At 45.9% G+C, this 72089-nt stretch overlaps 3 protein-coding genes across 9 annotated transcripts in view; 2 read left to right on the top strand and 1 right to left on the bottom strand.

Moving 5' to 3' along the window:
* The first annotated feature begins 9400 nt into the window (after positions 1-9400).
* Positions 9401-33971, top strand: LOC141141307 (epoxide hydrolase 1-like). The gene is made up of 10 exons (XM_073628983.1): positions 9401-9572; positions 18814-19018; positions 22397-22577; positions 23094-23318; positions 23492-23621; positions 24996-25072; positions 26540-26648; positions 26749-26874; positions 29345-29599; positions 33840-33971. Exons 1-9 carry the CDS (start codon positions 9544-9546, stop codon positions 29559-29561), a joined length of 1299 nt encoding a protein of 432 aa, XP_073485084.1. The 5' UTR covers positions 9401-9543; the 3' UTR covers positions 29562-29599; positions 33840-33971.
* LOC141141039 (epoxide hydrolase 1-like) lies at positions 33870-59221 on the top strand. 2 transcript variants are annotated; one of them, XM_073628701.1, is made up of 9 exons: positions 33870-34003; positions 40638-40854; positions 45542-45722; positions 47097-47324; positions 48172-48301; positions 49888-50102; positions 50351-50459; positions 51904-52029; positions 58788-59221. In XM_073628701.1, exons 1-9 carry the CDS (start codon positions 33975-33977, stop codon positions 58987-58989), a joined length of 1437 nt encoding a protein of 478 aa, XP_073484802.1. In that variant the 5' UTR covers positions 33870-33974; the 3' UTR covers positions 58990-59221. The 2 variants fall into 2 exon arrangements, with proteins under 2 accessions (XP_073484802.1, XP_073484803.1); XM_073628702.1 differs by lacking the exon at positions 33870-34003 and adding an exon at positions 39652-39786.
* Positions 59222-66109: 6888 nt separating this feature from the next.
* Positions 66110-72089, bottom strand: part of LOC141141040 (uncharacterized) — a 100899-nt gene continuing 94919 nt past the window's right edge. For all 6 annotated transcript variants that reach the window (XM_073628706.1, XM_073628704.1, XM_073628707.1 and 3 more), the window contains 3 exons: positions 70625-70732; positions 70417-70542; positions 66110-67297 (listed from right to left, as the gene is read on the bottom strand). In XM_073628706.1, the coding sequence (XP_073484807.1) occupies positions 67098-67297; positions 70417-70542; positions 70625-70732 (434 nt within the window). In that variant the 3' untranslated portion in view covers positions 66110-67097. The remainder of the gene's footprint in view (positions 67298-70416; positions 70543-70624; positions 70733-72089) is intronic.

Raw genomic sequence — 72089 nt, forward strand, 5'->3', positions numbered from 1 at the left:
CGAATATGAAGTGTTGGGGTAACAAATTATTTAGGGAAGTTCTCTGGACTTTAGTTTATTGGATTTTTAGAGTCTGTGAGAGGCAAAAACTCTAAAAATGAATTTGCTGGTTAAAAGTATAACTTAGTGGGGTACCTTGCTGCTTTAATTGCTCTTCACTGACCCATACTGGTACTTGTAATTTGTCCCAGACTGGGGTCCTTATCAACTGAAAGATAGTCCAGGGGATTACAGAAGGGTGCCTGAGACTGTGTGGAGATGTAGGTGTCACAGAGACGTTCCAGGTGGACCGGAGTCACAGGATAACACATGATGGTCCTGGGTCAGTAGGTGACTCCGCATGCTCTGGGGTCGCTTAGAGTCACAGGCTGGCGCAGAGAACACATGGGAGGTGATTTACTGAAACTGGAGAGTGCAAAATCTGGTGTAGCTCGGCATATAAACAAATCAGCTTCCACGTTTTATTGTTACATAGTAGGTGAGGTCGAAAAAAGACACAAGTCCATCAAGTCCAACCTATGTGTGTGATTATATGTCAGTGTTACATTGTATATCCCTGTATGTCGTTTAGGTGTTTATCTAATAGTTTTTTGAAACTATCGATGGTCCCTACTGAGACCACCGCCTGTGGAAGGGAATTCCACATCCTTGCCGCTCTTACAGTAAAGAACCCTCTACGTAGTTTAAGGTTAAACCTCTTTTCTTCTAATTTTAATGAGTGGCCTTCTGCGAAAAAGTTTTATCCCTATTGTGGGGTCACCAGTCCGGTATTTGTATATTGAAATCATATCCCCTCTCAAGCGTCTCTTCTCCAGAGAGAATAAGTTCAGTGCTCACAACCTTTCCTCATAACTAATATCCTCCAGACCCTTTATTAGCTTGTTGCCCTTCTTTGTACTCGCTCCATTTCCAGTACATCCTTCCTGAGGACTGGTGCCCAGAACTGGACAGCATACTCCAGGTGCGGCCGGACCAGAGTCTTGTAGAGCGGGAGAATTATAGTTTTATCTCTGGAATTAATCCCCTTTTTAATGCCAATATTCTTTTTGCTTTGTTATCAGCAGCTTGGCATTGAACCGGACGCAGGGCTGTTTGAAGGAATTTGGGGGCCCCAAGCAAAATGGACATGGAGAACCCCCCCCCCGCACGCACACAAAGCCTACAGGAATCACAGCATAGCGATACAGTTTAAGTTCACCAACACTTTATATAAATAAAAAAGGTTTACAGTGCAAATACTGCTGTTGCATATAATGTGCATAAAATTTGAACATTTTCAACAACTGAAGGGGAGGGAGGGGGACAGAGGCTATGAACATACTACAGGAGGGGGACAGAGGCTACGGACATACTACAGGAGGGGGACAGAGGCTGCGGACATACTACAAGAGGGGGACAGAGGCTACGGACATACTACAGGAGGGGGACAGAGGCTGCGGACATACTACAAGAGGGGGACAGAGGCTACGGACATACTACAGGAGGGGGACGGAGGCTGCGGACATACTACAAGAGGGGGACGGAGGCTACGGACATACTACAAGAGGGGGACGGAGGCTACGGACATACTACAGGAGGGGGACGGAGGCTACGGACATACTACAGGAGGGGGACAGAGGCTGCGGACATACTACAAGAGGGGGACAGAGGCTACGGACATACTACAGGAGGGGGACGGAGGCTACGGACATACTACAGGAGGAGGACAGAGGCTACGGACATACTACAGGAGGGGGACGGAGGCTACGGACATACTACAGGAGGAGGACAGAGGCTACGGACATACTACAAGAGGGGGACAGAGGCTACGGACATACTACAGGAGGGGGACGGAGGCTGCGGACATACTACAGGAGGGGGACGGAGGCTACGGACATACTACAGGAGGGAGACGGAGGCTGCGGACATACTACAGGAGGGGGACAGAGGCTACGGACATACTACAGGAGGGGGATGGAGGCTACGGACATACTACAGGAGGAGGACAGAGGCTACGGACATACTACAAGAGGGGGACGGAGGCTACGGACATACTACAGGAGGGGGACGGAGGCTGCGGACATACTACAGGAGGGGGACAGAGGCTACGGACATACTACAGGAGGGGGACGGAGGCTGCGGACATACTACAGGAGGGGGACAGAGGCTGCGGACATACTACAGGAGGGGGACAGAGGCTGCGGACATACTACAGGAGGGGGACGGAGGCTACGGACATACTACAGGAGGGGGACAGAGGCTACGGACATACTACAGGAGGGGGACGGAGGCTGCGGACATACTACAGGAGGGGGACGGAGGCTGCGGACATACTACAGGAGGGGGACGGAGGCTGCGGACATACTACAGGAGGGGGACGGAGGCTGCGGACATACTATAGGAGGGGGACAGAGGCTACGGACATACTACAGGAGGGGGACAGAGGCTGCGGACATACTACAGGAGGGGGACGGAGGCTGCGGACATACTACAGGAGGGGGACGGAGGCTACGGACATACTACAGGAGGGGGACAGAGGCTACGGACATACTACAGGAGGGGGACAGAGGCTGCGGACATACTACAGGAGGGGGACAGAGGCTGCGGACATACTACAGGAGGGGGACAGAGGCTGCGGACATACTACAAGAGGGGGACGGAGGATACGGACATACTACAGGAGGGGGACGGAGGCTGCGGACATACTACAGGAGGGGGACGGAGGCTGCGGACATACTACAGGAGGGGGACAGAGGCTAAGGACATACTACAGGAGGGGGACAGAGGCTGCGGACATACTACAGGAGGGGGACAGAGGCTGCGGACATACTACAGGAGGGGGACAGAGGCTGCGGACATACTACAGGAGGGGGACAGAGGCTGCGGACATACTACAAGAGGGGGACAGAGGCTGCGGACATACTACAGGAGGGGGACAGAGGCTGCGGACATACTACAAGAGGGGGACAGAGGCTGCGGACATACTACAGGAGGGGGACAGAGGCTGCGGACATACTACAGGAGGGGGACAGAGGCTGCGGACATACTACAAGAGGGGGACGGAGGATATGGACATACTACAGGAGGGGGACAGAGGCTACGGACATACTACAGGAGGGGGACAGAGGCTGTGGACATACTACAGGAGGGGGACAGAGGCTGCGGACATACTACAGGAGGGGGACAGAGGCTGCGGACATACTACAAGAGGGGGACGGAGGATACGGACATACTACAGGAGGGGGACGGAGGCTGCGGACATACTACAGGAGGGGGACAGAGGCTGCGGACATACTACAGGAGGGGGACAGAGGCTGCGGACATACTACAAGAGGGGGACAGAGGCTACGGACATACTACAGGAGGGGGACGGAGGCTGCGGACATACTACAGGAGGGGGACAGAGGCTACGGACATACTACAGGAGGGGGATGGAGGCTACGGACATACTACAGGAGGAGGACAGAGGCTACGGACATACTACAAGAGGGGGACAGAGGCTACGGACATACTACAGGAGGGGGACGGAGGCTGCGGACATACTACAGGAGGGGGACAGAGGCTACGGACATACTACAGGAGGGGGACGGAGGCTGCGGACATACTACAGGAGGGGGACAGAGGCTGCGGACATACTACAGGAGGGGGACAGAGGCTGCGGACATACTACAGGAGGGGGACGGAGGCTACGGACATACTACAGGAGGGGGACAGAGGCTACGGACATACTACAGGAGGGGGACGGAGGCTGCGGACATACTACAGGAGGGGGACGGAGGCTGCGGACATACTACAGGAGGGGGACGGAGGCTGCGGACATACTACAGGAGGGGGACGGAGGCTGCGGACATACTACAGGAGGGGGACAGAGGCTACGGACATACTACAGGAGGGGGACAGAGGCTGCGGACATACTACAGGAGGGGGACGGAGGCTGCGGACATACTACAGGAGGGGGACGGAGGCTACGGACATACTACAGGAGGGGGACAGAGGCTACGGACATACTACAGGAGGGGGACAGAGGCTGCGGACATACTACAGGAGGGGGACAGAGGCTGCGGACATACTACAGGAGGGGGACAGAGGCTGCGGACATACTACAAGAGGGGGACGGAGGATACGGACATACTACAGGAGGGGGACGGAGGCTGCGGACATACTACAGGAGGGGGACGGAGGCTGCGGACATACTACAGGAGGGGGACAGAGGCTAAGGACATACTACAGGAGGGGGACAGAGGCTGCGGACATACTACAGGAGGGGGACAGAGGCTGCGGACATACTACAGGAGGGGGACAGAGGCTGCGGACATACTACAAGAGGGGGACAGAGGCTGCGGACATACTACAGGAGGGGGACAGAGGCTGCGGACATACTACAAGAGGGGGACAGAGGCTGCGGACATACTACAGGAGGGGGACAGAGGCTGCGGACATACTACAAGAGGGGGACGGAGGATATGGACATACTACAGGAGGGGGACAGAGGCTACGGACATACTACAGGAGGGGGACAGAGGCTGTGGACATACTACAGGAGGGGGACAGAGGCTGCGGACATACTACAGGAGGGGGACAGAGGCTGCGGACATACTACAAGAGGGGGACGGAGGATACGGACATACTACAGGAGGGGGACGGAGGCTGCGGACATACTACAGGAGGGGGACGGAGGCTGCGGACATACTACAGGAGGGGGACAGAGGCTGCTGACATACTACAGGAGGGGGACAGAGGCTGCGGACATACTACAGGAGGGGGACAGAGGCTGCGCACATGATAGTGTCCTCCTCACCTCCCTCACAGTAGCCTCCTCCTCTGTCCACCATCATATTACAGTCTTCACACCAGTGTGTGCTGCTCCTGTGCTGCTTCCCTTTCACCTCTCCACATTCCACAGGGCAGCACATCAGTGTCCTTCACTGTCCCCCTGCGTGCCATGGCTTCACCCCCCTCCCCCCCAGTAATGCCATGTCATCCTCTGTCGCCTGTCCCCAGACCCAGTAGTGTCAGCTGCTGTCCTCCTCCGCCTATGGCGAGTGCACAAAACGCGGCTGCCGTGTCTTAGCCAGGAACAAGTGTACTCTGGAATGGAATCTATTCAAAAATGGTGGCGCCATTAAGATACTGTGCATGCGCCACCCGGTCGGCTTTGGAACGGCGCATGCACAGTTACATGGTCGGCTCGCAGCCATATTTTTTACGGGCACGGACATTTATGGGCGGGCGGTTGGCAACACTGGGAAGCGGCAGGCCAGCGGCGCGGCTGGGGCCCCAGGCCAACTTGAGGCCCCAAGCAATTGCTTGTTTTGCCTGTCCTGTCGCGACGGGCCTGACTGGACGAGATTTAAACTATCTATGGCTGATCTTAGCTCTTAGACAGACTATACATTGATCACTTTTTTTCATTCACTCTTAGGTTGAATAAAAAAAAAAAAAAGTTCCAAATCCCCCGTCTACACATCCCAGGTGGATGTGGGGATTTCTCCCAGTGTGGACCTGCGGCAGAACTATCAGGGTTGCTGTCCTGTCCCGGCTATTGACAGCGCCAGTCTCTGTCTCCATGGCAGCGGCATATTAGGACCCAGTGCTGATTACTTTATGGGGCTGATGGGCTCATGCACAGGAGGGGCCAGCAAAATTGGTTGTTAGAAATGGGCTGGGGTGTGTTTGAAATCCCACGTGATGCCCGATCCTGCCAGGAAGCCGACACTGCACATAATATGTTCACACTTTTAACATATATTTACACATTTCAAGTTTAAAAAACTGCACATTTGAAAAGAAACTCTTTATTTCATTTGTAAAAACTTTGCAATGCTTTTTACTAGAATTATAATTTTAGTGTCGTTTTAAAAAGGACAAATTAGTGAATAAAATGTATGCTTTTTATCTGCAATATTTATTTTTAAACAAAAAAAAAAAAGAAACTGTGCATTTTGTTTAGCCCATGCATGCAGACCTTCTGGAAACTATAAATGGTTACAAGTTACAATGACAGACTACATTCACTCATAGTTGCCAACTGTCCTGGATTTCCCGGGACATTCCCGGGACTTAGACACCATTCCCGAATTTGTGGTGTCCCGGTAAATGTCCTGAAAAAATCCGGTTCTTCACGATTTCACCGCCGCCGCTAGAGGTCCGCGGCCGGCGGGGAGACATTGTCTCCGCCGGCCGCCATTTTAAAGAAGTTCAGGAAGACGGCTGGGGGGGGGGCTAGACGGAGCTCCTGCATCGCCGCCCACCCTCCGCCCCGCTCCGCCTTGCCCCACCTACCCCCCGCCCCGCTGCCAGTCTGATATGGAAAGGGGCGGGGGTTCTAGCCATGCAGCCGCTACACTAGGACACCTCTGAGGTGGGGGGGGGGGCGCACCGCTGTGGGAGTCTAATGTAAGGGGGGCTCCACTGGGGACACCTGATGCAAGGGGGGCTCCACTGGGGACACCTAATGTGAGGGGGGGCTCCACTGGGGACACCTGATGCAAGGGGGGGCTCTGCCGGGGACTCCTGGTGTGAGGGGGGGCTCTGCCGGGGACTCCTGGTGTGAGGGGGGGGCTCTGCCGGGGACACCTGATGTGAGGGGGAGCTCCACCGGAGACACCTGATGTGAGGGGGGGGCTCCGCCGGGGACTCCTGGTGTAAGGGGGGGCTACGCCGGGAACTCCTGGTGTGAGGGGGGCTCCCCTGGGGACTCCTGGTGTGAGGTGGGGGCTCCGCCGGGGACTCCTGGTGTGAGGGGGGGCTCCGCTGGGGACATCTGATGTAAGGGGGGCTCCACTGGGGGCACCTGATGCAAGGACGGACTCTGCTGGGACATCTGACGCAAGGACGGACGGCTGGTGGCAGGCGACGTGGCTAGTGACACGCTCAGGGATCCCACTGATTCTGCATTATGGTGAGTTGAATGATTTCATTTTATATTACAATGTAATAATAGAAGTAATGCACTTCAATCATCCTGACACCATAACAACCATAGTGCCGGGATGATTGAAGTGCCAACACCAGGTGCTTGGAGTATCTTTATCTGCTGATTGTTAAACTTTCTAGAATACACACATTTTTATTGTGTAGGATCTGGGGCTGCTGTCCCGTCATTTCCCTCTCCCCCTCTCCCCCTTTCCCTCTCCATCCCTTATTCATCTCAGACTCTAACCACACCCTCTTGGGCCACGCCCAATTAAGCCACGCCCACTATGATGCGTAAACCCGCCCATTTTTCACCGCGACACGCTTCGCGTGCCGCACTTGTATATTTTCCCTAAACCACGCCTACAAACGAATACCCCACCCCCTAATTATTGTATGGCTCCACCTACAGCCACAAAAGTGTCCCACATTTTTTTTTTACAATGTTGGCAACTATGTTCACTAAACAGCTGACTGGTGCTGAATAACTCATGTCCGCTGTAATTTCTTCTGCCTTGTCCTGCACCTCTGTGCAAAACAGTGCTGCTGGGCAAGGGAGTTGCAGGACAGTGCTTGGATCTCCAGGTCCACAGACTGTTGGGGGGGGTTATGTTAACCTGAGTGCACCGAGAAACTTTTATAGAGGCGGGCTGTTAACCTAAGGGTACACGCAGTGGCACCTCAATAAAGAATACAAATCTAGAGTGTCACTGACTTGTGTCTCTAGAATAGATCCACTTATGTAGAGCTCCAAATGTCTAATGATTGGTTGAGCGTGTGAGGCTCAACCACATGTTCTGATTGATGCAGAGGTAGTGGGCTACACCTTGCTCTGCACTGTCTCTGTGTGGACTGGAGGTAGCCATCTTGGTAGGGGCAGAGCTTTGCCCTCCTCATCTTATAGCTGCCTCCATCATTCCCCCCGGTGACTGCTGGGGTAATATTATAGATGGGTAAATCCCAGGTCCTTCTGATTGATGCAGTTTTGTTTTTATATGCACACTGATACCTCTTCTATGTAATAGTCAGATATTATTGTTTACTGTCTTGCGCTGATCGGAAATGTGCACTTTACAACTGTATGCAGTCCATGTATTATATCATTGTTATCTGGTGCAAGCCGTTAAATAAAAAAAAACACAAAATCCCAGATACCTAGAATGGATGGCACAGAAGCAGGGAGATCCTTGCAATACAAGGTTGTAAGGTACAGTTCCCCCTCCAGCAAGGAGAACAGTGAGCAGTAGAGCAGTGACATCAAAAAATCCATGGAAGAATCCGTGCAAGAATTTTTGTCTACACAGGCAAAGGTGCATTTTGACACCCACCCACCCACCCACCTGGGAACTCAGCGCAGAGATGGTGAGAGCCCCTTATAATGGGAACAGCAGGTTTGCAGGCAGGGGAACTCAGCATGGGAATGGTGGGGGACAGACTTTATGGGCACAGCAGGTGTGCTGAACTGAGAACCAAGAGTAGGGATGGTAAAAACCCCTCATAACTGGCACAGCGAGTGTAAACACCCAGGATCTCAGCACAGGGATGGCAGGAACCCCTCATTGAGCACAGCAGGTGTGCAGACCTGGGACCACTGTGCATAAAAGTTGAGAACCCTTTATAATGGACAGAGCAGATGAGGAGACCCAGTAGCTCAGTGCAATGATGATGGAAAGCACAGCAGGTGTTCAGACCTTGGGAATTCAGCACAGTGATGGTGGGAACCCCTCATAATGAGCACAGCAGGTTTACAGATCAAGATACTCGGCATAGGGATGGTGGGAACTCCTCATAATGAGCACAGGAGCTGTACAGACCTGGGAACTCAGCACAGTGATGGTGGGAACCCCTCATAACGGGCGCATTTGATATGAATGGGATTTAAGTGCAGGGATAGTGAGAGCCCCTCATATTGGACATGGCAGGTGTGCAGAGCTAGGGACTCAGAGCAGCGGTGGAGGGACACCCCTCATGAGCACAGCAAGTGTACAGACTTTGGAACTTTGCACAGGGGTGCAGGGAACCCCTCATAATGGGCACATATGGGGTAGAGACTAGGGTTGCCACCTCATCCCTTTAAACCCAAACACATAGTAATGACACAAGTTCTGAGGCTAATTTAATGCAGATAAGGCACCAAGTGAGTTTCATTACCACCTTAATCAGCCACAGAACCTGTGTAATTAATATGAGTTCGGTTTTAAAGGGATGAGGTGGCAACCCTAGTCGAGACCCTGGAACTAAGCGCATGAATGGTGGGAACCCCTCGTAATGGGTACAGCAAATGTACAGACCTGGAAACTCAGCACTGGGAAAGTGTGACCCCATTATAATGGGAACAGAAAGCGTGCAGACCTGGGAACTTCACACGGGGATATTGGGAACCCTTCATAATTTGTACAGCAGGTACGCTCCAGCATTATTTAAGTGAACTGGCCCTTTAAATAAACTACCATGTGTTTACTCCAGGAAGGAGTCCCAGTGCTGTCCCATGTGATTCTGGCTGGGTGTTATCGCGGAGTTGTCGATATTTTCATTTTATTGTTCTATTTCTCTTTTGTCCTGCACACAGAGGCGGAGGAGAGACGAGAGGCTGACGCACTATTACCCAGACAGCCAGGGGCTAAAGTCCCATCAGATCAGGAAGGCGACATGTGGAGACAAGTCCTTGAGAATGGCAGGTAAGGGGAAAGACAATGTAACAATCTACAGGAAGATCCACTTGTTACATTGTAGTCTGTGGGTTTCTTCTTATATATAAATCCATAATAATATCTCCTGGAGGTGTACATTGTACATTCACAACTTCATGGTTCTGGAAGAAGACAATTCCCCATCAGGTTCATCCTCTCCCAATCTACTAATTTCTGGAGAAGAGGAAGAGAAACCACCAGTGGTGATCAAATATCACCAAAAGAAAGCTCTATTTGTGGGATAAAAATGACAAAATTCATTTGGGTACCTCTTTGCATGACCGCATGTTGCACACCTGCTGAAAGTATGGTCAATAATTCCAATGTGCAAATGGAACGGGCTGGGTGAAACCAGAAGCGTTTTTATTGAAAAGTTTCTGCAATGACACAAATGCATGACCTTTAGACTGATAGACCGGGTAGAAACTGCTGTTGCGTTTATACATAATACTCATAGTTGCCAACTTTGCAAAAAAAAAATTCGGGACACTTTTTTGCATGTAGGCGGAGCCTTGCTATAATTAGGGGGCGTGGCATTCTTTTGTTAGCGGGGCATACCATAACAGAAAAATGCATGGGCGTGGTTTGAGCGGAATAGTGGGCGTGTCTTAAATTGGCGTGGCTCAGAAGGGGTATGGTATGAGATGAATGAGGGATGGAGGGAGAAAGAAAGAAAGAGCGAGAGAAAGAAAGAAAGAGAGAAAGAAAAAGAGAGAAAGAAAGAGGGATGGAGGGACAGCAGGCCCAGATCCTACACAACAGTAGAATTATATGTATTCCAGAAAGTTTAACAATCAGCAGATAAAGATACTCGTGTTGGCGCTTCAATCACATTATGGTGTCAGGATGATTGAAGCGCATTATTTCTATTATTACATTGTAATATAAAATTAAATTATTTAACTCACCATAATGCAGAATCAGTGGAAGCCCTGAGTGTGTCACCACCTGCCACGTCGCCTGCCACCAGATGCCATCAGGTGTCCCCAGCAGAGTCCCCCCTTACACCAGGCATTGCCAGCAGAGTCCCCCCTTATATCAGGCATTGCCAGCAGAGTCCCCCCTACATCAGGCATTGCCAGCGGAGTCCTCCCTTACATCAGACATTGCCAGCGGAGTCCCCTACATCAAGCATTCCCAGCGGAGTCCTCCCTTACATCAGACATTGCCAGCAGAGTCCTCCCTTACATCAGATATTGCCAGCGGAGTCCCCCCCTACATCAGGCATTGCCGGCAGAGTCCTCCCTTACATCAGGCATTGTCAGCAGAGTCCTCCTTTACATCAGACATTGCCAGCAGAGTCCTCCCTTACATCAGATATTGCCAGCGGAGTCCCCCCCTACATCAGGCATTGCCGGCAGAGTCCTCCCTTACATCAGGCATTGTCAGCAGAGTCCTCCTTTACATCAGACATTGCCAGCGGAGTCCTCCCTTACATCAGGCATTGCCAGCAGAGTCCTCCCTTACATCAGGCATTGCCAGCAGAGTCCTCCCTTACATCAGGCATTGCCAGCGGAGTCCTCCCTTACATCAGGCATTGCCAGCAGAGTCCTCCCTTACATCAGGCATTACCAGCTGAGTCCTCCCTTACATCAGGCATTGCCAGCAGAGTCCTCCCTTACATCAGACATTGCCAGCGGAGTCCCCCCTACATCAGGCATTGCCAGCGGAGTCCCCCCTACATCAGGCATTGCCAGCAGAGTCCCCCATACATCAGGCATTGCCAGCGGAGTCCCCCCTTACATCAGACATTGCCAGCGGAGTCCCCCCTTACATCAGGCATTGCCAGCGGAGTCCTCCCTTACATCAGGCATTGCCAGCAGAGTCCCCCCTTACATCAGACATTGCCAGCGGAGTCCTCCCTTACATCAGGCATTGCCAGCGGAGTCCTCCCTTACATCAGGCATTGCCAGCAGAGTCCTCCCTTACATCAGACATTTCCAGCAGAGTCCCCCTTACATCAGACATTGCCAGCGGAGTCCCCCCTTACATCAGGCATTGCCAGCAGAGTCCCCCCTTACATCAGGCATTGCCAGCGGAGTCCCCCCTTACATCAGACATTGCCAGGAGAGTCCTCCCTTACATCAGACATTGCCAGCGGAGTCCTCCCTTACATCAGACATTGCCAGCAGAGTCCTCCCTTACATCAGGCATTGCCAGCGGAGTCCCCCCTTACATCAGACATTGCCAGGAGAGTCCTCCCTTACATCAGACATTGCCAGCGGAGTCCTCCCTTACATCAGACATTGCCAGTGGAGTCCCCCCTTACATCAGGCATTGCCAGCAGAGTCCCCCCTTACATCAGGCATTGCCAGCAGAGTCCTCCCTTACATCAGGCATTGCCAGCAGAGTCCTCCCTTACATCAGGCATTGCCAGCGGAGTCCCCCCTTACATCAGACATTGCCAGGAGAGTCCTCCCTTACATCAGACATTGCCAGCGGAGTCCTCCCTTACATCAGACATTGCCAGCGGAGTCCCCCCTTACATCAGGCATTGCCAGCAGAGTCCCCCCTTACATCAGGCATTGCCAGCAGAGTCCTCCCTTACATCAGGCATTGCCAGCAGAGTCCTCCCTTACATCAGGCATTGCCAGCAGAGTCCCCCCTTACATCAGACATTGCCAGCGGAGTCCCCCCTTACATCAGACATTGCCAGCAGAGTCCCCCCTTACATCAGGCATTGCCAGCAGAGTCCTCCCTTACATCAGACATTGCTAGCGGAGTCCCCCCTTACATCAGGCATTGCCAGCAGAGTCCCCCCTTACATCAGGAATTGCCAGCAGAGTCCCCCCTTACATCAGGAATTGCCAGCAGAGTCCTGTCCTTACACCAGGCATCCCCCAATGGAGCCCCCCCTTTCCTTACATCAGACATCCCCCAATGGAGCCCCCCCTTTCCTTACATCAGGCATCCCCCAATGAAGCCCCCCCTTTCCTTACATCAGGCATCCCCCAATGGAGCCCCCCCTTTCCTTACATCAGGCATCCCCCAATGAAGCCCCCCCTTTCCTTACATCAGGCATCCCCCAATGGAGCCCCCCCTTTCCTTACATCAGGCATCCCCCAATGAAGCCCCCCCTTTCCTTACATCAGGTATCCCCCAATGGAGCCCCCCCTTTCCTTACACCGCCATTACTAAACACAATGGGACAAAATAGCCGGGTGGCTGTCACTAGCATTTGAGCTGCGGTGCCGCCCACCCCCCGCCCCTTCCCACTTCAGGTCACAGATAGGCGGCAGTGGGGCGGGAGGTGGGCAGTAAAATAAGAATTTCCAGGGACATTTCGCGGGAATGGCTAAATCCGGGAAAAGGGTCTAAATCCCGGGAATGTCCCGGGAAATTCGGGACAGTTGGTAAATATGAATACTACACATCTATATCTATAATAATAACAACATACTCATATCCAGGAATAACATCCTCATAGAAAATAATAAACAATTGCACATCTGCTAATATGTTATTAAATCACACACAGCGACAGCAACCTTTATTGATCACAGGGATGTAAATTAAATCAATTTCGCCCTGTTTATAGCCTTAAATATGCTCCCTCTTACCTGCAATGACACAAACACATGACCTTCAGACTGATAGACCGGGTAGCAACTGCTACTCCTTTCCCACCAGAAACAAAGGTCATTCATTAGACTGTGCTCTCTGTCATTCAGGCTTTTACTCTATGCTGCCATCTACTGGTAATTTAATAGAAATGCCATGAGTTTTACTTTCTCCATGACAGAACTATAATCCTTTTTTTGGGGTACCTGATTTTGACATCCCTTACACGCATAATTGTCAGTTAAAATAACGCAGTGCCGTATTGCAAAAAAAGGCCTTGTCAAGAGGGGTGTAAATCTCCTGGAGGCCAAGTGGTTAAAGAAAAATTCTAGGTATGGATATTTTTCCAAAGTTACACTGGTCCAGTGTGGATCAATGTAAGGCTGTTCACACTGAGGAGTTTGTAAAGCACGTTTACGTTAAAAAAAGTGCAAGAAAAGCTCAAGAAAATGCTTCCCTTTAAATTCTATGTACAGTGCATCCAGAAAGTATTTTTTTTTGTTTAAAATCTTTGCAAATTTATTTAAAATAAAAAACTAAATCCCTATACAAAATCCCTGAGTGTCGCGCGGCACTCAGGGATTCTTTGGGGATCCAAAAAAGATATATACTTTATTTATCGTTCCTCGGAGGTGACAGGGAGGGGGGCGGGACGAGCGCGGTCAGATTACATACAGGAGAATCTCCTGTTTACTCGGTGACCTCTGTCAAGATGGGCATGGATCAGGCTGCACTGATGGCAATGGTAAGGCTGCATTCATGGCAATGGTGAGTCTGCATTCATGGCAATGGTGAGGCTGCATTCATGGCAATGGTGAGGCTGCATTCATGGCAATGGTGAGTCTGCATTCATGGCAATGGTGAGTCTGCATTCATGTCAATGGTGAGGCTGCATTCATGGCAATGGTGAGGCTGCATTCATGTCAATGATGAGGCTGCATTCATATCAATGGTGAGGCTGCGTTCATGTCAACAGTGAGACTGTGTTCATGGCAACGGTGAGGCTGCATTCATGTCAAGGGTGAGGCTGCATTCATGTCAATGGTGAGGCTGCATTCATGTCAATGGTGAGGCTGCAATTATGTCAACGGTGAGGCTGTGTTCATGGCAACGGTAAGGCTGCATTCATGTCAAGGGTGAGGCTGCATTTATGGCAATGGTGAGTCTGCATTCATGGCAATGGTGAGGCTGCATTAATGTCAATGACGAGGCTGCATTCATATCAATGGTGAGGCTGCGTTCATGTCAACGGTGAGGCTGTGTTCATGTCAAGGGTGAGGCTGTGTTCATGTCAAGGGTGAGGCTGCATTCATGTCAAGGGTGAGGCTGCATTCATGTCAAGGGTGAGGCTGCATTCATGTCAATGGTGAGGCTGCATTCATGTCAATGGTGAGGCTGAATTCATGGCAACGGTGAGGCTGCATGCATGGCAACGGTGAGGCTGCATTCATGTCAATAGTGAGGCTGCATTCATGTCAATAGTGAGGCTGCATTCATGGCCATGGTGAGGCTACATTCATGTTAAGGGTGAGGCTGCATTCATGTCAATGGTGAGGCTGCATTCATGTCAATAGTGAGGCTGCATTCATGGCAATGGTGAGGCTGCATTCATGGCAATGGTGAGGCTGCATTCATGGCAATGGTGAGTCTGCATTCATGGCAACAGAGAGGCTGCATTCATGGCAATGGTGAGTCTGCATTCATGGCAATGGGGAGGCTGCATTTATGGCAAAGGTGAGGCTGCATTCATGTCAATGGTGAGGCTGCATTCATGGTAATGGTGAGACTGCATTCATGTCAACATTGAGTCTGCATTCATGTCAACGGTGAGGCTGCATTCATGTTAAGGGTGAGGCTGCATTCATGTCAATAGTGAGGCTACATTCATAACAATGGTGAGGCTGCATTCATGTCAACGGTGAGGCTGCATTCATGGCAATGTTGAGGCTGCATTCATGACAATGGTGAGTAAACATGGCAATGGTGAATAAACAGTGAGTAAACAGGCTGTAGATGGGCATGGGTCAGGCTGCATTGATTCATGGCAACGGTGAGACTGCATTCATGGCAATGGTGAGTAAACAGGCTGCAGATGGGCATGGATTGGGCTGCACTGATGGCAATGGTAAGGCTGCATTCAAAGGCTGCATTCATGGCAATGGTGAAGCTACATTCATGGCAATGGTGATCCTGCATTCATGGCTAGGGATGAGCCGAACACCCCCCTGTTCAGTCTGCACCAGAACATGCGAACAGGCAAAAAATTTGTTCGAACACGCAAACACCGTTAAAGTCTATGGGACACGAACATGAATAATCAAAATTGCTAATTTTAAAGGCTTATATGCATGTTATTGTCATAAAAAGTGTTTGGGGACCCGGGTCCTGCCCCAGGGGACATGGATCAATGCAAAAAAAAGTTTTAAAAACGGACGTTTTTTAGGAGCAGTGATTTTAATAATGCTTAACCGCTTCAGCCCCGGAAGATTTTACCCCCTTCCTGACCAGAGCGTTTTTTGCGATTCGGCACTGCGTCGCTTTTTAACTGACAATTGCGCGGTCGTGCGACATGTCTCCCAAACAAAATTGACGTCTTTTTTTCCCCACAAATAGAGCTTTCTTTTGGTGGTATTTGATTGCCTCTGCGATTTTTATTTTTTGTGCTATAAACAAAATAAGAGCGTCAAGAGCGCACGCAATGGCACGGCGGGAAATTCAAATGGACGTACCTGTAAGTCCATTTGCCCAGCCGTGCCATTCTGCCGACGTACATCGGCGTGCGCCGGTCGGGAAGGCGTTAAAGTGAAACAATAAAAGTGTAATATTCCTTTAAATTTTGTACCTGGGGGGGGGTGTCTATAGTATGCCTGTAAAGGGGTGCATGTTTCCCGTGTTTAAAACAGTCTGACAGCAAAATGACATTTCAAAGGAAAAAAAGTCATTTAAAACTACTCGCGGCTATTAATGAATTGCCGGTCCGACAATACACATAAAAGTTCATTGATAAAAACGGCATGGGAATTCCCCACAGGGGAACCCTGAACCAAAATTTTTTTAAAAAATGACGTGGGGGTCCCCCTAAATTCCATACCAGTCCCTTCAGGTCTGGTATGGATATTAAGGGGAACCCAGAGGCCAAAATTTTTTTAAAAAATGGCGTGGGGGTCCCCAGGTCTGGTATAGATTTTAAGGGGAACCCCGTGCCAAAAGAAGCATTTAAATAAAGGAATTGTCAAAAACTGTCTCTTGTCATTTTTAACATTTTTGACACTTTTTTTGTGAAATGGTAGGGGTACTTTTATACCCCCTTACCATTTCACACAGGGGGGAGGGACGGGATCTGGGGGTCCGCTTGTTAAAGGGGGCTTCCAGATTCCGATAAGCCCCCTGCCCGCAGACCCCCACAACCACCGGGCAAGGGTTGTGGGGATGAGGCCCTTGTCCCCATCAACATGGGGACAAGGTGTTTTGGGGGGCTACCCCAAAGCACCCTTCCAATGTTGAGGGCATGTGGCCTGGTACGGTTCAGGAGGGGGGGGCGCTCTCTCGTCCCCCCCTCTTTTCCTGTGGCCTGCCAGGTTGCGTGCTCGGATAAGGGTCTGGTATGGATTTTTGGGGGGACCCCACGCCATTTTTTAAAAAATTTTGGTGTGGGGTTCCCCTTAAAATGCATACCAGACCTGAAGGGTCTGGTATAGATTTTGAGGGGGACCCCACACCATTTTTAAAAAAAAAATTTGGCCTGGGTTCCCCTTAATATCCATACCAGACCTGAAGGGCCTGGTATGGAATTTAGGGGGACCCCCCACGTCATTTTTAAAAAAAATTTTGGTTCGGGGTTCCCATGTGGGGAAATCTCATGCCGTTTATATCAATGAACTTTTATGTGTATGGTTGGACCGACAATTCATTAATAGCCGCGAGTAGTTTTAAATGACTTTTTTTCCTTTGAAATGTCATTTTGCTGTCAGACTGTTCTAAACATGGGAAACATAGGCATACTATAGACACCCCCAGGTACGAAATTTAAAGGAATATTACACTTTCATTGTTTCACTTTAAGCATTAATAAAATCACTGCTCCCGAAAAAACGGCCATTTTTAAAACTTTTTTTTGCATTGATCCATGTCCCCTGGGGCAGGACCCAGGTCCCAAAACACTTTTTATGACAATACCATGCATATAAGCCTTTAAAATTAGCACTTTTGATTTCTCCCATAGACTTTTAAAGGGTGTTCCGCGGCTTTCGAATTTGCCGCGAACACCCCAAATTGTTCGCTGTTCGGCGAACTGGCGAACAGCCGATGTTCGAGTCGAACATGAGTTTGACTCGAACTCGAAGCTCATCCCTATTCATGGCACTTGTAAGGCTGCATTTCTGTCAATGGTGAGGCTGCATTCATGGCAATGGTGAGTCTGCATTTATGGCAATGATGAGGCTGCATTCATGTCAATGGTGAGGCTGCATTTATGGCAATGGTGAGGCTGCAATAGGGAGGGTGAATTTCCCTAACCGAGGCACAGACAGCAATAAAAGCTCACAGGGGGTCTAATCCCTCTCCATCCAGAACCCCAAAAATGATTACTGTATGTCCAGCATAACTCTGCCTCCAGGTACAAGCTAGAGTCCATAGGAAGCAGTTTTGTGTTAAAGTGGTGTTCCACCCAAAAAAAAAAAAAAATACATGAATGTGCCTAAAAAAAAATGTAAAAAAAAATTTGGAATTTTTTTTTTTTTTACTCACCTCTAAATGCCTGTTGCTAGGGGGTCCCTCGTAGTCTGCCTCTTTCAGTGCCTTGGCTGGTGACATCACTTCTCCTCGGCACAGGAAGGGCTCAGCTCTGCTCCCTCCCTCCTGTCAATCATCTGGGACCCATTACAGGTCCCAGACGACTAAGCGGCCAATCATGGCGCGCGGCGACGCTCGCGCATGCGCAGTGGGTGCCCGGCTGTGAAGCCACAGCCCGGCGCCCACAGTTGAAATGCCGGTGCCGCCGAACGGAGGGGGAGACACAGCGGGGCTTCGATCCCCCGCATCGCTGGACCCTGGGACAGGTAAGTGTCCAATTAAAAGTCAGCAGCTGCAGTATTTGTAGCTGCTGACTTTTAATTTTTTAAAATTTTTTTTAATGGGAACTCCTCTTTAAATTCTTTGCTGTAGATAAGCTAGTTTCTGTTTGCATTGTACTGCTGAAGAAAAGCTACATTTGTTTGAAGTTACTTTTGTTGCTTTTTTGAGGACTTAGGACTTTCTGTTTGTTTAAAATGGCTTTGCATGTGATCCAGGAATGCTTGGCATGGTTGCTAACACCCACAAACATCACAAGAGATAGAGTGGTGCCCATTAAGCAGGTAGGCTGGCAATCCAAATGAGCAACATATCATTGCTCTACTTTACAATTACAATGTTGTTCAGTATTTACTGTCAGCATTTAAGCCCTGACGGAGGGGGAGTGTTGAGCCCCCTAAACGTGTTGGCTTTTTCTTGTGTGACTTGTTCTCATATACAATAAAGATTTATTGGACCTAAAATACATAAAACTTTTTACATAACATGTATTATAGATGTCCTTCTAAACTGACCAATTTCTCCTTTTTATAGTGCTTAATGTCAACTGCATTTGTGTTTATACAATTTTAAGTGATGTAATTCTGTTCCTTTACAGGTCGGCCTTCAATGAGCACTGGCCGTACAGCGCTCTGGTTCCAGCTGGGATCGGCGGTGCCGCACTTTGCTGGCTATTATGTGGACGTCAAAGGAAGACTATAGACATAGGGGATGGATGGTGGGGACACGGAGAGAAACCCACCAAGAAGGAAGACACCAGAATCAGTCCATTCCAGGTGGAGGTATCCGAAGATGTTATAAAGGTAAAAAAATATTGAACACCTAATAGGAAACGGCTTTAATGGGCTTTATAAGACAGAAGGTCAGTGCAAAGTATTGTGATCTAAGAACTGGACAGGAGTTATTGTTCTGGTTGCTATGTGAAAGCTCAGGTCTGATGTGATCAGTAGTTTGTGTCGCTGCCCCTCCCACAATGGAGAGATTTTCTGCAGTAGTTTGTGTCCCTGTCCCTCCCACAACCATGAGATTTCATTCAATAGTTTGTGTCTTTGCTCCTCCTACAATGGTGAGATTTCCCAGCAGTAGTTTGTGTCTCTGTCCCTCCTACAATGAAGAGATTACCTGCAGTAGTTTGTGTCTCTGCCCCTCCCACAACGGTGATATTTCCTGTAGTAGTTTGTGTCTCTGCCCCTCCCACAATGGTGAGATTTCCCTGCAGTAATTTGTGTCTCAGCTCCTCCAGCAATAATGAGATTTCCTAGCAGTAGTTTGTGTCTCTGCCCCTCCCACAGTCATGAAATTTCCCCTTAATAGTTTTTGTGTCTCTGCCCCTCCCACAATGGTGAGATTTCCTGCAGTAGTTTCTGTTTGTGTCTCTGCCCCTCCCACAATGGTGATATTTCCTGCAGTAGTTTGTGTCTCTGCCCCTCCCACAATGGTGAGATTTCCTACAGTAGTTTGTGTCTCTGACCCTCCCACAATGGTGAGATTTCTTGCAGTAGTTTGTGTCTCTGCCCCTCCCACAATGGTGAGATTTCCTACAGTAGTTTGTGTCTCTGCCCCTCCCACAATGGTGAGATTTCTTGCAGTAGTTTGTGTCTCTGCCCCTCCCACAATGGTGAGATTTCCTACAGTAGTTTGTGTCTCTGCCCCTCCCACAATGGTGAGATTTCCTACAGTAGTTTGTGTCTCTGACCCTCCCACAATGGTGAGATTTCCTACAGTAGTTTGTGTCTCTGACCCTCCCACAATGGTGAGATTTCCTACAGTAGTTTGTGTCTCTGACCCTCCCACAATGGTGAGATTTCCTACAGTAGTTTGTGTCTCTGACCCTCCCACAATGGTGAGATTTCCTGCAGTAGTTTGTGTCTCTGCCCCTCCCACAATGGTGAGATTTCCTACAGTAGTTTGTGTCTCTGCCCCTCCCACAATGGTGAGCTTTCTTGCAGTAGTTTGTGTCTCTGCCCCTCCCACAATGGTGAGATTTCCTACAGTAGTTTGTGTCTCTGCCCCTCCCACAATGGTGAGATTTTTTGCAGTAGTTTGTGTCTCTGCCCCCCTCCTACAATGGTTATATTTCCTGTAGTAGTTTGTGTCTCTGCCCCTCCCACAATGGTGAGATTTCCTACAGTAGTTTGTGTCTCTGCCCCTCCCACAATGGTGAGATTTCTTGCAGTAGTTTGTGTCTCTGACCCTCCCACAATGGTTATATTTCCTGCAGTAATTTGTGTCTCTGCTCCTCCTACAATAATGAGATTCCTTACAGTAGTTGGTGTATCTGCCCCTCCGACAATTAATCTATTTTCTGCAGTAGTTTCCCGTTATTAAAGTGTCTCTCAAGATTAAAATTCCCAGTTATGATTTATTCTCTATTATGGGGGGGCACCTCTGCTCGGCCTAGTTACAGATTGGTTCCGGATGTGGGGCACAGGAAATCAGTTAAGGACTTCTTTCTCCATCTGTGTACTGGGTGTGTATTGAATGCGGACTGAGCTGTTCTGGGTATAATATCTCCACACACCTGTCTCTGGGCACGTAGAAAAGCCGGTCTGCTTCTGAGGGATGGGCTCTGCCTACACACTCACATCTAGCTGGGTTACGTTTAGGCTGCTGGGTGGACTTGTCCTTCTTTAAATCAAATTTATTGCTCTACCTCTTGGTGGGTTCAGGTTGCCCAGCAATTCCCTTGGCCTTATATTGGTGCTCCTTCCTGTGTTAAATCAATCCCCTTGGTTGGTGACAAAATGTTTACTTTGGTCTTGGGCATCAGGTTGAAGTGGCAAGGTTTCTGGATGAGAACCCATGTTTGGGGAACTTACCATGGAGCGAGGATGGTAGAATGGGCTGGACTTTCTGAGTTCTGGGTTATTTGCACTAATGGAACTGTACTGGATGGCTAAGAAGTATGTGAAGAAGTGGCTTTAAGGCTGTTAATCCCTTGATACTTATTCAAGGTTATGCAAGGTAGGGGGCCTCAGGGCAGGAGTTCATGTGACACAGCATGGCAGAGTTTCTTTTAGGGGACAGGTATGTGCACACCCCATCTCAAGAAGAAGCTGGGCGGTGTGCATGGCAAGTTTACCAGAAACATCCAGGTTAAGCTATCAGGCAGTGAGTTTGGGCTCATCTGGTGTCTGATTTGGACACTACCCCTTCAGGTAGCTCTTGGGCTCAGCTGGGCTGGTTTTGGATGTCCCAACAGTAGATGACTACCTGTATCCTTCAATGAATGGGGAAAAAATAGGAGTTTTGTGCTCACCGTAAAATCCCTTTCTTGGAGTCCATTGAGGAACATAGGTCCCACCATTCTGTGTTTATGAACATGAATATGCTTTGGAACTGCTTTTCTACAAGCAGGGGGATGCTGGGTAGAGGAGGGGTTATCCTGAGCTTACAGATTTTTTTTGTTTGGCAGCGCCCAATCCTCCTGTAGGCAGCATAATAATCCAACAGTATATGACTTCAAAGATCCTATTTTAGCATGGACATCTGGACAGCAAAATACTGTGCTGTTGGAAAACGTCCCATTAAAGGTTGTTGTAGAAGTGCGGGATTTACATTTTAGGATTGTCTTCATCTTGACTCATATATCTAAAGCCCCAATGGCATCACGCCAAAAAAACGGTACAACACAAGACTACAAAGTATGATGCAGATGCCAGTGTTATTCCTGGCACCACATCCCTAATATATTGGTTAGAAGAATAGTCTCCAATCTTTCCAAAGGGCCTGTTTAAAAAAATGAAATTAAAGCCACCCTTATATGTCTGTGCGGCAAGAGGTGGAGACAGGAAAACTTACTGAGACCAAACTAGGATCTCCTCTATCTCCTCCAACAGAAGTGGGGGGCTTACTTGCTCAATATCTACTATGTGGGCCTGTATGGGGGAATGGCTGGATCGTAACATTTGCCAAATAGATGACTGCAAGCAGATACTCACTGGTGGGAACAGAATTATTTGCGGATAACAAAGGATGGCCTGCTTTCCTGTAGAATCTTGAGGTCCCCATTCCCTCATGACCGTTGGACCATAAAAGCTTGCACACATGACGAATGATGGTGCAGAGATCAGAATCAGTCTGGAGAATCTCAGTGAGGTGAGACAGATCTCAGATTTAAAAAAATATATTTAAAAAATTGAATTAGGTGAATACTGATGTATTTCTTTTTCTTTTTCCAGGACTTACATGATCGCCTAGACCACACCCACTACTTCTCCCCTTTGGAGGACTCCCAGTTCCATTATGGGATGAATAGCGAAACATTGAAGAAGGTGGTCTCGTACTGGAGGAATACATTTGATTGGGGAAAACAGGTGGAAATTATCAACAGATACCCCCATTACACCACCAACATTGAGGGTGCGTTCTTATCATTATTGTAATTAAGGGACATGTTCTTTTAATGTTGTGAAGATAAGGAAAAGTAGAAACTTGGCTGAGAACATGAAGCTCTCAACCTTTTTGTAAGTCCTAAATGGAAGAGCTGTGGGGTCACTAGAAAGGATAACACATAAGAGCGCCAAAAGAGGGACCTATATGTAGCAATAACTAAATGTTAGAAACAGCATGGAAAGGTTTCTTGAAAACCACAGACTCCAGTGATATAAAACACCCACAATGTTCCTGGTAGCCATAGACCATGTCATCCTTTCCATGGTTGTACATGACATAATGGAGCTCAGAATACCATTTTTACTCATGGGAAAAGTAAATCTTTTATGGACAATAATAAAGTACGCAGATGATAAATAATAAAGTGTACAGATGGGCCAAGTCTAAGCTAAGGAATGCCAGTGACAGCATGCTCCACCGTTTGCATTAATACCGTTCCCTGATTGCACCTCTGTTTCATGCAGTTTTATATGTCTCCTATAGGACTGAATGTTCATTTCATCCATGTCAAGCCTCCAAACCTCCACGCTGGACAGAAAGCCATCCCTCTGCTGATGATTCATGGCTGGCCGTGTTCATTTTATGAATTCTATCGCATTATTCCACTTCTGACCGAGCCGGGGAAACTCGGCCTGGATGCCAACTTTACATTTGAGGTCATCTGTCCCTCTATTCCTGGATATGGCTTCTCAGAGGCACCACATAAGGGTGAGTTCCTTCTCTGGGTAAAGATGAAATCTGTTATCAGGAATCATAGATTAAAGCAATTGACCAAGCCAGTGGGCAGCTATCTAGAGCTTGTTCCTAAATAAAGTGGGGAGTGATTGGGAATTTTACTTACACTGGAAGCACAATTGTATATCTTAAATTTCCCTGCACAGGTTTTAATGCCATTGGTGCAGCACGAATCTTCTACAAGCTGATGCTGAGACTGGGATTTAATGAGTTCTATCTGCAAGGAGGAGACTGGGGAAGCTTCATCGCCACCACCATGTCCCAGATGAAACCAGAGTAAGCGCGCAGTGCATTTGTAGCTACGATTGAAAAAAAAGCCTTGTTTGGTTTGGGCCCTTTCTTGCAGTGACATGCAAAAATGCACATCTAATGCCCCCCCCCCCCCCCCCCCATCCCACCCTTCCCTTGAATCTTAGCGATAGGAAGAGAAGTTACCAGGGTGAGGGCATGTCCCTAGGGTGAGGCAACCTTACCAGAGTCAGTGTCTCCATTCTACTAGAACCACTAGTGCTATCTCAACAAACTGGTGCCATGTTACAGAGAATTTCCTCCCTCCCTCCAAATACAGTAAAAGCAGCCATACCTAACATGGATGTTGTTCAGGAGATGAGCCAATAAACTATGTTCTCTGTAAATAAAATGTTTCCCCAACATCTGTGTCAAGCATTGTAAAGCTGGCCATAGATGTATCGAAATTTGGTTGGTTTGGAAGGAAAGAGCCAAATTTCGATCCATCTCTGGGTTGGCTGGTTGTACTGAAGTTGATCTATCAATCGACTGCAGTGCAACCAGCCTGTTGGGTTTTTTCATATGATCACTCGGGTCATTGAATTCTGACAGCGGGGAAGCCTCTCGCTGTCAGAATACAAAAAGCGCATCAGGAGTTATTGACTCGTCAACACTGACCCAGAGGCCTGATGTGACCTCAAGGGTTAGGGGGAGCTGACATCCTTCCTTGTAGGAGTGGGATACCAGGCATGGTGGGTGTGATGCAAGAAGAACTGATGGGCGCCAATCGAATGCGAACAAGAGATTTATTGTCTCTTAACAGAACTGTGGGGGAGAGGGTTAGGGCCAGGATACCCTTGAGTAGATGCAAAGATAATTGGCAGACCCTGAGACTTCTATAGGTAGACAGCTATACAGTGGAGGGCCTCCAGCCATATAACACTTCTGTATAGGTAGGACCGCTGTCTCCTACGGCAACTAATCTTGCAACAGTCAGTAAAGGTAGTTGTACATAACTTTTGGTAAAATAGAACAGTTCTTTACTTATCTCACAGTATCCCACTGTAGATCTTCACTCACTGAGCTCCTGATCTCTAACAAGACTTCCAGATCCCAGTCGTCACTGGATCCCCTGAGCTCTTCCACAGCTATCCCGCTGTATACTCCTCAAGCGTCACCCCCGCTATCCTGCTGGGTCCCTGGCTTGGTTGCTTCCCACTTCTTCACTGGCTGGTGAGAAGACTGCTCAGTTACTTGCTTCAGCTTACTCACAGTAGTCTCCGGTAACAAGATGGATGGTCCCTTAGTAGCGACAACTTCCCCTCTACCTCCAAGCCTGATACTGTAGGTGAGGAACCTTTTATCATCACGTATAAGTATAAACTAAAGGAGTAAAGAATAACTAATTTATCCCATGAATAGGCCTATCACCATCTTGAAATTGCAGGTGGAAAGTGATTGGCTCAAAATCAGAAAGACAGCTGCAATTTATTCCTGCTGTAACAGTTGGATCCGACAGCAGCTTTTTCTATAGATGAGGAGGAGAAACAATCTCTGAACAGTTGCGGAGATTGTGAATGTTTTAATCCAAGCATAATAGAACAAGCCCACATTTTACAGAGCCATTATTTTCAAGTCACAAAAAAATATTTTCTCTAAAATTATGGCTAAATCTGTGCTTTTCACCAGTGGTTCTGGATGCACTGATGCCTAAAAGGGGCAAAAAAGCAATGATTTGCATGACTCTGCCTAATTACCTATTAGCAGAGACTTTGCTCCTTTTTTGGGGATTTGTGCTGGAAGCGAGGATGTGAAAAAAACACCTGTTACTAGATGGTATGTCACAGTACTTGTGGGATTTTTGGTTCCTTTTTCCTTTTTTGGTTTCTAAGATGCTGTTGTCAAACTTTTTTCATACCCAATGTCTAAAACACCTCAGGTGCAACAATAAACTCCACCCAAACAAATTAACACTAGGGGCTTTCAATGCCATTTGGGTGACAATTGCTTGTCTAGCAGCCCTCCAAAGGGCCACAAGGAACCCTCAAACTAGTTGTCTGTTGACTTTAATGCGGTTCAAATTGGAAAAATGTAAATTTGAACTCTAGAAACGCTGGTTGAATTTGAATTTTGCCTGAATCTAAATCTCAGTATTACTTATTACTAGGCTACTAACACACACAGTACATTGGCTTATCCTCACAAATGGTGCTTGTAAACAGCGGTGTGCCCATTGTTGTGTCAGTTTCATATACAAATTCACGCAGGCTCAGTTACACTACTCCTTATTGCCATGATGGGTCATACAGGTCCTCACACTACTTCAGGTTGTTGTGATCATTCATACAGGTCCTCTTGCTACTCGTGGTCCACGTGATGGTTTATACAGGTCTTAACACAACACCTGGTTGAAATGATGGGTCATACAGGTGCTCACACTACTCCTGGTTGACATGTTCAGTCATATAGGTCCTTCTACTACTTCTCATAGAAGTGTTTGGTCACACATGTCTTCACACAACTCCTGGTTGACATGATGGGTCATACAGGTCTTCACACAACTCCTGGTTGACATGATGGGTCATACAGGTCTTCACACAACTCCTGGTTGACATGATGGGTCATACAGGTCATCACACTATTCTGGTTGACATGATGGATCATACAGGTCCTCACACAACTCCTAGTTTATGTGATGGGCCATACAAGTCCTCACACTACTCCCGATTGATGTCCAGGGTTATACAGGTCCTCACACTATTGATTGATGTGCTGGGTCATAAAGGTCCTCACACTACTCCTGACTGACATGATGGTACTCCTGACTGATCATGCATGTACTTTAACTACTCCTGGTTGACATGATGGGTCATACAATTTTAGTTACACTACTCCTTTTTGACATGACAGGCCATACAGGTCCTCACATTTGTCCAATATTCTGTAAATGTTCTCTCTCTCTCCAGGCTCTGCTCTGAATGACTCACCTGCTGGACTGGCTGCCTATATCCTGGAAAAGTTCTCCACCTGGACCAATCCAGACTATCGAGAACTGGAGGATGGTGGATTGTACAGGTCAGAAACATCACATAATTTTACATTATTTATGGAACAAAAATGATATTTCTAATCAAATAAACTTCAGGGAAATCATTTGTAAATGTTTGTTTTATAGGAAATACTCTTTGGATGACCTTCTCACCAATGTGATGATATATTGGGTCTCAGGATCCATCACATCTTCCATGAGGTTTTACAAAGAAAATTTCGCCCATGACTTCCAGGCTAATCTAATCGTACGGTATGTATTTAACAAATGACCTAATAACTAAACGAATAACCAACCAATGAGAGAAATTATGAAACAAAACAATCAATTAATTAAGCTAGAATCATTGAGTGAAGCTTTGATGGTTGGAAATCCTGAAATTATCAATGTACACAGTGATTATTATTACACAGGATTTATATAGCAGCAACAATTTGTGCTTCACAATATAAAAAGAAACAGTACAGTTACAATACAAATCAAGACAAGGTTCTTAGGATGGCTCTGCTCCTGAAAGCTTACAATCTAAAGAGTAAGGGGCAAGCAAGAAAACGTAATAACTGAGTGGAGTTAAATTGATGGAGAAAGTAAAAATTCAGTTGTTAGGTTGGGGAGGTTTAGGCTGTCCTGAAGAGATGAGTTGTCAGTGTTCACCTAAAGGCCGACAGAATAGGAGAAAAAAACAGAAAAACTGCGCTAGACTTATGAGAGAACAGAGGCTGCAACTCAAATGTGGAATACACACAATAAACAGGTAGAATGGAAGAGGTTGCGCCCAAAAATTGAGATTCGTCTATAGATAACATGATTTAACACAGTCCATAACTTCAATTCTTGATTTGTACCACAGTGAGTTCACACATAATAAAGAAAGTGCCCGACACCATATAAATTGTCTGCTTACCAGATAGTAGGCAATATAAAGCGATTGGCTGTAACCCAGCCACGGCCCCCATTGAAAACATCACTTATGACGAAACGCGTCTGGGAGGGCACGCACTGACGTCACCTCGCTGTTTGTGAGGAGGACGGGCTCCTGTGTTTGCCGGCCGGCACTTGTTTTTAATGCAAAGTTTTATTCACTTATGTAAGTGTAATACTTTTTGTACTTTATTAAACCTGTTAGACTGTATTATGCTATGGTCAGTTTCTCTTTTCATTGGACCCACCTGGAGTACATCCTTGTTATGGCCACGATCCAGTGAGACGCTTAAGCGTGGCTGGGTTACAACCGACAGAATAGGAGGTTAACTGATTTGGGTCGGGAGCTCCACAGGTTGGGAGAGGCTTTACAGATGTTCTGGAAGAGAGCACGGGAGATGAGGGAGCTGGAGAGCAGGAGGTCTTGGGGAGGAGTAAGGAGGATGGTTTTGGTTGGTATTTTAAGACAAGGTTGGCAATGTAGTTTGGGGCAGAGCTGTGGATAGCTTTACAGTGTATATGTTGTTAGTATTTTCATATTATTTGTTGGGCAAGCATGTGGAGGGAATGGCAGAGAGGGGTTTGTAAGGTGGATGAGTCTGGCAGCAGCAACGAGGAGGAGGGAGTTGCAATAGTCGAGTTGAGAGATAACAAGGGAATAAAATGGTAACTTGGTGGTGTCATTGGTTAAAAAGAGGCATATTTTGGCAATGTTATAGCGGTGAAGGTGGCAAATTTTGGAAAGTGATTGGATGTGGGGCTGAAAGGACAGCCGAAAAAAATAATCTTTTGGTAAAGACCCAAGCAACCCAGAAAAAGCCCCATTCAGTATAGGATTCAAGTGCACAATGCAGGGAGAGCTTGTTGGGTAAAGGATCCAGAAACCTAGTCTAAAGAGATTTCTGAAAGATGGGATAACCAACAAGATAAAAGTCCTGGTAAGAGGTTAGGGTGGGACAACAACGTTAATAGCTAGAATTTGATTTCCTATAATTAGGAACCTTGTTTTTTAGAGTAGAATAGATAACAATTAGGTAATATAACCAGAGTTCTTAGACATGGTGACCTCTGATGGTCTCTATACTCTTTCAAGGTGACCCCTTATGGTGTCTAGACTGTTTCAAGATTATAGATTCTACCATAATTGTGCCTGAAACTGCCTCCCATTTATTGCAACAGGTGCTTTCACACCCGGACGGTGTGCTTGCAGGACGTTCTGAAAAGTCCTGCAGGCAGCATCTTTGGGGCAGTTTGGGAGGGCTGTATACAGCGCTCCCAAAACGCCCCTACCAATTGCAATGAATGGGCGCTTCCAAAGCACCTGAAAAGCCCTTCTGAAGCGCCGAAACACGGGAGTTTTTAACACCTTTTTTGGGGGCTAAAAGCGCCACCGTTAGCGGCTGAAAAGCGCTGCTTAAACAGAGGTAAAGCGCCGCCAAAACGACCGCCGCTTTACTGCTAACGGCCGGCGCTTTCAGTGTGAAATCAGACTTACAGGTTGTTTTCAGTACAATAGAAAAGCCTGTCCCTGGCCAGCATGATGCAGAGGTGGGCCTTTGCACTGTGGAAGCAGTGGTCTCTCCCCAGAGGTCTGACATTCCCCTTTCTGAGTTAGACCGATTGTTTTTCAATCAGCAAAGCTAATGATCCCTGCTGATTGGAGAGCTCTTGTTCTGACTCAGCAGATGGCATGTCGGACCTCTGAAAATTCAGTTGGGCTTTAAGGCCCCTGTTGTTTTTTCCATTATGGTGAATTTGTACAGGTATTGTACCATGTGACTCTGATGTCTTTATATTACAGCACCCCTGTGTATGTTCCTACTGGCATTGCTGCCTTCCCATGTGAGCTGAGACACACCCCCAAGGTATGGGCCAAAGGAAGGTTCAAGAACATCGTCACCTACAACTACATGCCCCGTGGGGGGCACTTTGCTGCCTTCGAGGAGCCTGAACTGCTCGCCCGTGACATCCAGCAATTTGTATCCAAGGTGGAAAAAAAAACACTAAATAGAGGATAGGACCTGCAACTCCACATGTGCTGCCTAATAAAAATACGGTAATTCTGTAAATATCGCTCTGTGTCACTGCTCCTAATGAGGGGAAATGTATATGTAGCAAGGTCCCCGGCCTCCTTTGGTCTAATGAGAGCCTCCAGTGCCAGAGATAGCTGACATCCTTCCATATGTAGTGGGTTGTGTTGCATGGAGGGTGCAGAGTAGTTGCAGTTATTGGGCGCCAGACACTTATTGAATGCAAAAGAAAGTTTATTTCTCTTAACAGTCTTTATTGGAAGGAGAGAGGGTAAGGGTCGGTTCACACTAGGACGACTTGTCAGGCGACCTAGCCGCCTGACAAGTAGCGTCCCGTTCTGTACTATGGAACCGTTCTAATCGGAGCGACGCAAGTCGCTCCGACTTAGAAAAAGGTTCCTGTACTACTTTGGGGGCGACTTGAGGCGACTTGCATAGACTTCTATATAGAAGTCGTTTTGCAAGTCGCCGCCCCTGTCGTGTCCAGGTCGCCTGAGGCAGTCGCGCTGCAAGTCGCGCTGCCTCAGTGTGAACCGGGGCTTAGGGCCAGGACACCCTTAGGTAGTTGCAAGATTAATTGGCAGACTCCGAGACTTCAATAGGAGGACAGCCATGCAGGGAAAGGCGCCCAGCAAGACGCCACATCTGCATGTGCAGGAATGCTGTCTCCTATGGCAACAGTCTTTAACAGTTCCTAACACTAACGTAACAGTTCCTTTCTCTTTCACTACAACTTCTCCTTGTAGTTCTTCAGCCCACTAAGCTCCCGGTCCTTTACTAGACTCACTGATTCACTGCCACTGAATCCCTTGAGCTCCTCCAATCTTCAAGGTGGTATCTTCCTCAAGTGTCACCCCCGCCTCTCTGCTGGGTCCCTAGCTTGGCACTCCAGATACTTCTCAAGCTTCACCCCACTGGCCTGCTCGGTCCCTGGCTTGACACACAAGGCTGCTCTGCAAGCCTCACCTCCGCTGGTTGGGTCCCTGGCTTGACACCCACTGAAGTTTCCTGATTCTTCACCGTCCCCGGTTGGTGAGAATACTGCTCCGGTACTTGCTTCAGCTACTCATGGTGGTCCCTGGTAATAAGGCGGATGGTCCCTTACTCGCGACAGCTTCCCTTCTACCTCCGACAACGACAGGTTCTCCGGCCTGCAGAACCGTTACTTCTGGTTGGACTGCAAGCCGCAATCTCAACCCTGCGCTGCTCTCTTGCTTCTGGATAGGCCCTCAGACAGCCTAGCAGCCAGATGTGCCTGAGATAGGCCCAAACTCCACCTAGCAGCCTGGGCAGTACAACACACGTCCACCGAGACAGCCATCCAGGTGGCACAGAACCCCGATCACCTGACTCCACCCAAATATATAGGTTCTCCCAGCAGGCCAAGAGATTTAAGAAAACCCCTGCCCATTGGATGAGATACCCCATATACCCATAATCTGACCTTGCAATGCCCTTCTCATATCTAATGCCACCAAGTACCCGGCCACCTAGCGGCAGAAGAGAAAAGTGCACCAAGTACAGACTTAGCGTGAAATCAATTGATCCCTAACAATAGACCAAGGTAACTAAACCTGGCAAATACATTTAGGAGCAACCCTGCCTAAACACCAGGGAGCTACATCTACAACATGTCAAAGAATGTCTTCATGTTATAGCTTAACTCCACGCAGATAAAAAAAAAAAAATGAATGCAGTTGTGCGCACTAAAAAAATTATTTTATGTATTTTTAAATACAAATGGTGTGCATACCTGAATTTGATCAGACTGGGGGAGGAAGAAGCAACGCATGGAGCCAAGCAGTCTCTGCTACAATGCAATGAACATGCTAATAGGAGGAAGGAGAAGAGCGAGCAGAGAGACGAGCTCAACAGCCTACTGCTTATCCGTTCACTGTCCTATCACAGGTTCAGGGTGAAGAGGTGACACCTCTGTATTCCTTAGCTCTAACATACAAGGTTGTTGAAGAACTAATGTATGGGGGGGGGGGGGGGGGGGAGAGGACAAAAACCATTAAAAAGTTTTTGTTGTCTATAATTGTACTGATTAAACTGGCTGTGGCTGGCTGGTTGCTGCCCGGTGTTCCCAAGGGGACAATGGAGAAGGTGAAGTTCACCCTACTGGTGCTGTCCCAAGTGATTTGGGAATCTGGGTGTCGCGAAACATGGGGCCCCAGATTCTCAGCAAAGCTCAGACTGGGGGAGGAAGAAGCAACGCATGGAGCCAAGCAGTCTCTGCTACAATGCAATGAACATGCTAATAGGAGGAAGGAGAAGAGCGAGCAGAGAGACGAGCTCAACAGCCTACTGCTTATCCGTTCACTGTCCTATCACAGGTTCAGGGTGAAGAGGTGACACCTCTGTATTCCTTAGCTCTAACATACAAGGTTGTTGAAGAACTAATGTATGGGGGGGGGGGGGGGGAGGACAAAAACCATTAAAAAGTTTTTGTTGTCTATAATTGTACTGATTAAACTGGCTGTGGCTGGCTGGTTGCTGCCCGGTGTTCCCAAGGGGGCAATGGAGAAGGTGAAGTTCACCCTACTGGTGCTGTCCCAAGTGATTTGGGAATCTGGGTGTCGCGAAACATGGGGCCCCAGTAAGATTATTGCTACGCTGCTGTGAAGTGCTGGATTTGAGATCCCCCCCAGTGACCTGTGTGGAAGGGCAGATCTCAGACTGCCCTGGAAGAGGAAAGTGATCTATGTCCCAAGGCAGGGGTCTCCAAACCTTCTAAACCAAGGGCCAGTTTACCGTTCTTTGGACTTCAGGGAGGCTGAATTTTTGCCAGTGGAAATAGAAACAATGCTTCGGGCTTGATGGTCAGTGGGAGTAAAAGAAACTTAACCACGGCCCCACAAATCCCCTCCCCCTACACACACCCTCCAAATCACATCAAATAATGGGCGTGTTCACTCAAATTTCACGAAAACAGTAGGAGGGTCTTAAAGGGGCATTAAATACCAGGATTGCATTGCATACAGAGTGCAGAGCTGTCACTTGTAAACACAGAAACCGGACTTCTGTGTTTACAAGTGATTGTGGTGAGCCGGCCCCCCACAAGGGTCTGAGCCAGAGGTGGTGGAGCTGAGTTCCACCAAGTTCCCCCTCAAAAAAAGCCCTGGGCATGGTTAAATCTACCTGGCCAATCACATTGTGACTCCTGAGCCTGTCAATCCAATGGCTGAGGGAGAGACAGGCTGCGACCGTTAGTGCCTGGGCCACTAACTTCAAGGGCCCGCCGGCCAGGGCTACAATCAGAGATTGTACAAACCTGTAGCATTTACCCCCTGGAGGGGCAGCTGAGACTACACTCAGGTCTCCTCCCACAGAGGGTCACAAGCACAGTTTCTATACACGCTGACAGCTCAGTCTACGGGATGTCTTTTTGAAATGTATCGCTGAAGAACAGGAGGGGGGTTTGATACTACAAAAGGGAATTAGCAATCTATGGGAAGATTCTTAGTGAAAAAAATTTCTTTTAAGAGCTAACACTCACTACAGTCCCCAAAATCAGGTCTCACTCACAATGTCCCAGGAACTGTCTGCCGCCCAGCATCTACAGGTAGATCTTCAGCGAGAGGGATAAAAGATCCTTCTTCAGACCAGGACTTTAGGAAAGTGCCCGCCAGCAAAAATTTCATCAGCAATCTCCTCTAGGCCCCCAGCCCAGCTCCTGCTAGGGGCCCAGACTGCAACTTCTCGTCTCAATAGCTATTTTGCATGGGTAGCAGCCCCAGGAGAACTGGAACCCTCCCTGGAGAGTAGGGTTGTCCCAATACCACTTTTTTTAAGACCGAGTATAAGTACCGATACTTTTTTTTCAAGTACTCGCCGATACCGATTACCGATACTTTTTTTTTAATGTCATGTCACAGTTTTCAAAGCACAATACAGATTAGGTAGCGCTGATATGCAGCATTGATGGGCACTGATAGGTGGCACTGATTAAGCAGCACTGATAGGATTAGGTGGCACTGATAGATGGCAGGCACTGATGGATGGCACTGACGGCTGGCACTGACTGATAGATGGCACTGACAGGTGGCTGGCACTGATAGGGGGCACTTATGGGCATTGGGCATATATTAATGGCCATGGGGTGGGGTGGGTCTATATTTATGATGGTTTTGGAATGTGATGTCCAACAAGCTCATATAGGTGTGATGGTCAGGTGAACACAAACCTGTATAATGCATTTTCCAGCATTTGGTAGTTCTCAGCGATAACCGGAATCTGTCTTGTTTTCCTAATTCTAACCTGCAGAGTTTGGTGTGAATCTTTGAGATTTATCCTGCAGTTGGATGGCTCTGATATATCATATGTACAGAGAGGAGGAGTTGTGTGGTCTGGCAGCACTGTGACCGCACAAAGTCCATCCAGAACAGACAAGGCAGGAGAATGTGGAGGCAGCTTCTGGATAATGGCAGGTGAGGGGTGCATTACTGTTTTTATGTATACGTCATACTGAACAACATATGAATATTTAACACGGGTCATGTAGAAGTTCCGGACAAGGATCCACCCTATACGGGACATGGAACTTCACACCCTCATGTAACACCTTCATTATTCCTATAGGGCACATTGTGAGTTATACTGTATATGGGTTAATATAGCCATGCTTGTCCATTCATTTCTTTGTACAGAACATGGAGTCACGTGACCAATCTCCAGATATAAGTTATATTATACAGGAGTGACATCACAGCTCTCCAGATATAAGATATATTATACAGGAGTGACATCACTGCTCTCAAGATATAAGCTATATTATACAGGAGTGACATCACCACTCTCCAGATATAAGATATATTATACAGGAGTGACATCACCGCTCTCCAGATATAAGTTATATTATACAGGAGTGACATCACCGCTCTCCAGATATAAGATATATTATACAGAAGTGACATCACAGCTCTCCAGATATAAGATATATTATACAGGAGTGACATCACAGCTCTCCAGATATAAGATATATTATACAGGAGTGACATCACTGCTCTCAAGATATAAGCTATATTATACAGGAGTGACATCACCACTCTCCAGATATAAGATATATTATACAGGAGTGACATCACCACTCTCCAGATATAAGATATATTATACAGGAGTGACATCACCACTCTCCAGATATAAGATATATTATACAGGAGTGACATCACTGCTCTCAAGATATAAGCTATATTATACAGGAGTGACATCACCACTCTCCAGATATAAGATATATTATACAGGAGTGACATCACCACTCTCCAGATATAAGATATATTATACAGGAGTGACATCACCGCTCTCCAGATATAAGTTATATTATACAGGAGTGACATCACCGCTCTCCAGATATAAGATATATTATACAGAAGTGACATCACCGCTCTCCAGATATAAGATATATTATACAGGAGTGACATCACCACTCTCCAGATATAAGTTATATTATACAGGAGTGACATCACCCCTCTCCAGATATAAGATATATTATACAGAAGTGACATCACAGCTCTCCAGATATAAGATATATTATACAGGAGTGACATCACCGCTCTCCAGATATAAGATATATTATACAGGAGTGACATCACCACTCTCCAGATATAAGATATATTATACAGGAGTGACATCACCACTCTCCAGATATAAGATATATTATACAGGAGTGACATCACTGCTTTCCACATATAAGTTATATTATGCAGGAGTGACATCACCGCTCTCCAGATATAAGATATATTATACAGGAGTGACTGGTACCGTACTGGTGACCCCACAATAGGCAGTTTTGCGGAAGTGAGTTTACCAAGACTCGTGGCCACTCATTAAAATTAGAAGAAAAGAGGCTTAACCATAAACTACGTAGAGGGTTCTTTACTGTTAGAGCTGCAAGGATGTGGAATTCCCTTCCACAGGCAGTGGTCTCAGCGGGGGGGGGAGCATCGATCGTTTCAAGAAACTATTGGATAAGCACCTGAATGACCGCAACATACAGGGATATACAATGTAATACTGACATATAATCACACACATAGGTTGGACTTGATGGACTTGTGTCTGTTTTCAACCTCACCTACTATGTAACTATACAGAAGTGACATCACTGCTCTCCAGATATAAGATATATTATACAGGAGTGAAGAATTGATAGACATATATATTGTGGACTTATCTCTGTATATTCTCACACATGTATCTGCACATAACACATAACCTGCTGGGACATGTAGCTGAACGTGTTGGGTGATGCGGGTCACACGGGGAATAAGACACTGTGATTGGTAGAAACAAACAGTGGAATATAAAACCTTTGTGTCTGTAATAAAAGATTAAATAATTCAGATAGTTGGCACGGAACATTCTGGAAGTTTTATTCAAACAGTGAAAGTAAGTGTCATATTCCACCCATAGGGAAACATTACACTAATCCCATCAATGGCTTCTGTCTATAATCCCATCATTAGTCTGTGTTCCTTTCCGACACTCTCAGGGCTTAAATCTGAACTCCCGGCAGATAGAAAAGAAGAAACATAAATGCAGTTCTGTAATCATTATTATGTCATTAACATACCTCCCAACTTTAGAAGTGGAGAATGAGGGAGACAGTGCCCTGCACGCTCCCCCCTCTCAGTACAAATATTTGCCCTCCTAAAATCCCCCCCCCTCCCAGAACAAATCCTACTCCAGCCCCCGCCCAACAATTCCCCCTCTCAACAAAAATCCTCCCCCTACCCAAAACTCTCTCCAGCATAAAACAACCCCTCCCTCAATCCCCCCAATCCCCCCTCCCAGAACAACTCCTCCCTCAATCCCCCCTCCCAGAACAACTCCTCCCTCAATCCCCCCCAATTCCCTCTCCCAGAATAACCCCTCCCCCAATCCCCCCAATTCCCCCTCCCAGAACAACCCCTCCCTCAATCCCCCCAATCCCCCCTCCCAGAACAACCCCTCCCTCAATCCCCCCTCCCAGAACAACTCCTCCCTCAATCCCCCCAATTCCCTCTCCCAGAATAACCCCTCCCCCAATCCCCCCTCCCAGAACAACCCCTCCCTCAATCCCCCCCAATTCCCCCTCCCAGAACAACCCCTCCCTCAATCCCCCCCAATTCCCCCTCCCAGAACAACCCCTCCCTCAATCCCCCCCAATTCCACCTCCCAGAACAACCCCTTCCTCAATTCCCTCTCCCAGAACAACCCCTCCCTCAATCCCCCCCAATTCCCTCTCCCAGAACAACCCCTCCCTCAATCCCCCCAATCCCCCCTCCCAGAACAACCCCTCCCTCAATCCCCCCTCCCAGAACAACCCCTCCCTCAATCCCCCCAATCCCCCCTCCCAGAACAACCCCTCCCTCAATCCCCCCTCCCAGAACAACTCCTCCCTCAATCCCACCAATCCCCCCTCCCAGAACAACCCCTTCCTCAATCCCCCCCAATTCCCCCTCCCAGAACAACCCCTCCCTCAATCCCCCCCAATTCCCCCTCCCAGAACAACCCCTCCCACCAATTCCCCCTCCCAGAACAACCCCTCCCTCAATCCCCCCCAATTCCCCCTCCCAGAACAACCCCTCCCTCAATCCCCCCAATCCCGTCTCCAAGAACAACCCCTCCCTCAATCCCCCCAATCCCGTCTCCCAGAACAACCCCTCCCTCAATCCCCCCTGCCAGCACAAATTATCCTACCAATTCCTCCTGCCAGCATAAATCCTTTAACCCCTTCTAGCATAACACCCCCCCTCCAAATCCCAACTCCCAGCACAATTCACCCTCCCATCCCAGCACAAATACTCCCTCAACCCCCCCTCCCAGCACAAATTCTTCTCCCCCCCAAATTCCTCCTCCCAGCACAAATCCTTTCTCCCCTTCAAGCATACCCCCCCAATCCCAGCAAAATCCCCCTCCAACCCCCCTCGCACAAATCCTTCTTCCCCAATACTTCTCCCATATTAAATCCTCTCCCCAATTCCCCCGCCCAGCAGAAACTCTCCTCCCCCCAATCTCCTCTCCCAGAACAACCCCTCCCTAAACCTCATTATCCCCCCCCCAAATTCCTCCTTCCAGCAAAAATCCTTTACCCCCTTCTAGCAATTGTCAGTTAAAGTGACGCAGTGCTGACTCGCAAAAAGTGCTCTGGTCTTTGGGCAGCCAAATGGTCCGGGGCTGAAGTGGTTAAGGGGTTGTATATGAGATGTGGGCTTGTCTCGGGACGTCTATGGTGGAATGGCGCAGTTAGAACGTTGCACCTTTGCTGACAGGTGATCTATTTTGGGGTGGAGTGCCTGCGAAATAAAACCTTGATTGTGTATATCTCATGTGTTGGAGACATTTTTTTATGGTTAACCTCTTCCCGCCCAAGGTTCGTCATATGACGTCCTTGACTTCGAGCGGTGATATACGAATGATGGGTGCAGCTACAGGCATCATTCAGATATCGTCTATTTCATCCCACGATTCCCTACACCATACGAGCGATCATAGCGGCTGTTCCGCCACTTGATCATTCTTACGGGCGGCGAGAGGGGACGACCCCCCCTCCCGCCACCCTCCGGTGCTTCTACCAACTCACAGCTTCCATCGCCGAGTACTGATCCGCCGGCCCCGGATGTTTACCGTAGAGATTTCCGGCGGACCAGATGGTCACTGGAGTCTCTATGATCGTTCGGAGGCCGGGCACAATGTTATGACGTCATGCCCGGCCTCTGCATTCAAACAAATGGCACTGCCTCGGCTGGGAAGCTGAGATCGTTTATCTATGTTTATTTATTTTATTTTTTTATTTCAGGCTTCCGAGCCTAGAGTTGAGATGTGGGGTCTTATTGACCCCCATATCTCACTGTAAAGAGGACCTGTCATTCCATATTCCTATTACAAGGGATGTTTACATTCCTTGTAATAGGAATAAAAGTGATCAAAAAAGAATTTTTTTTTTAAAGTGTCAAACTAAAAAAAGTAAAATTAACAGTAAAAAAAAAAGAAAAAAAGTAAAGCGCCCCTGTCCCCATGTGTTCGCACGCAGAAGCGAACGCATACGTAAGTCCCGCCCCCACATATGGAAACTGTGTTCAAACCACACATGTGAGGTATCGCTGCGAACGTTAGAGCGAGAGCAATAATTCTAGCCCTAGACCTCCTCTGTAACTCAAAACATGTAACCAGTAAAAAAAAAGTTTAAAGCGTCGCCTATGGGGATTTTTAAGTACCGAAGCTTGGCACCATTCCACGAGCGTGTGCAATTTTGAAGCGTGACATGTTAGGTACCTATTGACTCGGCGTAACTTCATCTTTCACATTATGCAAAAAATTGGGCTAACTTTTTTTTAAAAACATGAAACTGTTTTTTTTTTCCAAAAAAAAAAAAAAAACGTGTTGGAAAAATTGCTGCGCAAATACCGTGCGAGATTAAAAAGTTGCAACGACCGCCATTGTATTCTCTAGGGTCTTTGCTAAAAAAAAACTATATATAATGTTTGGGGGTTCTATGTAATTTTCTAGAAAAAAAAATGAATGAATTTTACATGTAGGTTCTAGGTTGGACTTGATGGACTTGTGTGTCTTTTTTTCAACCTCACCTACTATGTAACTATGTAGGAGAGAAATGTCAGAATTGGCCTGGATGGGAAGTGGATAAATATGTGGGGGGGGGGGGGGGGGGGAGTGTCACGTGCAGAGTGGAGCAGTGTGGAGCAGAGAGCAGCACGTGGCTGTCTATACAGGAAAGTTAATTTTTAGCATTAAGTAGGTCAAGAGTGACCTCTGATTCTCCAGAGTGCAAAGTGTGAAGTGAGAATAATTACCCAATCACAGTCCTGGTGGTAGACGTGGTGGAACACCACCAGGTGTCCAGCCTATGACCGCTCAGTGATCAATAATTCCAAGATCTGTTGGGGCTTCACTATGCCTTCTGTACAGTGCAGGAGGAGAACAGAGTTGTCCTCTGCTGCATTCTCCATTATCATAACTTAGATTTATTAGTTTTATTGCAGTTCTGCATTCCTTCAAAAAAAAAAATCAGCTAGTGTAAGTACCTAAATGTGATTTCAAATCAGATTTCTGTGTTCCCCTACAGAGCAGATCTCAGACTGAGAAAGGTGGGACAGCAATGGGTGCCAATGAGGCTCTCCGGCAGTGCACATTTGTGGACAGGAGGAGTGATCAGAGAAATGACTCAATAGCATGAGGCCAGACAGTGCCGGGACATGGTCCTCTACAGCCCAGGGTAAATATGCCAACTTGCCCCCCCCCCTAGATGTATGGGCATTGTGTGTCAGCAAATATCCCCCCCAAAAAAAATCAAGCACTTATCTGCGTGCTCACCCCTTAAATTCCCCCTCCTCCCAGTACAAATCTGCATCCCTGCTAATATCCCCCCTCCCAGCACAGATCTTTGCCCCCCACCCGGCTCAAGTCTTCTCTCTCTCCCTTCTCTCTCCTCATATGCCCCCAGCACAACCCCACCCCCCCTCCCAAAAAAATACCCCTCCTAGCACAAGTCCTTTACCCCTCAAATTTCCCCTCTAAGCATAAATACCCCCCCCTCCAAATCCCCCCTTCTAGCACAAATATCCCCCAATCATCCTTACTAGCACAACCCCCCCCCCCAACCCCCAACAAAAAAATATTTCCCCTCTACCATATAACTTTTGTAGCACAAATCCCCCCCCCCCTCCTGGTAAAAAATCTTCTTCCCCACATCCCCCCCAGCACACCTCCCCAAATTTGCCCTCCTCGAACAATTCCTATCCCCTGCCTCCCCCTAAAATTCCTCTTCTCAACACAAATCCACTCCCACCAATCTACTTGTGGTGCCCCCCCCCACCTCACATGATACAGCAGTGCCCAGGGCAGCCTCCCCTCCTGCCCACCCCTTGTCCCGGGGAAAGCCCTGTCCCATGTGCCAATTCTAAGGGCATGCAGGTCATATTTTATACTTTAAGTTGATTGGTGCATACAAGCTTTGTTCCCCAATTTTATGGTGAGGGTGTGGGCAGTTCAGACTGATATTTTTGATGAGTTGTGCAATCTGTCTTTCAATGGTGGATTCTAAGTGTGCTATCCTCTCCTCCACAGGGAGGCCCTCAGCACTCACTGGCCTCACAGTCTTCTGGTCCCAGCCACTGCTGTCGGTGTGGGGGGCGCACTGCTCTGCTGGAGGCTGCATGGCAAGAAAGTGAAGACAATTGAGCTGGGAGAAGGATGGTGGGGCCCAGGGGATAGGCCCCATTTACTGAGCGAGGACACCAGCATTAGGCCGTTTATCATCGAGGCCTCCGAAGCTGATATTGAGGTATCAATGTGCGGGCAAACATTTATCACCTACAAGTTTTATGGTGGTATCTACTTCTACCTCTCGGGTGGACTCTTACAAATTATGGTATCTACTGAGACTGCATTACATGGTGTGTATGTCATTGGTGCTCTTTAAAAGATCACCGCACCCACAAATGATATTTTAGTGTTTGGTGGATGCCAGAGAGTTGAATCCCCTGGGGGTCTACGTTCCCACACCCTGTACCTTATAAGGGGCTTTCCCCTCTCTCTGATGGATTTATCATTTATTTTATCTATATTACTGTATATTGTGGAAAGTAATAGGAGAAGTAGGAACACCCCAGGATGGGTGAGAACACCCAGTAGACCAAGGTTGATGAAAATTCAACTGACCACGGTGAGCAGTTACATCCAACAGATCAACGATGGAGGGAACTAGACTAGCAATTCGTTTTGTTCCAAATTCGTTTTTCGACGAAATGTGACAAATTTGTTAACTTGGAAATATTCAAATTAATGAAAACCCGTTTAACAAATTTTTCCGAAAACAAAAATTTCGGAAATTCAAAATTAAAAAATTCGAAAATTTGTAAATTTGAAAATTCAAAATTTCGAAAATTCGAAAATTTGTAAATTAGAAAATTCCAAATTTGAAAATCCAAAGATTCGAAAATAAGAATGAAAATTTAAAAGACCAAAAATAACGTAAATCCGAAAATTTGAAAACCCAAAAATGTGAAAATCTGAAATAATAACTAACTAATAATAATAACTATTACTAACTATTAAATTATAGGTATTGGAATTTGCTTTCAAATTTGTCTGTTAGTGAATGCAACGAATACGAATTTATCCGAAGTTACAAATTACTCGAAATAACGAATGCTGCATCTAAACAAATGGAACGTAATGAATTAATAATAAAAAAATTATAATAATAAAAACAAAAACTTTTTATTATTATTATTTCTTATTACTAATTTGTTACCTTCCATCCGTTTAGATGGGGCATTTGTTATTTCGCATAATTCGTAACTTCGGATAAATTCGTATTTGTTACATTCACTAACAGCCAAATTTTAAAGGAAATTCCAATACCTATAATTTATTAGTTAGTTATTATTTTGGATTTTCAGATTTTCACTCTTTCAAATTTTCATTCTTTGCGGATTTTCGAATTTCCAAATTTTTGAATTTCCGAATTTTGGATTTTTGAATTTTTGAATCTCTGAATTTTCAAATTTCGAATTCCTGAATTTTCTAATTTTCTTATTTTCGCATTTCAATCATAATGAATGACACGAAAAAACAAAGAAAAAAAACAAATGAAAGAAAACTAACAAATTTTTCGGCAGTGCACATGTCTAAAGGGAGCATTCAACAGACCAAGGTGAGGGAGGACCCCCAACAGACCAAGGAGAGGGAGGACCCCCAACAGACCAAGGGGAGTGAGGATACCCAATGGAACAAGGTGGTGGTAACATCTAAAAGACCAAGGTAGGCACAGTCATCTAACAGGCCAAGGTGGGAGGGAGCATCCAAAAGACCAAGGCAAGGTTACCCAACATACCATTGTGGGTAAGAACATCCAACAGACTAACAGGAGCAAGGACACCCAAAAGACTAAGGTGAGTAGGAACATCCAACAGACTAAGGTGGATAAGGCCCCAACAGACCAAGGTAGGTGGGAACATCCAACAGACTAAAGTAGGTAAGGATCTTCAACAGACTATGGTGGGCAGGAAAATCCAACAAACCAAGGTGGGCAGGAACACCCAACAGACCAAGGTGGGTAGAAACATCCAAAAGTCCAAGATGGTGGGCCATTCAACACACCAAGGCACGTGGGATCTGTTCCAGTACATGTGGAAGAGAGATCTTTCTGTTGGAGTCCCCAAGGTCAAACAAGCCAGTAGAGAGATGCAATAAACCAAATTCCCAACTAAAATATCACTTTTAGGCGGACCATTTTTGTAAGGAAGTTTTCACAGCTAAATTGTTTCTGCATAGGCCCAGCTTCGAAGGAAATTTAATTTCAGTGGTTGCTTACTAGAGATTATTTTTCTGCAGTGCCTGTCCAGCCACAGACCACAGGTTATGTTTAGAGCTACCAAAACAATCGGACCAAACAGTTGTTTTCTTTTTACTATTGTTGCATTAGGGCTCATTCAACCTTGAAACATTATATTGTACATTATGACTCGCCCTACTGCAACACATGACAACACACTGTAGATGTAAAGTACATTGTGGTACATTACAAATGAAAGTTCATTTCTCCTCAATGCCCAACTACCACGCCTTACAGATTTACAAAGCATATGTGCTTAAGTACTCCACCACAGATATACAGTGCCTTGAAAAAGTATTCATACCCCTTGAAATTTTCCACATTTTGTCATGTTACAACCAAAAATGTAAATGTATTTTATTGGGATTTTATGTAATAGACCAACACAAAGTGGCACATAATTGTGAAGTGGAAGAAAAATGATAAATGGTTTTCAATATTTTTTACAAATAAACATGTGAAAAGTGTTGGGGGTACATTTGTATGGTGCCCCCTTAGTCAATACTTTGTAGAACCACCTTTTGCTGCAATTACAGCTGCAAGTCTTTTTGGGGATGTCTCTACCAGCTTTGCACATCTAGAGAGGGTCATTTTTGCATATTCTTCTTTTCAAAATAACTCAAGCTCTGTCAGATTGGATGGAGAGCGTCTGTAAACAGCAAATTTCAAATCTTGCCACAGATTCTCAATTGGATGTAACTCTGGATTTTGACTGGGCCATTCTAACACATGAATATGCTTTGATCTAAACCATTTTAGCTCTGGCTGTATGTTTAGGGTCGTTGTCCTGCTGGAAGGTGAACCTCCGCCCCAGTCTCAAGTCTTTTGCAGACTCTAACAGGTATTCTTCTAATGCCGTGTACACAGGACCGGACTTTTTGACAGCAAAGGTCTGACGGAATGAATCCGCCGGACAATTCGATCATGTGTGGGCATCATTGGACCTTTGCTGTCGAAAAATCAGACGGACTTTAGAGATAGAACATGTTTCAAATCTTTCCGATGGACTCGAGTCCGGTCGAAAAATCCGTTCGTCTGTATGCTAGTCCGACAGACGAACAATGACGCAAGGGCAGCTATTGGCTACTGGCTATGAACTTCCTCATTCTAGTCCGGTCGTACGTCATCACGTTCGAATCAGTCGGACTTTGGTGTGATCGTGTGTAGGCAAGTCCGTTGCGTCGGAACTCCGTCGAAAGTCCGTCAAAAAGCCCTTCGGAGTTTAGTCCGTCGAAAGTCCGCTTGTGTGTACACGGCATAAGAGTGCCCTGTATTTGGCTCCATCCATCTTTCCATCAACTCTGACCAGCTTCCCTGTCCCTGCTAAAGAAAAGTAGCCCCACAACATGATGCTACCACCACCATGTTTCACAGTGGGGATGGTGTGTTCAGGGTGATGTGCAGTGTTAGATTTCCTGCACACATAGCGTTTTGCTTTTAGGCTAAAAAATTCCATTTTGATCTCATCTGACCAGAGCACCTTCTTCCATGTTTGCTGTGTCCCCCACATGGCTTCTCGCAAACTGCAAATGGGACTTCTTATGGCTTTTTTTCAACAATGGCTTTCTTCTTGCCACTCTTCCATAAAGGGCAGATTTGTGGAGAGCACGACTATTAGTTGTCCTGTTGACAGATTCTCCCACCTGAGCTGTGGATCTCTGCAGCTCCTTCAGAGTTACCATGGACCTCTTGGCTGCTTCTCTGATTAATGCTCTCCTTGCCCAACCGGTCAGTTTAGGTGGACGGCCATGTCTTGGTAGGTTTGCAGTTACAGCCATACTCTTTCAATTTTCGGATAATGCATTGAACAGTGAGATGTTCAAAGCTTGGGATAGCTTTTTATAACCTAACCCTGCTTTAAACTTCTCCATAACCTGTCTGGTGTGTTCCTTGGCCTTCATGATGCTGACTGTTCACTAAGGTTCTCTAACAAACCTCTGAGGGCTTCATAGAACAGCTTTAATTATACTGAGATAAAATTACACACAGGTGGCCTCTATTTACTTATTAGGTGACTTCTGAAGCCAATTGGTTCCACTAGATTTTTGTTAGGGGTATCAGAATAAAGGGGGCTGAATACAAATGTCCCCCCACACTTTTCAGATATTTATTTGTAAAAAAGTTTGAAAACCATTTATCATTTTCCTTCCACTTCACAATTATGTGCGACTTTGTGTTGGTCTATCGCATAAAATCCCAATAAAATACATTTACCTTTTTTGGTTGTAAGATGACAAAATGTGGAAACTTTTAAGGGGTATGAATAATTATTCAAGGCACTGTTTATGGTCTGTGAGTTGTGCTTAATAAAAATGGTGCCCTTCACATGTATGATTGGATGTCCCAGGTGTGCATATGATCAACAAATAGATCTGCTATGTCTACAGAATTTTGTATGTACACATCCTGTGAGCTGTCAAATCTATTTGTACAACCTTCAGGGGGTGCGAAATCTTCACTCCAGTCTTACCCACTGAGCATCTGCAGCAGCGCTAGCACATACAAAGGTGGGATGAGATGTAGAGGAGGGGCAAAGTGAAAAGAAATTTATCAATAAATTGTGGTTCTTTTTTATCTTTTGTCTATGTGTAAGTTGGAGAATAAGGGAATAAGTTCTGATTGTTTTTTCCAGGACCTCCATGAACGTCTTGATCACACACGGTTCTCTTCACCTCTGGAGGATTCCAGATTTCACTATGGTTTCAACTCCACCCAGCTGAAAAAAGTTGTTTCGTACTGGAGGAATGAGTTTGACTGGAAGAAGCAAGTGAAAATCCTCAACAGATATCCTCATTATAAGACCACTATAGAAGGTATAACGGGACAGTTGGATGGCCAAAGTGACCTTTTTCAATTTTTTCTTAAATTGAGAAACTCTAATGGCTTGGGGTCAGTTTATAGGTAAACTATATATGTAAACCATAAGAATCAACATAAGAAATTGTCCTTTAGCCCACAGATCTGGAGGGCCACGTCATCCATTAATGGGTCTTCCTAGCACAGACAAAGTCAATTCACCATTATAGTTAGCCATTGTTCTTCCTGCAGGTCTGGAGGTACATTTATACATTGATGGGTTCATCCAGCTGGGAAGTAGTATATTCACCTATACCATCCTTCCTCCTGCAGATCTGGAGGCCCATTGATGGGTCTTCCCATCACAGATGTAGTTTATTCACCAATATAAATAACCTTTCTTCCCACAGATCTGGAGGGGCACTTCGTCCATTATTGGATCCGCCCAGCACAGACAAAGTTCCTCCAGTGGGTCTGGAGGCACATTCATACACTGGTGGATCCATCCAGCAGAGAAGTAGTATATTCACCAATATCGTCCTTCCTCCCGCAGATCTGAAAGAGCACTTCATCCACTGATGGGTGTTTGTAGTACAGGCATAGTGTATATTCACCAATATAATAAATTGCTTTTCCTCCTGCATATCTGGAGGGACATGTCATTCATTGATGGATCCTCCCAGCACAGACAAAGTCTATTCACCACCATTCCTCCAGCAGGCCTGAAGGTACATTCATACATTGATGGGTCCATCCAGCAGAGAAGTAGTATATTCATCAATATTGTCCTTCCTCCCACAGATCTGGAGGGGCACTTCATCCGTTGATGGGTGTTCCTAGTATGGATGTAGTATATTCACCAAGATAATTGCCCTTCCTCCCGAACATCAGGAGGAACATTTCATCCATTGATGGATCCTCCCAGCACAGACAAAGTCTATTTACAATGATGATAAACCACCATTCCCCCAGCAGGTCAGGAGGTACATTAATACATTGATGGGTCTATCCGGCGGAGAAGTAATATATTCGCCAATATCCTTCTCCTGCACATCTGGAGGGAAACTTTATCCATTGATGGGCCTCCCCAGTGCTGATGTAGTACAGTATATTCACCACTGTAATAAATCGTGATTCCTCCCGCAGGTCTGGAGGTACATTCATACACTGATGAGTTCATCCAGCAGAGAAGTAGTATTTTCACCAATATAATAAATTGTCCTTCCTCCTGCACATCTGGAAGGGCACTTCATCCATTGATGGGTCCTCCCAGCACGGACAAATTCTATTCACCACTGTAATAAACCACCATTTTATCCGCAGGTCTGGAGGTATATTCATACAAATACACATATGTAGTATACTCACCAATATCATCCTTCCACCTGCAGGTCTGGAGGTGCACTTCATCCACGTGAAGCCCCCACAGTTGTCCTCCAGGCAAAAGGTTCGCCCCATGCTGATGGTCCATGGTTGGCCAGGATCCATATATGAGTTTTATCACATAATCCCGCTCCTGACTGACCCCGGGAAGCACGGCTTGGACCCCAATGTTGTATTTGAAGTCATCTGTCCATCTATCCCAGGGTATGGCTTCTCAGAGGCATCACACAAGAAAGGTGAGAGGTGGGGAAAGGGGAGCAGGGAGCAATGGATGAAGCATGGTTTTTGTCATAATTGGGTGAAAATTTGAGGTTATTAGAGTGTATCTAAAGGCAATTTTGTATTTAGTTTTTAGTTTTTTTAAAGAGTATAGAATGGTGAATTTGTGGAGGTGCATTGGGGGGCCACTGAAAACACCAACAGGTGTCCACAGTGGTAGATTGCCTCTCTATCCCTGTTCCAGTAACACCTGCGCTGCGATAACACATGGTAAAATCTGAATTTTATCGCATTATCACAACTTACACTAACACGTGATCCAGGGTGCGTTGTGTTGTGGTGCCTCTTTCTTGGAATGGCACCCCAATGCACTTTTACAGCAACATCTGCACTGCAGTACACCACAACACATACGCCAGGTTGCGTTTAAAAAAAAAAGATCTGTCCTCATTTCTTAGTGCGGTAAGGTACATTCAAAATAAATGGGCTGCCCTAATGCACAATATCGCACTGCAGTAATAAACATACATTAACGCAATGCATAGTCTAAATGAACCCTAAATCCTCAGTTAAGCACTGCTGGGGTAGGGTCAAGCAATTTGCTTAAAGTATATCAAAAGCCATAACATGTGATTCAGAGAGAGAGATAACTACACAGTAGAAGCCTCATACTCCCAGTGACCCTGTGAGGTGCTCCCTGGAATCTGGTAGTAATGGATTGCAAAGAATTCAGAATATAGGGACCATGTAGTGAGAGAAGAAGTGCTACAGCTGTGCCTGGTGGTCTGAGAGTATTAGTTGCTTGTCTGCACAGAGGTTCCTCTGTTGGTTCATATCATAAAATGAGTTTTCTCCGTAAAACAGGATTCACGGCCTTTGCTGCGGCCCGGATATTCTACAAATTGATGCTTCGACTGGGGTTCAAAGAGTTTTACCTGCAGGGTGGAGATTGGGGAAGCAGAATCACCACTCTCCTGTCTCAGATGAAGCCAGAGTAAGTATGAGGTTTTTTGTATGTATGAAGGTTATCATCACACCGGTGTATAAGGGCAGATACTCACATTGATATCTGGGGCCGAACACTACAAAACTTTACTATGTAAGAGCCAGTACAACAGCTTGCACCTCTGTATATTCCAGCCAAGCACCCAGTATCAATGACGGTACTTTGTCGGGAAAAAAAAAAAAAAAGCACAAGCTTAACTATATAGATTATGTAATAGCTGTCTGTCACAAGAAGTATAGAAATGCCAAGAAAACTTTTTTTTAATAAAGCATGGAAGCAATAGATCCTTTGTCGAGTTTACAATGCAGTCTCTGCATGTAAGGCTCTTAAAGGGATGGTCCTCTCCTTGGTATTACAGTGGGAATACATTTGTCACTCTGCATGCCAAGATTGGATATATAGAGGAGGTCTGGGAGAAAATTGGGGTTGGTTTCACAGTTGAGGACACCCTTGAGGACCTCTTTTTGTTGAGGTACTAGACCACAAAAAGAACTGTGAGACTTATGGACTTTGGCTTCCCTTTTGGGGAGTGGGGCTAGACGCAGCTAGGGCAGGGGAGAACAATGTTTCCTTCAAGTAAGGGCATATTGATAGTGGAATAGATTGTGGGGGCACCTGTTGTCTTTGATGAGGAACTGCCTAAGGTTTAATGTTGGATGTACGTCCCTGTTGTATTGGAGAACTTTTTGAATTAAAGATTTTATTTTAGCTACTATAACTCAAAGAGGGGCCTGAAGCTGGGAGGTCGATATCACATTTGTACTAGTAGGGTGTGAAATATGTCTCTAGAAGCATGGACCAGGATACGGAGTTGAGAAATTGGCCTCCAGTGTGTCCCAAAGTCAGTTGGGCACAGTCTGTGGGTGGTTCACAAGCAGGAAGTTGACTGGCTATGGTTGACTTGGGAAAATCGGTCCCTGTGTCTGCAGAAATGACCTAGGTAGGTAAAACTCGCGATCATGGAAGCTGATGTTGAGAAAAAGGAAATGTTCTTCGTGTCAACGAAGGAGTAGACAACCAAGGATGACATGGGAAGGTTCAGGCTGGTGGACTCTTTGTACCATGGTAAGTTTCCAACCCCATGGTACTGGCGTAAGAGGAGACCTGTAGCCAGTGGTGAAGCGTAGCAGAGGTGAAGTTTCCTCCTACAGGGGAATGAAGTCCCCCTTAGTTAAATTTTAAGAGGTTTTTTCTCTTTTCATATACAGTAGATGTGACCACATAGGAAATGAGTGGAAAGTCTCCTAATGGGAAACCAGATATAATGAACTAAAGAATAAGTGGCTGTAGTTACACTTGAGATGCTTGTATCGATAGAGGGCTATTTTCAAAATGATATTACTGGATCCTGCTTGTCTTTTACCTCAGGGCCCAGAAGATATAAATGTGGCCCCCGAGAGGATCACAGAGGCTAAGCAACCCACAGAATATCACAGCAATCCATGAATATTGTCAGATACTTCAGTGCTTCTGGCAAATGGCATTGCGGTCAAAGCATGGGTCCAGTCCCGATGAAATACATTGTTCTCTGTTCCCTCAATCACTCCATATAATGTATCTGTATTTTCCTCCAGGTCAGTGAAAGGCCTACACCTCAATTTCTTGGTTCTCCCATCTGGAGGATTAGGGAGGCTGAAATCCCTAATTATTGGCCGCTATGCTCCCTGGCTGGTGGGTTTAACGCGGGAAGACGCAAGGCGTATATATCCATACATGGAGAAGAACGTGTTTGCCATTCTCCTGGAGAGTGGGTACCTCCACATACAGGCCACCAAACCAGACACTGTTGGTAAGAATTGCCGAAAAGCTGCAATAACCATTCCCAAATAATCCCTGGGAGCAGCAGAATTGTGAATGTTTACTGAATGTCTATGTCTTCACAAGGAAATTAGATCATTGAAGTTTTTTTTAACTAGATTCCTCTTCTACGTTCTGTTTATCTAATGTCACTGTGTTAGATGCCCCCTTCAGGGCCCAATTCTGTTTCCTGTCCCCTTCACCCACTTCTGCTTCTCACAGGACTCTATTCTCCTACAGGTTCCGCTCTGAATGACTCTCCAGCTGGACTTGCAGCCTACATTCTGGAGAAGTTTTCTTCTTGGACAAACACTGAGTTTCGTAATCTAGAAGATGGTGGCCTGAACAGGTGAGCGATAACATGCCACTACCAGAACTTGTCACTTATAGTGTGCTGCTCATTGGTCTTTCATTTAGGAACTGAAACCCAAAAAGAAGAACTCTTACAGCATGAAATAGCTTAAAACAATTGTCCACATTCAGACAAGTTGATAGACCAATCTTGCTCAACCTTTTTAGCCCAGAGGAACCATTGAAATAATTTTCAGGTGTGAAGAAACCCTGCTAAAATCTAATCATTGGAGGTCAGTGGGGCAAATGCCCCTTACATTGATGGTCAGTGAGAAGAATGTTCCTTACATTGATGGTCAGTGAGAAGAATGTTCCTTACATTGATGGTTAGTGTGCAAAATGCTCCTTACATTGGTGATCAGTGGGAAGAATATTTCTTACATTGGTAATCAGTGGGAAGAATGCTCCTTACATTGGTGATCAGTGGGAAGAATGCTCCTTACATTGGTGATCAGTGAGAAGAATGCTCCTTACATTGGTGATCAGTGGGAAGAATATTTCTTACATTGGTAATCAGTGGGAAGAATGCTCCTTACATTGGTGATCAGTGGGAAGAATGTTCCTTACATCGATGGTCAGTGGGCAGAATGCTCCTTAAATTGATTGTCAGTGGAAAGAATGCTCCTTACAGTGATGGTCAGTTTGAAGAATGCTCCTTACATTGGTGGTCAGTGGGAAGAATGCTCCTTACATTGGTGGTCAGTGGGAAGAATGTTCCTTACATTGGTGATCAGTGGGAAGAATGTCCCTTACATTGGTGATCAGTGGGAAGAATGCTCCTTAATTTGGTGATCAGTGGGAAGAATGCTCCTTACATTGATGGTTAGTGGGAAGAATGCACCTTACATTGGTGGTCAGTGGGAAGAATGCCCCTTACATTGGTGGTCAGTGGGAGGAATGCTTCTTACATTGGTGGTCAGGGGGAAGAATGCTCCTTACATTGGTGGTCAGGGGGAAGAATGCTTCTTACATTGGTGGTCAGGGGGAAGAATGCTCCTTACATTGGATATTGGTGGCCAGTGGGAAGAATGACCACTGCGGTGGTCAATATGCCACACTTTTAGACAGCTAAAAAGATCTTTGATGTCATGCAGCTGGATATGCCAAATGGCATTGGTCCTGGAGCTAGGCAGGTCACCATCAAATGGAAGATTCATTGGCCACTGCTCAAGGAACCCCAAGCAACCTCTGGAGGAAGCCTGGTTGACAATGGCTGTGATAGACTCGCTATTAACACAATCCACTGGTGTATAAAACAATAGCCCAGGACTTACTTCAAGATATGAGGGAAGGGCAAATTCCAGCATCAAGAAGATTCCTTGGCAACTACAGTATGTGCTGAACTTCAATCAGTAGTAAATGCATGTCAGCAATGGCTTGTTTAAAAAACCTACAATGACACACCAGCAGCCGATCACTAACATGTTTCTAATTATGTTCAGGAAATTCTCCCTTGATGATCTCCTGACCAATGTGATGATCTACTGGATCACCGGATCAATTGCATCTTCCATGAGGTTCTACAAGGAGAATTTCCCACGGAATTATAACAGCACCCCGGACACCAAGTGAGTATAAAATATATGTGATTGTAGCAAGTTATGCATCTTTATAGGCGCTGAGGTCCTAGGGCTCTGACTGGGGTAACCCTGACATCCTTTCTTTTCTACTTCCCCACATCCATTCCTTCTCTATCCTTTTTGTCCCCCCCCCCCCCCTTGTGGGTATTTATTTGTTATCCCAGTTGGCAGACCCGACTCCTGCATTAACGTACCCAGTTAGCGCTCGGTCCACGTTCCTAGGTACAATGCTAACTATGATTGTAATTAGGGATGCACCGCCTATACCGTTATTTTTTATCGGCAGGTTTTGGTCAAGTACTCGCCAATTCCGAGTACTGATACCTTTGCGGTGCGATTTGCGCCCATACAAGATGAATGGGCTCAGATTGCACTGCAAAGAATTGCATGCAAATTTAACAGGAATGTGGTGCGATTGCTGTCCGAATCGCATGAGATTTCCCCCACCGAAAGAAAGGGGGGAAGCTCTCCTGTGTGTGTGTGAACCCAGTATAGAAAGGGAAGCACCATCTAGTGCAGTTTATTAAAAATGTTATAACAGCTCACATTAAAGTACATATCTCGTCAAATCCAAATCTGCATAGTGTCCCCGGCCCGCCGATGATGGAAAATCACGGCCATTTGAGGTGTTCAAAGGGCTTGGGGAGAAGTTCCAGGACCCCCTGTGAGTATAAGGAAGAAGCGATGTCGGCCTGAGGGGCGGACCACTGATGCATCTCCTCCAGCCCTGTGAGCACCTCCAGCGGCCGTGGTTTTCTATCGGCGGGACGGGGACACTGTGCAGATTTGGATTTGACTAGCTATGTACTTTAATGTGAGTTTTTGTAACAATTTTAACAAACTGCCCATCGCTGCACTAGATGGCGCTTCCTTTACTATACTGGGTTCACACACATAGGAGCGGTGGGGGAGATCGCATGCGATTCGGACAGGAATCGCACCGAATTCCCGTTAAAAACGCATTCAATTTTTTGCAGTACAATTTGCGCCCATTCATTTTCGCAAAGTTTCGGGAACATTTTCACAAGTACTCGGTATCGGCACTTATAATTGTAATCCTAGCTCATACCCAGGAATACCTATTTTTTTTTAACTTCAATTGTTCTATCCTCCTCACACTTGATGGTTACTATCTGAGAATTTACTGATGCATTGTACTTACCCACGCACTAACATGAGTTATGTTTTGTATTATGTAAAATTTTAATAAAAATGTATTGCAAATGGAATGTGATTGTAAGCTCCTCAGGGGTGGGTTTTCTCCTCCTTCTGAGTATTCTCTCTGCTCATTTTCTGTAGTGTGCAATTTATACTTCTTTGTTTTATGTTTTTTTTAAAGTGCCACTAAAGGTAGAATGTTGTTTTAGTTTTGGACAGAGTGGAGAGAGATTAGAACCCCTGTCAGGTTTTATTGCTGTCTGTGTCCCCGTTAGGGAGCTTCACCCTCTCTATTTGTCTTGTTTACTAGACATGTGCACTGCTGAAAAATTGGTTCGTTTTTGTTTCATTCGTTTTTTTTTTTCGTTTTTCGGGTTATTCGTTATGATCGCAGTTGGTATATTTGTAAATTTGGAAATTCGTAAAATTCGAAAATTCGTAAATTAAAAAATTAGCAAATTTCGGAAATTTGGAAATTCAAAAATACGAAAATAAAAAATAAAAGCCAGAAATTCGAAATAATAACTAACTAATAATAACTAACTATTAAATTATAGGTATTGGAATTTCCTTTCAAATTTGGCTGTTAGTGAACGTAATGAATACGAATTAATCTGAACTTACGAATTATCCGAAATAAGGAATGCCGCATCTAAGTAAATGGAACGGAACAAATTAATAATAATAAATAATAACAATAAAAGTTTTTATTATTGTTGTTATTTATTATTATTAATTTGTTACCTTCCATTTGTTTAGATGCGGCATTCGTTTTTTCAGATAATTCGTAACTTCGGATAAATTCGTATTCCTTACGTTCACTAACAGCCAAACTTGAAAGGAAATTCCAATACCTATAATTTAATAGTTAGTAATAGTTAAACAGAGTTCCACCCAAAAATAGAACTTCCGCTTTAAGTGTTGGTGACCCCCCATTTTTTGGGGGGAGGAGTGGGTACCCTGTTTTTACAGGTACCCAGCTTCCACTTCCTCCCCTGGCGCCGGAAAGAAGATCACCTCTCCCCCCTCCCTCCCTGCAATCTTCTGGGACACCTCACAGGTCCCAGAAGATTGCCCGGCCAATCACAGCGCCCAGCGCGGCTCACGCATGTGCGGTGCGCACCTGGGCCATAGCCGGGCGCCCACAGTTAGAATGCCAGTGTTCTGCCGAGAAAGGTCCCCCGTCGGATAGTGTCCGCCCTGTACTGCGCAGGTGCAGCGCTTGCGCAGTACAGAGGTCAAAGGAGGCACTGAAAGTCTCTGAACATGAACAGCTGTTCATCAGCTGTACACGGCGCAATGAAGACTACAATGTGCCACACGCTCCTGATGCTCGTGCAACTCTGCAAGGGGCGGGTGTAGGGGCTGATGCAAACAGAAGAGGCTGCATGATGGGCAGAGCTCATACGATGGGGGTGGATTTCTCAAAGGGGCGGATGTATTATTGAGAAGCATGTAAGGGGCGGATAGAAGAGGCCGTATTTTACAATGAAGGGCAGAGCTCATAAGTTGGGGCTGGTTTTCGGGGTGGTTTGCAAAGATCCGCCTCTTTGAGAAATCCACCCCCATCGTATGAGCTCTGCCCATCATGCAGCCTCTTCTGTATGCATCCGCCCCTAACCAGGCCCGGATTTACTTCCTTTGCCGCCCCAAGGCCGGGTCCTTCAATGCCGCCCCCCCCCCACACTCACACTCACACCACCATTCTTGTCCTTTATCGATGACTGCTACAATAGATCAGTTAAAAACATATCTCCATACACGAGAACACTGAAAATAACTGGCTTTAATTGTACAGACTAAAAATACTTCAGGGTAAGCGCGCGAGGGGTAAGGATTTTTCGCAGGCAAATTTTCAGGGCAATGGCTGGTGTTAGTGCTTCAATCATCCCCGGCACCATGGTTGTTATGGTGTCAGGATGAATGAAACACATTATTTCTATCATTACATTGTAATGTAAAATGAAATAGTTCAACTCACCATAATGCAGAATCATTGGGAGCCCTGAGCGTGTCACTTGCCACCATCTCTTGTCACTTGCCACTATGCCTGCCACCAGATGGGGATGTCACTTGCCACGCTGCCACCAGATGGGGATGTCACTTGCCACGCTGCCACCAGATGGAGATGTCACTTGCCACGCTGCCACCAGATGGAGATGTCACTTGCCACGCTGCCACCAGATGGAGATGTCACTTGCCACGCTGCCACCAGATGGAGATGTCACTTGCCACGCTGCCACCAGATGGAGATGTCACTAGCCACGCTGCCTGCCACCAGATTGAGATGTCACTTGCCACGCTGCCACCAGATGGAGATGTCACTTGCCACGCTGCCTGCCACCAGATGGAGATGTCACTTGCCACGCTGCCTGCCACCAGATTGAGATGTCACGTGCCACGCTGCCTGCCTGCCACCAGATGGAGATGTCACTTGCCACGCTGCCACCAGATGGAGATGTCACTTGCCACGCTGCCACCAGATGGAGATGTCACTTGCCACACTGCCACCAGATGGAGATGTCACTTGCCACGCTGCCACCAGATGGAGATGTCACTTGCCACACTATGGAGATGTCACTTGCCACACTGCCACCCTATGGAGATGTCACTTGTCATGCTGCCTGGCTGCCACCAGATGGAGGAGGGTGGAACAGCGGTGCGGGCAATGAGAGATGTCATCTCTCTCCCCCGCCGCCGCACCGCTGACATTACTCCTCGATCTTTTCAAAAATGGCGCCGGGCAGCGTAATCACGCTACTGCGCATGCGCCGCCCAGCCGAGCACGTACGAGCTTTCCCGAGCCCGGCCGGCTTCGGAACGGCACATGCGCAGTAGTGGGCGGCTCGCGGCCATCATTTCTAAGGGCACCGGTGCCCTTAATCGACTCAACGGGCAGCCTAAAGGGGGGGGCGGCCGCGAAGTCACCGCAGGAGCGGCGCCGCCCCTGCACCACTGCCGCCCCGAGGCCTGGCCTCGGTGGCCTTGTGGCAAATCCGGCCCTGCCCCTAACCAGCCCCTTGCAGAGTTGCACGAGCATCGGGAGCGTGTGGCACAATGTAGTCTTAATTGCGCAGGCGCCGTGTACAGCTGTTCACGTTCGGAGACTTTCGGCGTCTCCTTTGTCCTCCATACTGCGCAAGCGCTGCACCTGCGCAGTACAGGGCAGACACTATCCGAGGGGGGGATTTTTCTCGACAGGACACCGGCGCTGCAGAGAGGAGGGGGAGAGGAGCGAGGCTTCGTACGCCCACATCGCTGGACCGTGGGACAGGTGAGTGTCTGATTATTAAATGCTGACTTTTAAATGGGTGGAACTCCGCTTTAAGTTATTATTATTTCAGCATTTCAAATTTTTGGGATTTAGAATTTCCGAATTTACAAATTTTTCAATTTCCGAATTTACAAATTTACGAATATTCGGAAAAATTTGTTAAACAGGTTTGCGTTTATTAAAATATCAATTTGTCGAAATTCGTTTAAAAAAAAAAAAAAAAATTTGGACGAAACGAATTGCACATGTTTATGTAGCACTGACCCCCGAAGGAGCTGCTGTATTTTTATTTGGGCTTACCGTTACTGCCGGATCACACAGGGGCAACACGACTTGCAGGCCGACTCACCGAGGCGATCTGCACACGACTTCAGCAGCGACTTGCAAAACGACTTCTGTATAGAAGTCAATGCAAGTCGCCTGAAGTCGCCCCAAAAATAGTACAGGAACCTTTTTCTAAGTTGGAGCGACTTGCGTCGCTCCTATTAGAAGGGTTCCGTAGTACAGAACGGGACGCGACTTTTCAGGCGGCTAAGTCGCCTGACAAGTCGCCCCTGTGTGGACCGGGGCTTACCATCTTCACAGTGTTCGTCATAGGGGTCCCATAATAGTTGCTCAATTGAAAACACTGGTTCCAACACTTAATCCTTTTTCCAAGTTTTATTAATGAAACTAAATATGCAACAGCAAGGTAGAGGGTGAAAGGGATTCAGGTACCTTGAATCTTGCGGTTAGAGCAATTTCTATATTCAGAGAGCAGCATTTCCACAGCTGGATTTAGCAACCACCGGATAGGTCTCTCTCACCAACCTAGCAGCCGATGTGATGCTCGGGCACGGTCTCTGCCACAGACCTGACAATCTTGAATGAACTGATTGCTGTGCTTGATCCCAGATGCGTCTACGACTGAGTTCCCAGGCTCTTCTCAAGATACCAGCCTTATGCTCGGTCCTCTCCTGAAGAGTCCTCCCCTGGTCACTACAATCCCTTGCTTCTTCCCGCAGGCCAGACAGCAAAGAGACCATCCTATGGACCAATAGGCCACTAAAACTCTGAGCCTTCTTCTAGTAGCTGGGCCTTGGGTCCGCAACCCTCAAGGCAGAATTCCAAGCAACAGTAATCCCCCAGGCCAGAAGGGCCATGAGGTCCGGAAGCGCCAGCCCCCAACCACCTGGTGTCTGCCCCTTAAATACCCTTACCCAGAATGCACAGCGGATGAACCACTCCCACCAAACTATCTCTGAGCAAAGAGTGTTCAATACGTCCAACCAGACTGTATTTACTACATCCACCAATGGTAACAGCACCACCCATGGTCGGATGGAAATCTGCACAGTCCAGCCAAACTGGTACAGAAACCAATACATTTAGGTAATAATAGGCTGAGCCGAACTGTAGCTTCAAGTAACTTAAATTTCAAAAGAATAGCGTCTGCTCTTCAGGAGCAGGGCGCTACATTTATTTTTTACCATCAACGATGAAAGTAAAAGAAATCCCCACATTTTGTGTTGACATCGAAACAAGAATACAGGGGAAAACTAGTTCTGGTGACCCTGGTAATTTGCCGGGATTCCCTCACTTTGGAGGGATTTCCTCTCACTTCCTGTTTTGGCTATGGGACAGGAAGTGAGGGGAACTCTCCCCAATGGGACACAGATGGCAAAAAAAAAAAAAAAAAAAAAACCTGATGGGGGGGGTTATAACCCTCCCTTACTCTGTGCAAAATGAAAAAAGAAGTTTAGCCTTTAGGCCTCATGCACACAGACGTTTTTACAGCCGCTTTTTTTAGCGTTTTTTGCAGCTTAAAAACGTCTGTCTATGTTAGTCTATGGCTTCATGCCCACCAAGGTGTTTTTGAGCTGCAAATGGCATAGGCGTTTTTAAGCTGTAAAAAAAAAACCCAGGACCAGTGGGTTCTGAGAGACGTTTTTCAGCTGTAAAAACGTTCTAATGCTGATAAACACTGATAAACGCTCAAAAACGTCGCTCACCAACGTTTTTTAACGTTTTTGATCCATTGGAAAAAAAAAAAAACGTTAAAAAACGCTAATAAACACTAAAAATAGCTATTGCAAAAACCTTGAAAAAAGCTGAAAAAAGTAAAAAAAAACTCACTGCAAAGCTACTGGCGTTTTCATAACGTTATTTTAACGTCCCGTGTGCATGAGGCCTTAGTGACACTTTAGGTACAGATCTGTGATACAAGTTAGCATTTATAATAGATGGATAATAAAGATTAATTATCAGCTGTAGGCATTTCCTAGGAAAGTATGTACAAGATGTTTAGTGGTTTTACTCTTTTATGTAATTCCAGGATCGGGGTGTATGTGCCCACTGGTATCGCTGCTTTCCCGTGTGAGCTGGTCCACTCCCCTCAGGTTTGGGCGAAGGAGAAGTTTAGGAACATCGTCACCTACACATTTATGCCCCACGGAGGGCACTTCGCTGCCTTTGAGGAGCCAGAACTTCTCACCTGCGACATCCAGAACTTTGTGTTGAAAGTGGAGAAGCTGTGAAATGGGGAGGGGTGTTATTAGTGTAACTTTATCATTTTAGATGGTAGAGTCATGGTGAAGGACGATTTACCGAATGATGCTGCCGCTTTAAGATATAGACAGTCCTTGGTTACATGGTCCACAGCATCAGACTGCCTGTGTGTTGCTGAATTCTGCTGACCTTGATTTCCACCTAATGTCCATCTAATTAGTCTGTTACTGTATTGCCTTCATTAAAAGGATTATTTTCCAACCAGTGTCATTTCTTGCCCTGGCTAACTAGAACCCACAAACTTTAGAGATCCTAAATTCTACAGTAAATATACAGAGGCGGAAAAGAACTGGTAACAGAATAGCAATGGTACTCCTCTTTCTGTAGCAGCCTGATGTTTAGGCAGGGTTGCTGTTAAATTTAGTTGGAACATAAAAGACAAAAGAGCAGTGCCAATCTGAGTGTAGCGGTTATGAAAGCACACTTTATTCACAAATAGTTGCACTCACCAGATTGCAGTTGTTTGTGGGCACATCATTAGGTAGCGACCAAAGGAGTCACAGGAGTCCAGGGTGGCTTGGTGCAGCGCGGTCCTGTCGAGATCGGCGGCGCCGGTGGTTTGCGGTGTCCCAGGCTTAATGTGGAGGGCGCCGAGGAAGATCGTCAGCCGGACGTCACTATGTCAGGTGATTGCTAATGGTTGGTTACAAGGTGAGCATCACCACTGGGTTTTTTTTTGTTTTTGTTTTGCTAAACAAAGACCAAATGTTTTGAAAAAAAAAAAACTTTTTCTCACTTTCTGTTATAAAATTTTACAAATAAGTAATTTTTCTCCTTCACAAATGTGTGCTGATGAGGCAGCAAAGATGGGCACTGATAGTCGGCACTGATGAGGAGGCACCGATGAGGCTGCATTGATAGGCGGCACTGATTGGCAGCACCGATGGGCACTGTTGGGGCTGCACTGATCATCAGGACACTGATGATCAGTGCCCTGATTATCGGTGAAGATGTCGCCCTTCACACTTGGCGCTGTGACAGCGCGTGAGGAAAGGAATGCCGATAACTGGCAAGTGTGATCAGCTGTGATTGGACACAGCTGATCACATGGTAAAGGGCCACTGTGATTGGCCCTTTATCCCGTCTGTGGAGAGCTGTGTCCAATGTCCAATCACAGAGCGCTCCGGATGCGCGTGGTTCTGGGAAGCCGTCAATAGACGCCCTCCCTGAAGTGGAAGACCGCGCTGTAGCCGTTCTTCGGCTATGGCGTGGTTTCAGTAGCCATCTCCCTCTGACAGTCTCTTCTTCCACCCGGTGTCATTATACTCACAGGACTGGGCTCTCTGTAGACACCTTCTCTATAGGCAGTTCTCCCGGGACTTCCAGGGAACTCTTGGCATGGCCTAAAAGGCCTTTTGCGACCTGTTCTACCCCCCCACCCCCATAAGGGTCAGCAAGTCTACAGCCGGCTCTCCTGGGTGTAGATCTTCTCCTCCCCAGCCTCCTGCCTGTACAGGGCCCCCCTGTACTGGTTACATCTATGCTGGTGTGGGGGGCTTGGCTCCCATGCCCCACATGCACTCAGGCTCCTCCCAACCTGATTTATATCAGTCCTGACTCACCCATGACATCACTGCAGGAGGGCTCTAACCAGAAGGGGGCCTAGCACCTAATGACACTGTCTGCTGTAACCAGACGCTATTCTGGTACAGAGCCACCTAATGGCAAAAAGGCTAACTGCACCTGCCTAGGAAGACAGTACACAATCTTCTCCCCAAAGACAAGTCCGTTGACTCTCGGAATTGTTCAGAAATTGTGCACACATTCTTACTAAAGAAGAAATAAGCATGAAGTGGTACACTTCAGTACACAGTATAGCCACTGTGGCTTAAAGAAAGCCTCCTCCCTACCAGTGTTAATTTTGTCGACTAAAATACGACTAAAATTAAAACAATTGAGATGACTAAAGTACGACTAAAACTCAAATGGCATTTTAGCCAAAAGACTAAGACTAAAACTAAATTGAAATTTGACTTCAAAATTAACACTGGTTTGTAGTGCGTGTTCATACCTCAATACCATAAATAATAACATATTGGATTCTTCACTCCAGTAGTATATAATGAGTTTGGAAATTGTAGAGAAATGTTAACTAATGCATTACAATTTATTTACACCCATTAGATTTTAGACGACTAAAATGAGTTTTAGTCGACTAAAATGTACTGGAGATTTTAGTTGACTAAAACTTAGAACATTTTAGTCGACTAAAATGTACTGGAGACTAAAACTAAAACACTTGCAGAAGACTAAAATAGGACTAAAACTAAAATGCCAAGACTAAGACTAAAACCAAATCAAAATTTGCTGCCAAAATTAACACTGCACCCTACACTTGTTTTTAAACTCCAGCATTATACTGTATCTATGACGTCAAAACCTTACTTACTGGCCCAGTAGTATCATTATTATCTCATTACGATGACACCTGAAAGCGGGTGGGATATATAAGGCAGCAAGTGAACATGTTGCAGAAAAAATAGGCAAGCATAAGCATTTGCGAGATTTTTGACAAGGGTCAAATTGTAAAGGCTAGACGACTTGGTAAGAGCAAGTCCAAAACCGCAGCTCTTGTGGGGATGTTCCCGGTCTGCAGTGGTCGGGACTGACAAAAAGTGGTCCAAGGAAGGAGAACCAGTGAACTGAGGATAAGGTCATGGGTGGCCAAGGCTCATTGGTGCACATGGGAAGCCAAGGATGGCCCCTGTAGTCCCATCCAAAAGAAGAGTTATTGGAGATCAAATTGCTGAACAAGTTATTGTTGGTTCCAATAGAAAGGAGTCAGAACACACAGAGCATCACAGTTTGTTGTTTACGGGCATGTGTAGCCGCACACAGGTCAGGGTGCCCATACTGGCCTGTTTCCACAGCTAAAAGCATCTACAATGGGCACGTGAGCATTAGAAATGGACCACAGAGCAATGGAAGAGGGTGGCCTGGTCTGATCGATTCAAGAATGGCTTGAGGAACACAACAATGAGTTTGAGGTTTTGACTTGGCCTCCAAATTCTCCAGATCTCAATCCAATCAAGCATACTGTATGTGGGATGTGCTGGAAAAATAAGTCCAATCCATGGAGGCCCCACCTCCCAACCAACAGGAGTTAAAGGATATGCTACTAACGGCTTGGTGCCAGATACCACAGCTTACCTTCAGTGGTCTACTGGGGCCCATGCATGCAATGGGTTACGGTGGGTTTTCAGAATGTTATGGCTGATCAGAGTATATTGTTACAGAAAAAAAAAATCAACAGTACATTTAGTGCCAGTTCACATCATTGCGGCTTCAAAGTCGTGCGACTTTGAAGCCGACATCCCTGCATGTCTTCATCGTGGCTTGCATACGACTTCTTTAATAGAAGTCAATGCAAGTTGTGATGAAGTACCCGCCAAAGTAGTGCAGTAACCTTTTTATAAGTCGGAGCAACTTGAGTCGCACCTGTTAGAAAGGTTCCATTGGTTTCTTTGACGCATGCCAAGTTGCGGCAGTGTGAACCGGCCCTTAAGCAGCATTAATGTTGCAACGCTTACCAAAAAGTCATTTTTGTATTCTGGGTTTTACAATTCTAATGCTGCGTACACACAAGCGGATTTTCCGTCGGAAAAAACTTGTATGGTTTTTCCGACTCAATTCTGCTCAAGCTTGGCATGCATACACACGGTCACACAAAAGTTTGCTGAACTTTCGACCGTCAAGAACGCGTTGATGTACAACACTACGACGAGCCGAGAAAATGAAGTTCAATGCTTCCGAGCATGCGTCAAATTGTTTCTGAGCATGCGTAGGAATTTTGCGCGTCGGAATTGGTACAGACGTTCGGAATTTCCGTTCGAGACTTTTTCCGACCGAAAAATTTAGAACCTGCTCTCAATCTTTTGCTGGCTGGAATTCCGCCAGCAAAAGTCCGATGGAGCATACACACGGTTGCATTTTCCGACCAAAAGCTCACATCGGTCTTTTGCTGGTGGAATTTCCGATCGTATGTATGCGGCATAAGCATTAGCTGTTCCATAATCCCTGCATTCTAATTTTATCTAGTGATGTAGATTCTCCCTATAGTAGTAATCTGTACATTAGGCAGTACAGTCAGCTCCACTAAAAAACTGCTGCCTAGTGAGCCTGATGTTTTCAGCTGGTCTGAGGAGACCGAGAGGAGAGCCCAGTCATTGTACAGCACTATGAAGCCAGAGACAGAGCCTGCAAGTCACAGAATGCATATATACAGTATATTTTGACAATCTATACATAGGAAGACGATATATATACCGTAAACAGTAGCACACATTGATAAAATGTTTACAATGAAATTCACATAAATGTAAAAAATACTATAGATTCCATTTAAAGGAACATTCCACTTTTGCTTAAAAAAAGAAATTTGCTTAAAAAAAGGAAAAAAAATATATAATTTATATATACACTGCAGATGTGTATCTTACAAGTGTATATACATAATGCGGGTAAAATAAGCATTGAACACGTCACCATTTTTCTAGGTAAATCTTTTGGTAAAGGTTCTGTTGACATGAAATTTCCCCCACATGTCAGTAACAACCCATGTAATCCATACATACAAAGACACCAAAACAAATACGATCAGAAATGAAGTTCTGTGTAATAAAATGGAATGACACCGGGAAAACCTATTGAACACATGAAGAAAGGGAGGTGTAAAAAGGCATGGAAAGCCAAGACACCAGCTGAAATCTATCAGTATTTAGAAAGCAATCCTGCCCCTTGTCAGTGCAAATTAATATCAGCTGGTTCAGTCTCACCTGATGGCCTATAAGAAGGTGTCTCATTACCAAGGTGTCACACAAGAAACATCTCATGATGGGTAAAAGCAAGACCTTCGCAAACCTCATTGTAGCAAAACATACTGATGGCATTGGCTACAGAAGGATTTCTAAACTTCTGACTGTTCCAGTGAGCACTGTTGGGGCCATAATCCGGCGGTGGAAAGAACATGATTTCACCATAAACCGGCCACGACCAGGTGCTCCTCGCAAGATTTCTGACAGAGGAGTGAAAAGAATTATCAGAATAGCTATCCAAGAGCCAAGGACCACTTGTTGAAAGCTTCAGAAAGACCTGGAATTAGCAGGTACAACAATAAGCAATGCACTCACCCGCCATGGCCTGTATGCACGCTCACCGCGCAAGACTCCATTGCTGAACAAAAAGCATATTAAAGCTTGGTTAAAGTTTGCTGCAAAAACATTTAGACAAGCCTGTGAAATACTGGGAGAATATAGTCTGGTCAGATGAAACCGAAATTTAATTCTTTGGATGCCATAATACACACCATGTTTGGAGGTCACATGGCACATTACCCCAAAAACACCCCCCATACCAACAGTGAGGTTTGGAGGAGGGAACATCATGGTGTGGGCGGGGCTGTTTTTTAGCATACGGTATTGGCAAACTTCATATCATTGAAGGAAGGATGAATGGAAACATGTACCAAGACATTCTTGATAAAAATCTGCTGCCATCTACCAGGATGATGGAGATGAAACGAGGGAGGACATTCCCGCAAGACAATCATCCCAAACACAAAGCCAAGGAAACTCTCCATTGGTTTCAAAGAAAAAAGATAAAGCTGCTAGAATGGCCCAGCCAATCACCTGACTTGAATCCAATAGAAAATCTATGGAAAGAACTAAAGATCGGAGTTCATAGAAGAAGCCCAAGGAACCTTCAAGATTTGAAGACTGTTTGTGTGGAACAATGGGCCAAAATCACACCTGAGCAATGCATGCGACTAGTTTCTCCATACAGGAGGCGTCTTGAAGCCGTCATTACCAACAAAGGTTTTTGTACCAAGTATTAACCACCTCCGGACCGCCCACCGTTCTTATACGTCGGTAGTTTGAAGAGGGGTATCGATGTTATGGCAGCAGCTAGCTCTTCTTCTGTATCTCTTCTTTGGTATCCTCTTCTTCAGCGGGCGGTCAAGATAAAAGTGGTCTCTGCTGCAGATTTGCCCCCCCTCCCGCCACGCTCCGGCGCCCTCCGCCGCTTACCGGAGCCGCCGGCAGCGGCGGAGGTGATCGGATCCTTTCCCTAGCCTGACATGGAGACGAGTGAGGGGAAGATGGCCCCCACCCATCTCCATATCATTGAAGGGCGGAAGCGACGTCAAAATGTCACTTCCGCCCATAGCTCTTAAAGGGCCATTTTTTTATTTTATTTTTATTGCATTTTAGTGTAAATATGAGATCTGAGGTCTTTTTGACCCCAGATCTCATATTTAAGAGGTCCTGTCATGCTTTTTTTTTTTTTTTTATTACAAGGGATGTTTAAATTCCTTGTAATAGGAATAATAGTGACACAATTTTTTTTAAAGAACAGGGTAAAAATAAAAAATAAAAGGTAAAATAAATAAAAAAAAAACAAATTTTTTAAACGCGCCCCGTCCCGCCGAGCTCGCGTGCAAAAGCGAACGCACACTTGAGTAGCGCCCGCATATGAAAAAGGTGTTCAAACCACACATGTGAGGTATCGCCGCAATTGGTAGAGCGAGAGCAATAATTCTAGCCCTAGACCGCCTCTGTAACTCAAAACATGCAACCTGTAGAATTTTTTAAACGTCGCCAATGGATATTTTTAAGGGTAAAAGTTTGTCGCCGTTCGACGAGCGGGCGCAATTTTGAAGCGTGACATGTTGGGTATCAATTTACTCGGCGTAACATTATCTTTCACAATATATGAAAAAAATTGGGCTAACTTTACTGTTTTTTTCCAAAAAAATTGCGCTTGTAAGACCGCTGCGCAAATATGATGTGACAGAAAGTATTACAACGACCGCTATTTTATTCTCTAGGGTGTTAGAAAAACAAATGTATAAAGTTTGGGGGGTTCTAAGTAATTTTCTAGCAAAAAAAAAAAAAATGTTTTTAACTTGTAAACAACAAATTTCAAAAAGAGGCTCAGTCCTTCAGTGGTTGAATATATTTCAGTTAGCGGGTTCAATACTTTTTCCCGGCGTCATTCCATTTTATTACACAGAACTTCATTTCTGAATGTATTTGTTTTGGTGTCTTTGAATGTATGGATTGCATGAGTTGTTACCGACATGTGGGGAAAATTTCACGTCAATCGCACCTTTACCAATATATTTACCTAAAAAAATGGTGACGTCTTCAATACTTACTGCATTTCACCCTCTGTATATATAAGATTATTAAAACAGACCTTTGCATTTCATTCTGTAATTATCCAAACCTGTCCAAAAAAAAAACACCACTTCCTTCCAATAAAGCAAACCGGAGGCCTTTTATATATATGGAATGACCCCCCAGATATGCCCAATTATGGCACCCCCCAATACAGGAATTCCAATGTTGATGAGGTTCCCAGTGGTTCCCAGTGGATGATGCAGGTTTCCTCATTAGCAGCATGGAGAATGCTCAGGTGGTGATAATGAAAGCTGCTTTTTTTTTTTTTTAATTCAGAAATCCTTGTCATGTACACATTTCAACCAGGGTCGTATTTACACAATTTAAAGAAAAAAACAAAATCCTGAAAGTTTTTTTTTTTTTTCCATTTATGAGAATTGTTCTATAGTCTTGCTTGTAACAGGACAACATGATATATTTCAGAATAATAAAAAATAGAATGATAAATAAGGTCCCAAAGAAGCTACAAACTAGAAATAAATAGAAATAGAATAATAATATTTGCTCAGTGTTGGGGTAAAGGAGTTCAGTTGCTTTGGGATATCTCTAGATCCTCCTCCAGGGGGCGCCGATAGCACCTCCGAGTCTTTCCTTTTTCACTTGCCTTTCCTTTCAATGTAAGTGGCACTTCTGGTATAGAAGACACATAAAATATATTTAAGGTCACTTTCTTGACGTGTCAGTTGACGTCACTTTCATCTGGAAATATCATTATAGTCTCAATGTTTGTTTCTACGACATTCCATGTTCCAACTGTTCTTCTACTGCCAAGGCCGGCAAAACAAATCAGTCATGTGATCGCTGTCCACCTATCAGGACCACACATTCCGCAGTCCTCCACACACCAGAGGGCTGCAACCTGAGATTCGGGGGCGCCGCCCATGCGGAGCGGCTGCTTACTCCTTCTTCCAGAATAACTTCCTGAACACAGACTTATTCCTCAGCTTCAGATCCGAGCTGCTATTTCTTATTTGTGAGGAGGCTAACGAGTGGCAGCGCGTGCGTGGGGTGAGCGGTTCATCGATGTACAGGGTGACGGAGTAGCTGGGTGATGTCTCCGGGGGGCTGGGAAATGAGGTCATCCTCTGATACATGACTGTGAAAGAACAAGAGAGAATCATGTGATTCTGATACACAATCATACAACCAATGAGAAGAGAAGAAGGCATACAACCAATGAGAACACTTTCTGAGAGTTACTAAAAACGTGGAAACTCCTTCCTCTTCCCATACCCAAACCTCAGATGAGATGACACATTTTTTTTTTTAGGTATTTCTTCTTCTACAGTATATCTTCTGCTGTCTTCTCTTACTTTTCTATCTTCTATCCTTCTTTCTTTCTTTCTCTCTCACTTTCTTATTCTTCTTTCTTTCTTTTTCTCTTTCTTTCTCTTTCTCTCCAATCCTTTCTCTCACCCTCTTATCCTTCTTTTTTTCTTTCTTTCTTAATTTCTTTCTCACTTTTCTTTCTTTCTCGTTCTTCTATCCTCATTTCTTTCTTTCTCTCTCTCTTTCTTCTTCTTCTTTCTTTCTTCCCTTTCTCTCCAATCCTTCTCTCACTCTCCTATTCTTTCTTTCTTCCCTTTCTCTCCAATCCTTCTCTCACTCTCCTATTCTTTCTTTTTTTTTTCTTTCTTTCTTTCTTTCTTTCTTTCTTTCTTTCTTTCTTTCTTTCTTTCTTTCTTTCTTTCTTTCTTTCTTTTCTCTCCAATCCTTCTCTCACTCTCCTATTCTTTCTTTCTTTCTTTCTTTCTTTCTTTCTTTCTTTCTTTCTTTCTTTCTTTCTTTCCTTCTCTCTCTGATTCTCCTTTCTTCCTTTTTTCTCTTTCTTTCTCTCACTCGCCTATCTTTCTTTCTTTCTTTCTTTCTTTCTTTCTTTCTTTCTTTCTTTCTTTCTTTCTTTCTTTCTTTCTTTCTTTCTTTCTTTTCTCTCTCTCTCTCTCTCTCTCTCTCTCTCCAATCCTTCTTTCTTTCTTCTCTCTCTCATTCTTCTTCCCTTCTTTCTCTTTCTGCTTCTTCTTTCTTCCTTTTCTCTCTTTCTCTTTCTTTCTCTTCAATCCTTCTTTCTCTAACTCACCTATCCTTCTTTCTTTCTTCTCTCTCTCTTTCTCATTCTTCTATCCTTCTTTCTCTTTCTCTCTTTCTGATTCTTCTTTCTTCCTTTTTTCTCTTTCTCTCTCTCTCTCTCCAATCCTTCTTTCTCTCACTTGCCTATCCTTCTTTCTTTCTTTTCTCTCTCTCTCGCTCTTTCTTTCTCTTTCACTCCCCTCATCTGAATCTTTTTTCCTCTTTACTCTTTTACCCTATTGCCCTGTACACAAGGTCGGACATTGATCGGACATTCCGACAACAAAATCCATGTTTTTTTTCCGACGGATGTTGGCTCAAACTTGTCTTGCATACACACGGTCACACAAAGTTGTCGGAAAATCCGATCGTTCTGAACGCGGTGACGTAAAACACGTACGTCGGGACTATAAACGGGGCAGTAGCCAATAGCTTTCCTCTCTTTATTTCTCTTTATTTATTCTGAGCATGCGTGGCACTTTGTCTGTCGGATTTGTGTACACACGATCTGAATTTAAAGGATCGGATTTTGTTGTCCGAAAATTTGATAGCCTGCTCTCAAACTTTGTGTGTCGGAAATTCCGATGGAAAAAGTCCGATGGAGCCCACACACGGTCGGAATTTCCGACAACACAATCCGATCGCACATATTCTGTCGGAAAGTCCGACCGTGTGTACAGGGCATAACTCTTTCCTGCTTCTATCCTTTATCCCTCTCTCACTCTCCTGTCCTTCCTCTCACTCTTTCTTCCTCTCCCATTCCCACGTTCCTCCTTCCTAATGCTGGGTACACACAGGAAGTTTTTTTTTCGCTCAACCCAGCGGGCTGAGCGAAAAAAAAAAAACATACAGATCGCTGTAATAACACATCCGATGTTAGTGTGGCGTCCTCCCCGCTGAGTTATTGTGGTCTGACATGGGGACCACCCCAGGGGACCCCCCCCCCCACGCCATGACACACTGTTCGGATGCCAATCGGATGCTGGTTTTCCAGCATGTCCGTTCGAAAGAAGCCGGTCATGAGAGGATCTGTACCTGTACTTGTTCCTGCCGAACCGACTGTTTTTGGCCTATTTTTCATAACCACGAGTAAGTGCTAACTGTAGCGTGAAACGCGTTAACTTTTACTGTATCTCGCACTGTCTGTGATGGTTTTATAAGAAGATGCAATAAAGGTTTGAAGAAGTGCAGCAAATTCTGGACTTTCTCTTCCTTCTTCTTTCTTTCCTGCCTCTCTTTTTCTTCCTTCTTCCCTTACTACCTCTTCCTGCCCCTTTCCTAATTTCTTTTTTCACCTTTCCTCCCTTCTTTCATTATTTCCTTCCTTCCTCTCCCACCCTTCTTTTCCTTCCTTTCTTCCTTCCTTCCTTTCCTTTCCTTTCCTTTCCCTTCCTTCCTTCCTTCCTTCCTTCCTTCCTTCCTTCCTTCCTTCCTTCCTTCCTTCCTTCCTTCCTTCCTTCCTTTCCTTCCTTCCTCCTTCCTTCCTTCCTTTCTTCCTTTCCTTCCTCTGGTTACATTGTTACTGGGAAAGAAGGTAAGAGGAAATCGCAGGTGTTGGACAGCAATAAAATTGGTCAGGGGATCTAACCCTTTCACACTCTATTCAAAATTACAAATAAAGTTTTGTAATAAGGATGTATTTCTTCTTTCAGAATTACAGTTTGGTGTTCAGTTCCGTGCAATGATGTGTACGTTTTAAATTTCCAGTTGTGATACATTCTGATAAATTTACTAAAGGAGTAGAGACCCTGGGGTAGATTTACTAAAACTAGAGAGTGCAAAATGTGGTGCAGCTGTGCATGGTGGCCAATCAGCTGCTAACTTCAGTTTGTTAAAAAAGAAAACTGGAAGCCGATTGGCTACCAATGCACAGTTGCACCAGATTTTGCACTCTGCAGTATTAGTAAATGAACCCCCAATGCTCGTTAAGATGAGGCTGTGTTCACTTCAATAAGCTTATCATTTTTTTTTATTTCCCTTAGATATAATCAGATATTTGAAGTGAGCACAGCTTCACTTTAATTACTAACAATGACTTTGTAACTTGGCCACGTTCTCAAGTGCAATCCTTTTCTTTGGGCCCCATAACCTTTCTTGGCACCAGATCCCAGCTACCAGCACTACCTACTGATTTTGCCGTGGTCTCACCTGAGCTGAAAGAGCGGGAGCGCCTCCTGCTGGCTGTCAGACTCACATCAAACTCTGAATCAGCAGACTCCAGGATGTTGTCTGATACCCAAGACCTCGCCTGATGAGTGTCAGCTCTGCAGCCGCCTGTAGACAGAGGAGGAGGTGGAGAGGGTCAATGTGTGACATGGGCTGATAAATCTACAGGTGGTCTGGCACGGCTACTCACCAGCTGGCACACTGAATGGCTCCAGAAGTGGCTCCGCCGGGTCTCTGCCTCGAACTGCTACTGGCTGGCACAGGTCTGGTATACAGGAGTTCAGCAGGTTCCCCCTGAGTGCGGAAATACAGAGATACGCCATGTGAATGCGGCTCATTAATGATTACCCACTTGCCTACCGGGCACTTTCACCCCCTTCCTGCCCAGGCCAATTTTCAGCTTTCAGTGTTGTCACATTTTTAATGACAATTGCGCGGTCATGCAACACTGTACCCATATGACATTGTTATCGTTTTTTGGAGACAGATAAAGATTTCTTTTGGTGGTATTTAATGGCATCTGGGTTTTTAATTCTTTGCTAAACAATTGAAAAAAGACAAAAAATTAGAAAAAAAAAAAAAAAAGTTTTTCTTAGTTCCTGTTATAAAATTTTGTAAATAAGTAATTTGTTACCTAGATTTGTGTATATGTATATATGGGATTGTATTTATTTATTTTTTATTGGACTTGGTGTCTTTTTTAACCTGACTAACTAGGTAACTATGTCAATTTTTCTCCTTCAGTGATGTGCGCTGATGAGGCTGCACTGATATGCGGCACTGATGGGCAATGATAGGCAGCACTGATAGGCATTGACTGGCGGCACTGATGGGCACTATTGGGGCTGCACTGATGTGGCACAGTGGTGTAGTGGTTAGCCCTCTCGCCTAGCAGTAAAAAAGGTCGTTGGTTCGAATCCCAACCATGACACCACCTGCCTGGAGTTTGCATGTTCTCCCTGCGCCTGTGTGGGTTTCCTCCGGGTACTCCGGTTTCCTCCCACATTCCAAAGACATGCTGGTAGGTTAATTGACTTCTGTCTAAATTGGCCCTAGTATATGTATGAATGGCACCTTAGGTTGTAAGCTCCTTGAGGGTAGGGACCGATGTGAATGTACAATGTATATGTAAAGTGCTGTGTAAATTGACAGCGCTATATAAGTAACTTAAATAATAATAACAATAATAATAATGATCAGCACTCTGATTATCAGTGTTGATGTTCCCTGTGTGGATTGACGATTATCGACTCTCCTCATGTGCTGTCAGCTTAAGGAGAGGGTTGCCGATAACCGTCAAATCCTGTTTATGTGATTGGACATAGCTGGTCACATGCTAAAGAGCCGCTGTGATTGGCTCACAGGACACAGCGATCATAGATCGCTGCCGATGCGTGCCGCAGGGGGTGCTAGGGAAGCGTGGTCATGGGAGGAAGTCATACGATGCCCCCTCGGCAATGTGCAACCGCGCTGTAGCTGTCATTCAGATATAGTAAACCTCAGGCATATCCCTCTATAGCATTGATGGTGAACCTTGGCACCCCAGATGTTTTGGAACTACATTTTCCATGATGCTCAACTACACTGCAGAGTGCATGAGCATTATGGAAAATGTAGTTCCAAAACATCTGGGGTGCCACAGTTCGCCTTCACTG

This window comes from Aquarana catesbeiana, linkage group LG04 (assembly GCF_042186555.1).
Source record: "Aquarana catesbeiana isolate 2022-GZ linkage group LG04, ASM4218655v1, whole genome shotgun sequence".
Lineage (NCBI taxonomy): Eukaryota > Metazoa > Chordata > Amphibia > Anura > Ranidae > Aquarana > Aquarana catesbeiana.

What these genes read in the sequence shown, in the direction of transcription:
- LOC141141307 (XM_073628983.1), top strand. Translation starts at nt 9,544, where the DNA reads ATGTGGAGACAAGTCCTTGAGAATGGCAG. An exon ending in TATCCGAAGATGTTATAAAG is followed by an intron (nt 19,019 to 22,396) that starts GTAAAAAAATAT and finishes TTCTTTTTCCAG; the next exon opens with GACTTACATGATCGCCTAGA. An exon ending in CAGGCTAATCTAATCGTACG is followed by an intron (nt 26,875 to 29,344) that starts GTATGTATTTAA and finishes TTTATATTACAG; the next exon opens with CACCCCTGTGTATGTTCCTA.
- LOC141141039 (XM_073628701.1), top strand. Translation starts at nt 33,975, where the DNA reads ATGTGGAGGCAGCTTCTGGATAATGGCAG. An exon ending in CCTCCGAAGCTGATATTGAG is followed by an intron (nt 40,855 to 45,541) that starts GTATCAATGTGC and finishes TGTTTTTTCCAG; the next exon opens with GACCTCCATGAACGTCTTGA. An exon ending in CTGTCTCAGATGAAGCCAGA is followed by an intron (nt 48,302 to 49,887) that starts GTAAGTATGAGG and finishes ATTTTCCTCCAG; the next exon opens with GTCAGTGAAAGGCCTACACC.